Here is a 72,089-nt window from a genome sequence, read left to right on the forward strand (position 1 = left end):
AAATAGAATAGCTGAGTTTGCATTTGTACGAACTAGTTTATTTTTATTAGTTTGAGTTTAGTGTGAGAAAGATATATTATAATAGTGTGTGAGATAATGTTTGAGTATTATACTTGTACTGAAATTGGGTATGCGATTGTATCTCAAATTGTCTAATACAATTCTCTTATGCTACCACACCACAATGCTTTCACATACACTATGAGTGGTATCGGATTAAGGTGGCAAACTCTACAATTAGTATTGGAGTTAGCAGGCCTAGGAATGTGTCAGTCTTGAAGCAGCCAAGGATCGAAGTACAAGAGCCTAGTTAATCAAGAACCTAGAGTAGACAATCGAGGATTGTGAACTCGAATCTAGTGATGGCATCTACTAGCTCCATTCAATTAAAACTTCCAAATTTGAAAGAAAGAAATTTCAATAGCTGGTCCGTCCGGATGAACGTTATTTTTAAATCGCAAGATTTGTGGAACATGATGGAGAATGGCTACACCGAAGTGGCCGATGCTGAAGAATTCAGTGCTTTGAGAAAGGAGGAGAAGGTTTCATTGGTTGAGTCGCGAAAGAAAGATCAGAAAGCATTATATGTGATCTTTCAAGCCATGGAGGAGATGATATTTTAAAAAATATAGAGTGCGGAGATTACGAAAGCAGCATGAGATATTTTACGAAAGTACTACAAATGCAATGATCGTGTTCGACGGTTGTGGCTTCAAACACTTCAAGCTAATTTCGAGTCTTTATGCATGAATGACTATGAATCCATCTTGCCGTACTTTGATATGTGCAAACCACCTTTAACTAATTGAGCTTTAATGGTGAAGAATTTCAAGATGTTTAAGTTGTAGAAAAAAACTAAGTGTCTTTGACCAAAAGATTTGACTACGTTGTTGCGGTGATCGAAGAAGGCCAAGCCATATCAAATGACATTGGAGCGGTTGATGGGTTCATTATGCTTGTATAAGAAAAGACCGAATCATAAGCCCATCGGTTTGAATCTTGAGCAAGTAGTGCTGAGTAAGTTTGTTCACTCAAAAAGAGGATATTATCAACATGGATGAGGTAATGCAGGTGCTTGAGGTAGAGGTGGAAATACAAATTTCTCCGAAAAGTATAAAACACGTGACATATCAAAGGTCCGGTGTTTTAAGTGCAACGAATTTGGACACTACAAATATGAATGTCAAGTAGAGGTGACGGAATATGCAGATCTTGTAGATGATGACAAAGATGTAATGCTAGTATGTACCATGAATGATAAAAGTTCCCTATTTAGAAATAACAGAGGTTTCAAGAGTCAATGGAGAAATGATGCTGGCACTAGGAATGGTAAATAGTGGAAAAATCACAGTAAATGGCATATAGAATCGGAAGGAAGAAGCACTCGACTAGGGGGAGTTCATTGGGATCGTGACAAGGATAAAAGAAGGTGTAGTGGATAGTGCTACATATGTGGCAAAGTAGATCATTTTGCTAGAGTTTGTAGATTCAAGTGGAAGAAGGAAATGCAACAATCAGCAACTTGGAGACAAGGGTCGTTTCATCATCTATCTTGACAATGCCAATGGCTGTGAGGCAAAAGGACAAGGAGCTCAAGGTCAAAGAAAAAGAGCATGATAAGCTCCGGTAGAAGTTCAAGAAGTTACAAAAGATCAATAAATATTTCCCAAAGAAAACGATCCTAAGGGCTAAGGTCCAAAGGAAGTGTGTAGATAAAAAGTCCTATGAGAAAAGGACCGACTTGTCTACATCAAAGTGCTTGAGATAAATTTCAATCAATTGAAGAATGAATGAAAACGATGAACGAGAGGTTTGATCACATGAGTTGCAATTCAAAAAATTTAGGGAAAGATTCGGGTATGGAAACCGTAAAGAAAGAAAAAGAAGCTAAGGTACAAGTTGCAATGGTGTTGGTGAAATCTGTACTTCGTAATCAAAAGCATGCTATTGGGAGTGCCAACACATGTGTCAGATTTATACTCATTCAACATTTTTACTTTGCTTGGTGATGGTGTTGGGAATGTTGAAGTTTGTTTACAAAACAAAAAAAAGTGCCCTTTTTCCGATCCCACATAGGATGGAAGGAAGAGTGCAAGTTAATTTATTATCTAGAAGGCTACTATGGTCTTTCAAATAAAGAAATGGGCAAGTGGGTTAAACCTATTAAAAAACCCCTAACTAATTTTGAAGTTGACAAAACGATCCATGATTTCTTAAATCTGAGTTAATGCAATGAAATACTTGTTTTGCAGATTATCCATAGGTATGAAATACACATGATTGAATCGGTAGAAAAGACTCGAGACGATGCTCTAAGGATGTTGTATCGAGCTCAGACATTGGAATGATGCTCAAGCTTTGAGAGAAGTATTTCATGAGCAACGATCATATTATAAAAAAATATATTCAAGATGATTTAATTGATACATTACATCATTACAATGGCTAGCAGATCAAGCTGGATTCTTACTTGAAAATTCTTAATCACGAAGATCAATCAAGGATACGGATTAACAGAGACAAAGATGACTCACCTAATGATGTAATCTATCTATGGAAACTCAGGATCACTATTGTATGGGTAATTTGATCCAAAAAGGTTTTCTTTCTTCTATCGTCCTCAACGGCTACCAAATTTTTTGTATGCGGTCTCGTCCAAACGGTGAAGTTTTGGAGAGCGATCCTCTGGAGATCTTCAACTGTCGGTTGGAGATGGAGGAGTATAAAATGACACTTCAACGTCGAAGAACAGATGAGCGAGGGAAATGAATTCAAAATTCCAAGATTAAGAGAGTTTCACATCTTTCACGTGCCTTTGATCCTACATTGTAATACTTAGAGGATAGCATACTAGTGAAAAGAGTGTTATAAGAGAAGTCTACTCATCATATTATAAACCTTTGAGTTATTCACAAGTGAAATCCAACCGATCGATGGCGTGAAGAAGTAGACATAGACTTGAACAAAGTCGAACCAATATAAATCCTCTATACAAATTATCTTACTCTTGCTCACTTTGATTGGCTATTGTGTTTGTTGAATTGTTCAAAGCATTGCATCTCAAAATATCGCTGTACAAACTAGCTATCATCAATCGAACTAAGTTTTGAGCTCTCTCGTTTACATTCCGCATTAACTTTCTTAAAATTTGTAAAATCACCTATTCACTCCCCCTCTAGATGATATTGTTAGCCTCAACAATTAGTATCATAACCTGGTGCTCACTTTTTTGAAGTGTTATTACTTCCGAGCTAACGATCTTCATGGCTAGCAACTTTTCTCTCACATGGATTGAAGGTGCAAGCAACAACAGACTACCTTACTTCGAAGGAAAGAATACAGTGATTGGCAGAATAAATTCAAGACATATATAAGATGCCAAGACCCGCAGATATGGGATGCTGTCCAAAGAGGCGTTAATCTAATTGCAAACACTTCGGGTAGAATAAATGCAGGGAACAACACAAATATTACTCCCATAACTGCTCTAACCGCCACTAAATTAGCCAAGAGAGATGATTTGGATACTAAAGCTATTTATTCATTTTACATTGCATTATCTCCCATTGAATACAAACATATTGCAGATTGCTCATCGTCAAAAGCGATTTGGGACAAGATTTACGTAACCTATGAAGGAACCGATAGTCAAGGAAACTAAAGTTAACATACTCCTTGGCCAGTATAAAGCCTTCAAGATGATGCCTAATTAAATGGTGAAGGAAATGTTTGATAGATTCTACTGAAATAGTGAATGGCCTTACTTATCATGGGCAACCTATGTCCGGACCAATGCGAGTAAACAAACTTATTAGGGCACTCACAAAGAAATGGGATAACGTCAAAATATCCATTCGAGAAACTCATAGGATATCACTACTATCTATGGATGAACTCATTGGAACTATTCAATCCTACAAGGATGAAAGAATCAATAAGGAAACTCTTTCAAAAGGTAAGAAATCAATTCCTTTAAAATCTAATGTTGATTCTAACGCTTTAGACTCTAAAGAAAAAGAAGACGATAAGAAGCTAGCACTCATGGTCAAGAGATTCAAAAGAATGGCTAAGAATGACAGAAATTACAAAGACAAGAGAGATTTCAAACAATATGATCAAAGAAGATCATCTAGCGGCAGAGATGACAAAAAATATGTCATTTGCTATGAATGCAAAAAGAGAGGACTCATAAAATCTAATTGCCCTCTTATAAAGAAGAAGGAAAGGATAAAAATCCAAGAAAGCTCTAAAGGTAGAAACTTGGAGCAATACGAAATGTGAAAGTGATGAGGAATATGCTAACATTTGTCTTATAGCAAACTCGAAATCTGAGGATGAATCTGAAAATCCCCCCTAAGGTATCCGAATATGTAGATGAACTGTGTTTAGATTATAAAGTTACTCTTAAAAGGCTTTTTGAATTAAAAAGGGAAGTAGCCAATTTGAAATAAAAAGATATCTCTCAAAAGGATAAAATAAGTTTTCTTGAAAGCGAATTTTCTCAAATCAAAGAAAAATCTGATTTGATTTCTAAAGAAAATGCGGATTTAAAAATTAGGAATGAATCCTTGAAAAAGGGGAATGATTCTTTGGAAAAGGAAAATATTTCTTTGAAAAAGAAAATTTCGGATATCAACAAACAAATTTTCTCTGGTTAAAAAACGTTACAACAAATTCTTTCTATACAAGTTCCGTACTATAATAAATCCAGACTTGGCTTTTAAAAGGAAAGTAATTTGAAAAATAATTTTCCTAAAGTTTAAAAAAGGCTTTGAAAAAGACCTTCCATACATGCTTATAAGAACCATTTTCATAAAAAGTTTATAAGATTTGAGGAACAAAAATTTTCTAAATGTTCAAAATGTGGTGATATGAAGCACTCCACAAGTTGCTGTCCTAAAACATGGAGACCCACTCGAGATATTTTAAGATTTACAAACTTCTCTAAACCAAAAGGACCTAAACAGATTTGGGTACTAAAGAAAACTTGAATTTCTTTGATGCTTACAGGTACCAATGAAAAGAAGAAATAAATGGTACCTTGATAGTGGGTGTTCTAGACACATGATTGGAGACTCCAAGATATTCATTAATCTCACTAAGTTTGATGGAAGAAGTGTTTCCTTTGGCGACAACAATAAAGGAACAATTATTGGCAAAAGATCGTGAAGATTGACAATCTCTTTATCAATGATGTCTCATTGGTCAATGGTTTGAATTTCAATCTCATTAGTATAAGCCAATTATGTGATATTGGATGTAAAATATCTTTGGTGCAGAATAAATGCTCGGGAGTAAGCTGGGACAACAAGTGCTCATTCACGGGACATAGACATGGTAATATATATCTTATGGACACATCTTTTGAGGATGTGAAATGCCTGGTATCCATCAAAGACAACTTAGAACTTTGGCTCAAGAAGTTCGAACATATAAGCCTCAAATAAATCTCAAAGTTTTCCTAAAAAAGACTTGTGAGAGGACTTTCGGATATTAGATTTGAGCAAGCAAAGCTTTATGAAGCATGCACTTTTGGAAAACAAGTAAGAAATTCTTACAAATCAATAAATCAACTTTCTATTAATCGTCATGTGCAGCTCTTACACATGGACGTGTTCGGACTTACATGAACTCGAGCATTGGAGGTAAAAAAGTACCGTATGGTAATAGCCGACGATTACACTAGATTTACTTGGGTTTTCTTTCTTGCACATAAGAATGATGAATTTTCACACTTTGAAAGTTTTTCAAAGAAATTTCAAAACGAAAAAGGTTATTCAATTTCTAGCATCAAAATCGATCATGGGGGAAATTTGAAAATCAAATCTTTGCAAATTTCTATGATCAAAATGGTTTTCAACATAACTGTTCTTCTTCATATACTCCACAACAAAACGGAGTAGTTGAAAGGAAAATCGTTCCTTACAAGAAATGGAACGAACACTTTTAATATAGAGCAAATCTCTTTCTCATTGTTGCACAGAAGCCATCAAAGGAAGCGGAGGCATGCATGAATCTAGAAGCAGGTATGCTAATCCCATATGGCCTATCTGCGAGCGACTCTGATGGATCCGCCTTTTAGCTTCTAAATTCATTCTTGAAGCTTAACCCTTAACGCATTAGATATTTTGATCCACAGGTTCTACGGATGCATTCTTGGGGAAGGATTCCAGGTGAATTTTACGACCTTTGGTTAGTCGGTGTAATTGTGCAAGTGTGGGAAGAATGCATCAAAGTGGCAAGTGAAGAGCTATCTGAACTAAATCGCATCGCTAAATTAACAAAAAGAATCTGACTCTTGGAATACTGCTTGAAGAGAAGAAGGAGGAGCTTTAATGTTTCATAGTTTTGGAAATACTTTGATATTTCCGTAGGCAAGCTTTGAACAAGCTAGCTCTCTCTAACACATTACATGAGGGGGCTTTTTATAGGCGATTTTACATGATAGTAAGACAAACACTTTGGATTCTCAATAATTGAGATCCTTCAACCTAAACGACGAGTGGTTATAACCACTTTCATGACAATCAACAACTCTGACCAACATCTTAACAACTTCCGACAACTTTTTACAACTATAACAATAATTAACAACTATTTCAACCACTTTGACCACGGATGGTCAATTATTTCAATACACGTTTCCAACATGGTGAGGAGGCCGACACGACTTATTATCACGAGGGGTAATAATTCGCGTCATCGCTGTCCGAGCTGTTTGGGCCATCTTTCTATTGCTTGAATACTTTCCATAATTGAGCTTTTTCATATTACGCTATCGGTCCGTCGGCTTCTGGGTCATGGGGAATACCGCTGGTGCTGGATGGGATGTCTCTTGAGTTGGACGGGATATCTCTTGAGTTGGATGGATCTTGGCTGGGCATGACTGGTTGTGGCAGGTCATATGTGTCTTGTGATAATGGTCCACCCCATGGATCTTGCAAGTCTTGCAGATCCACATTCATAGAGGAATCTGGCTGGTTCCTCCGGAATTTTTCAAGGGCTTAAAAAGTGCTGAGATGTGTGCTGGGTTTATTCCATGAACAACTAGTTGAGTATGGCCGGATTCTTGGAGGAATAACTTTGTTTGATTGGCACAAAATCCTTTGAAGTTCCTTATATTCATAAGGAAGTTCTGTGATTGTTTTTGGAAAAGTCTGATGAATCCGGGCTTTCTGCTTAGGGAGATCCGGTTTGAAAGTTGTAGTGCCGACTTGAACTGCATCCGTTTGTCTATCTCCCGTGGGTCCTGTAAATGACTAAGGGCTGTGGAAAATTACCACCGTGTGTCTTTCCGGTTCCGGTCTTCCAACTCTGCGTTGCATTTTGAAAAGGTTGTTCCATGCTTGGAGAGGCTAGAACCATGTGAGGATGTCCATCAAGTGTCTTTGTTCATGAGTTCTGTAATCTCCAAAAAGGGCTTGGGATAAAACCTTAATGATTTTATCTGTTGGAAATTTGATAGCAACATGATACAGATTAAACATATACCAAAACATCCATTTGAGTTCTTCTAGAAATGCTTCATCGGGAGACCATTGGAGAGGTCGGATGAAGGGATATTCATAATTCAATCCGGGTTTCAACATTAAACCACCATGATCTAGAAAGATATGGTAATGATAATGCCAAAACTGATAATGAAGGTTCGTACAGAAATAATTATGATGGATCGGACCAAGGACATTAGGAGGATATTGGTGTGACGGCCATTGATGTTCTTTCATATTGACTGTACGAAAAGTACTATATGAGACCTGTTTTCGAATGTACATGTTAATATAGGAGGTTGGTTCTTTTGGTCCGGAGAAAAAATCTGCAAGGACATTTTTCTTTGCTAAAATGTGTTTGGCATCGAAGGAATATTTTGAAAACCATTCGGACCTTCTCAAAAGCCGAGGATGGGGAATTTGCTTTTGTTTGAACTTCAACATTTGAGGGAAGGAGGACATATCTATTTCCACAAGAAAATGGTGACCGATGAGATGGAATTCGAATTTTTTGATGCCATTTTTTACTGCTAAGATTTCTTTGAAAGTGGAATGATAATGCATTTCTGCATTGCTGAAATGGCCACTTTTGTAAGCACAAATTTTCCGCTTACCATCAAGTTCTTCTAGAAGAATTGCTGCCCAAGATTTGTCACTAGCATCAGTCCGCAAAATTCTTTTGCCCGTGGACGGAATTTGCAGAGGAGGTAGATTCTCAAGGATGTCTTTGAGATATTTGATTGCTTTTGTTTGCTTTGGTCCCCACGGTGGTGCCTTCTTCTTCAGCATTTTTTGGAGAGGATGCAATACCTTCGAAACTTTGGGCATAAAGTCTCTTAGATAATTGACAATTCCGAGGAAGGCTTACACTTGATTGATTGTGATATCACCGTCTGGGAATTTTTGCAAGTCTTCTACAACATGGGGTCCTAGGTGATAGACTCCTTCTTTGAGGTGCATGCCAAGAAATTCTATTTCCTTCTAGGCTATGATCATTTTTTTTTTTGGAAAGCATGATGCCATATTTCTTGACAATCTCGATGAACCGAGTGAGAAGTTTGCAATGGGCTTCTTCATCAACCGAATAAAGAAGGATATCATCGATGTAGATATGGGCATTTGGTAATATGGGTTGAAAGATTCTGCACGTGGCTTTTTGAAAAAGTGAGGGGGCTGTTTTAAGTCCAAAAGGAAGGACTTTCCACTGGTAATGCTAGTTTGGAATGCAGAATCTAGTTTTTGGCCTATCTTCTAGATTAATACCCAATTGTCAAAATCCCGCTTTGAGGTCGAATTTGGAATAAATCCCGGCTTGGGCTAGGCTAGAGAACAAGGAATTTTTGTGTGGCAGAGGGAAATTATCATCTTGAAGGAATTGATTCAAGGGCTGATAATTTATGACTAGTCTGAGTTTGCCACAATTTTGTTCGGATGTCTTATTGACATAGAAAGCTTCACATGCCCACTGTGAGTCCGATGGCTCAATGAGTCATTGAGAGAGTAACTCAGAGCATTCTTTTTGAGTTAAAGCAAGGTAGTCTGGATTCATCCCCAAATAACTAGCTTTTGTGGGATTCACATTTCCATTCTTCTTAAATGGAAGACGGATAAAAAAGTATGAATTTTTCCAAAGGGGGTGAGAACAATTCTGGATAAATTGAGAGTGGGAATATGCACAATAGGATAAGAGTGTCCGGGTGATGTAACAAATGTAACACTTGTTAGATGTGGATTTCTTCTTAGAAGAATAGTGCCTTCTTTTTCGAAGAAACTTCCATTTGCCTTTGCCATGCTTCCTTTTAAAGGATAATTTCTTGAAGTGTCTCTTCTTCTTATGATTAAAACATGAAGGGTCATTGCCGTCTTTGGAGCACTTGATTTTCCAACCAGGTTTGGCACAGGCTTTATCAAGTTCTTTGTTTTCTCAAAGATAACTCTTAAAAAGTTTTTTCCTAAGGCATAATTCTGCGAGTGCAAAATGAACTGCTTGTTGGATTTCTACAAGTGTAGCTTCTGTGATATGCCTCTGTCTTGCTTGCAAAGTTTTTTTAGCAGCTTAGTTGATTTCTTTGGGAATAGAAGACATTAAGACTGGTTTGAGATTCCAATTTGCACCAAACAGATAAAAGAGCTTGACTATCTCTTTGAAATGCATGTCAAGAGCTTTTTTGGCCATAGAACATCACTTTCATTCAAAGAACTCCTTTCTCTTGAGCTATATAGTGCTATCGGTCTTGCCAATGAAGAACACATGAATAATATGGATAGCATTATCCAGAGTTTGAGTTAGAAAATACATTTGGTCTCACTCTGTAGCTACCTTCCACCAATCTTTAAAAGCTCCAGTAAATCTACTAGAGAATTCCATGCCAACAGATGGAGTTCTTGATGAGTGCTCATTACTGAAGACGGGTTCTATGATTGGCCACTGATTTTGGTATGAAGAAGTTGCATGTGTGTTCTTTGAGCGGGTGACTCATAACCTTGTTCTGATGATTTTTCTTGTTGTCTGAAGTTTGTTTTGTTTTGAAATTGTCTCTTATATTTCAAAGAAGTGAATGAAAAGTTATTTTGACCGAAAAAAATAGACTCGTGTAAAAATTACATGGCACCAATGGCATACGAGATATTTTCTCCTATGACATACGAAGGTCCGGCTTTTAATTAAACGAAAAAACAATAAAAATGAATATTTCTCTATTCTCGAAGACAAAGAAAAGCCTACCTCCATCCGAGACCCCATAGGCACTTGTCTTTTTTTTTTGGTCGACATAGACTCTTGTGTCGATGCTCTGCAAAAAGTACAAAATTTTTTATGGACAGAAATTCTGGAATCCTGATCGATGGGCTCTTCCTTTAATCATTTTCTCGCTTTTGCTAATTATTTTTTTAGATGAGAATAAAATATATTTAAACTAGAGGTAAAGAAAATGGGAGGAAGAATATGGAGGGGCGTGTAGCCTTTGCTCAGCATCTGCCACCACCTTTTATGTGAATATTAAGAGATATAACATGACAAGAACTGATGCAGGGTCATATCGAATTTCGAATGGTACGAATGTTGAAAACTGCAGGTATGGAATTAATCAATGTTCGTTGTAAATTGTTGTGCAGGGAATATAAGAATCACCTTGCATTGTTAGGAAAAAGCTTTCGCTGTTCTGATTTTTTTTTTTAATTCTCTCTTCTTCTTTTTTTTTGTAATTTCCTAAACCTTTTGAAGAACTTTAATCTGGATGCTATTTCGCATGAACCGTTCAAAGACAAACCCCACACCGACCAGATATTCTTACGGGCAACATATGCACTGTGCTATGTGACAGGTCAACGTGGTACAATGCAATAATTAAGTGTGTCCTAATCTCTCTTAGCTTTTAGACCAAGTAATGACGGTGAAAACACTTGAATCATCTCTTTTGTTGCTTTTCAAATGTTCTCCTTTTTCATTTCGAACTTCCTCTCAGACAAAGTAATTCGAACACCTAAGCTTTGCAACGTCACACTAATTTTTTTCTCTCACTCTCGTACATTGGTACTCATAATTTATAAAATGTAAATATCAATGTCCTGGAGGGGGGCCCCTATTAGCCGAAAGTCTACACTACACCAAATTTTAAATGTTAGGAATTACATCATATAAAATTAAAGGTCAAGGATGATGTTAAATAATGAGTAAAAGTCTAAAGACTATGAATGCCACCCTTGAAGAAAACTTATTATTGCATTATACTTCTCGATAGGAAACAAGTATAACTCAAAAGTGAAACCTTTTGTGGAGAAACCTTCCTGATATGTTTTGAAGATTGACAAAACCTTCCATATTATCTATTGAATCTGATAAAAGTTATTTTCAGGTAGTATTTTTGAAGAAACCAGATTCAGACTCTTTGAGTGTGTAATATGAATATAGCGTCTAAAGCTATGAATTTTGTCTCGAAGAAATAATATATGATATGGATATAATTGGAGTAATATGAAAATACCAACAAGGCTTGTGCGTCTATATTGTCAAGGTTTTTGGTTTCTTCAGACTCTATGCAAGGTCTATTCGGACTCAAAGAATATTCACTCTCGGATAGACAGTAAGATTGATGATGAAGTCTATTCCGATGCAAATTGACACGGATATATATTTGCATTGCAACAGCTAGTGATTTGGTTCAAGATTCACTTTTGGAAAGTATCAATCTTCAATATTATTTTTGCAATACAACTTATCATGAAAAACATCTTTGGTTGATTGACGATTGTTCTGAAGGCAATAAATTCTTTCCATAGGAAAAACTATACTTATGAAAGCCCAATTATAAGTTGCATGGGTGACTTAATCAAGGGGATTCTGATTTCATTTTTGCAACGGCTACTCAATCTTCTTGAAGCATTTGTGTCCAGGGTTGATTGGAGAATGATCCTCTGAAGACTGTCCAACGGCTAGATTGAAGTGGAGGAGTAAAAAATGAGACTATAGTGCTGAAGCAGAGAATGTTGTGAATTTGAAATTTCAAAGTTCAAGAGGGCTTCTACTTTATACGCTTAACTTTGTGAGCTTTAAAGTTGTATATCTATGAGAGGTTATGAAAAAACTGACTGTGTGAGATAATTTGATCTCTAAAGAAGCTTCACTCATTATAATCTCTGATTGAGTTACTAGTGATATCCAGCCAATAGGCTATTTATGGAAAGTGGACGTAGGTTTGCAATAAGCCGAACAACTATAACTTCTGTGTGTATTTCTCTCTAGCCCTCAACTCCTTAATGTATCGAGAAAACCTTTTTGGCAGTAATCGAATTAACCTCATCAAAAGATGTGTAGCGCTCAACTTCCCCTCACTCCAAAGACTCTAGGTCGTGGATTTCTCTTCCTGTTCCTCATAAATGATAACAGAAGCACCACATGTGCAACTTTCGAGCCCAGTCTAGATTAGCTTAGAGAAGAGGAAAGTCATCAACCCTAGGTCATCACCACTAGTCATCCTATGCAGCACCCCAATCGATCCTTACCTTTTTCCGAGGGCTAAGGCCGGGTCAGGGTTAATTATAATATTAGCCAACTTTAATCATTGTTACAAACAAAGAAGCAGCATCATTAATCGCACCTTTATCGTAGTTCACGACCTCCACTCGGGCCATGTCCATAGGGATCTCCTTTCTCCTCTGCGACTTCAAACTGCTGTTAATCCCCCAGTTTGGCGCGACATAAATGAAGTCCAAACGAGATATATTATTACTAAGGGTCGAACCAAATCGAAGTCAAGCGAGCATTTTAATATGTCGTGTGTTGATGGATCATGATGTGTGCGAGGGTTGTTCTTGTTTTGCATGGAGAATAATTGACGACTCCATTTTTGTTTCTAAACTTTTTTCGTGAGGGTCGATGCTGTAGTATAATAATGCGAGTTATCTCCCTAATTTTTTTTTCCTCCCCCCACTGAAAAAGGCATCACCAGCTTTAATTTGAAGAAGATTCAGAACGATAATCTTTAATATGATTGCTGATGGTTGTCCCAGTCCCATTGGTCCAAAAATTGCTCATATTTTTTAGATTAAAATAAAAAATCCAAAAACAAGTAAGATATGACATTACTAAAACAATTTCCTGGCCACTCCAACCTTAATTTTATGATCCCCATGAGGCCTAAGATCTTTGAAATACGAGTCGGTTCCATTATCGTGATGTACGTGAATTCAACTCACATTCGCGCTTGGATGAGCCGATGCGAATAAGATTTTCTCGAGTTGCATACTGTAATCTCCTGTTGATTTCTAAGTGAAATCGATGTTGTCCTCCCCCGTAATCGCAGGTTTGTTTTGCCCAATCTTTGAATTTCATAACACAGTGATCCCAACCATCATGTAATATTATATTGAACCCTTTTTGGGTGGTACTCTAGTGGCGGCAGAATATCGTGATCGTGGCAGGTAGGTTATTGAAGGTGGAGCTCATAAGTACGGCAGTATTAGTGCTGAATTGTTGTAATACGAATGGTTAACGACGAAGTCGGACAGCAACACGACGATGGTGGTGAACAACACGATCAACCATGGCATTGGCGAAGACTGGAGTGGGGCTTGACCACCGCGGTGACGGGGACGGGGAGGCGGTTGATTTTAGAAGAAGTGGCGGAGGGGTTGGCTGATCAATGGGTCCTAAAACGCACAACCAATGGTGGTAGCGGGTTTAGGTAGCCATATGGCTAGTTGGTATTCTTGGATTAGGGCATATGACTTGACAATCATAGTGTTCCACAACGGTATCGATTCATAGAACTTTTGGCTGTTGCTTTTACAGTTTTTAACAAGATAACCAATCTCCTAAAATAAGGGAAAACATTGATGGACACAATCGCTTCTCTGATACCACGTTAAATTAGTGGGGTTACTTATAGTAATAGATATATAAAACGCCGTCGATAATAATGAGGTCATTTAGCATTCAAGTAGTTTTGTACTTACGTCATAGCTAAAAATAGACTGAATTTATTCAATTTTTATCAGGGAAAATAATATAAATAGTCCCTGAATTTTGCTCCAATATCCAATGTGGTTCATGAATTTTTATTTGTTCAATGTGGTCCCTAAACTTTAGCCTAATGTGTAATGTGATCCTTAAACTTTTAATTTGTTCAATGTAGTCTAGGAACTTTTGATGCATGTTCAATCTAATCTCTAGGCCTAGTCTATAGACTACATGAAAACATTCAATGTCGTTCCTGATTTAAATTAATGGAAGGATTGTATTAAACATTTTCATATAGTTCAGGGACTGCATTACAAATGCATTAAAATTTGGTTGTCTACATTGAACAAATTAAAAGATTAGAGACCACATTACACATTGAGCCAAAATTAATGGATCATTTATCCCATTTTATCAATTGGGCATGCTCTGCCACTGATTAAAATAAAAGATGAGTGAGCTATCTTCGGATTATCAAGTTCGAGTATATAATTAAGTTATCGTCTCCAAGTGTCATTGCCCCACCTTAAGTATCAAACCTCACTATTGAACTAAAAGAAATGGAAAGCTGAAAGTCACCCATCAAGTGCAGCAAAATGCTGTGGGCATTTGCAGAAAAAAACTTGAAAGATGAGCCTTTAGTCATTTAATTAAAGCTTTTGTATTGAAACGGTGGGGAAGTACCATTATAATTTCCTTGGCAGCGATCCAAACTATATATCAAAAGCCATCTTCCTTTTCCATGTGCACGCAACACCTTAGGTTAAAACTACATGCAATGTCCTGATAGCAACTTGAAATCGAATAAATTTGGGTGTAGAAACTTTGTAATTTCGCCGTTGGATAGGCGTATTAAAACTCATGCAACAGAAGGGAACTCTAAGGAGCAAGCAAATCAAATGGTAAATGACCGAGACATTGCTAAACCTAGCATTTTAGAGGACCTGCCGACTTGCTTCATGGAGATGGGTGGGAAGCATCATCGTCGTCGTCTAAGGCAGTACCCAACAACAACAATTTTCTCCCAATTATGTAATCTAAACAATTATTATGCACTCGTGGAATCAAACATGTAACATGTCTTAAACAAAGAAGAAAGCTCGGAAGCTTTTCATAAAAATGCCTTCTATTCGAGTAGTTCTTGGATCGGTGGCTAGTTTGGACTAAGAAATTGAATAGCTTAATGTAAAAATAACTTTTCTTCATAGAGGCTTAAAAGAAGAAATATATATGGAGCATCCAGAGGATTTTAAAATTGAAGGTAAGGAGCATCTTGTATGCTGGTTGAGGAAGAGCTATATGGTCTCAATCAAGTGCCAAGACAGTGCTACATGAAGTTTGATTCATTTATGAAAAACTATAGACATGGTAAGATCAACTCTGATTCTTGTGTTTTTATGAAAAGATTCTCTAATAAAAATTTTATTATCCTTTTACTCTATGTGGATGACATGTTGTTAGTTGGGCATGATGGTAGCAAAATCAAGACCTTGGAAAATGAGTTCGGTAAAGCTTTTGCAATGAAGAATCTAGGACTGGATAAGCAAATCCTTGGCATGAGGATTACTTGGGATAAAAAGAACAACAAACTTTGGGTATCTTAGGAGAAATACATTGAAAAAAATGTTAAAAAGGTTCAACATGAGCACATATAAACCCATAAGTACGCTACTTGCCGGCCACTTCAAGTTGAGTAGTAATAAGTGTCATACAAGTGAGAAAGAGGAGGAAGAGATGATGAAAATTCCTTATGTATCCCCTTTGGGTAATTTGTTGTATGTCATGGCTTGTAGAAGACCAGATATTGCCCATGCAGTTGGTGTTGTGAGTAGGTTTCTCTCAAATCCAAGTAAAGAGTATTGATGCGATGTGAAATGGATTTTGAGGTATCTTAGAGGCACTTCTACATTCTAATTGTGTGATGAAAATGGAAAGCCTGAGTTAAGTGGCTATTTGGATTCCAATTATCCCGGTAATATGGATTCTTCAAAGTCTACATACGGTTTATAAGATGATTTTTGCAGGGGCAGCAGTTTCATAGCAATCAAGATTGCAAAAATATGTCACTTTGTCTACGGCTAAAGCGGGGTATATCACTATCACTAAAGGTGGTATGGAACTCTTATGGATGCAAAAATTCTACAAGAGTTGGGCTTGAAGCAAGAGAAGTTTGTTCTATATTGTGATAGCATGAGTGTAGTAAAAATCCGGTGTTGCATTCAAAATCAAAGCATGTAGATGAGAAGTATCATTAGATATGAGAGGAATTGGAAGAGAAGCTCTTCATTCTTGAGAAAGTCCATACCAACGATAATGGATCCGACATGATGACTAAAGCCTTGCCCATGGTGAAACTTGAGTCTTGTAGCAACAACACGGATATGATGGAACTCCCCACATGAGGCAAAGGGGGAGATTTATTGGTGGGACCGCCTATGTAGGGTCCAGCCAATAAATAAAAGAAAAAGAAAATAAGGAAAGAAAAAAGAAAAACATAATAGAAAATGACAAAAAAAAAAAAGAAGATGGGATGCTTCGTGTGGTGCCCATAAAAGAAGAAAAAGAATAGGGGAGTAGAGAGAGTTGTCTCGGCCAAGTGAGCAAGAGAGCAGGGGGAGAAGAAAGAAAGGACGGTTGCACTTTGTGGTCTTGATTCGAAGGCTAAATGTTGTCGGAATTGGCTCAAATTTAATATGTTGTTCGTGAGACCATGGGCTACGAGTTGATCGATTTCATTCATTGAGAATCTTCTCTGAATTCTCCAATTGCAGTTAGTGTTTTCTTGCCCCATTTGTATTGTTCCACCTTTGTGGTGATGAAATGCTCTTGTATTGTTGATGTTGAGCCTCTAGTGTGTGACTAGAGAGAAACCCTTTGTGTATCCTACTATTCTTGGTGATTATGAAAGTTTTTGGGTCGTCCGTGATTTTTCCCTTCTCGAGTTTTCCAAGTAAAATTTTGGTGTGTTGTTTCCTTATCATTCCGGTATTACATTCACTTGTTCTTGAGATTATACTATTATATATATTGTTGGTTGTCGTTAGATTAAGTCGGTTTAGTTTCGGGGGTGATTTTGATCCTGGATTGGCTTAGTCTGTCCGTGCTTTAGATCCTTCTTTTTGGGCAATGGCTGCGATGACTCCATGATCATCTTGAATGGAGCTGGTAAATGTGGTGAATGCGTCGATGTGAAGGATAGGTGTCCACGCCGGGGCTCGACGACCCCTATCATGAGAGCCATCCTACTCAATCCATGCTCTAGATGTCACCTTACTAAGCGCGGTTTGTTTTAATCTTTTATTGCATATAATAGGGCGCATGCGTAAGACCGAACTAAAATACAAGTGCATGCAGAACAAAAAGGTAGGCACGATAGCTAAAGGGTATGGCCTTATTAAGGGATCACCGACTTGTAGAATTCACGTAGTAAGATTATTCAACACATTTCACAAAATAGATACTTTTATATATGATAATGGTTTAAATGCATCGTTCTAAACGAAACGAGATCAAACCATAGAAGGACAATCAAAATGAGACTAGCTCCCTCTAGCTACCACTGCCGATGTACTCCGTTAATCTTGCCTAGCTATCACATGACCTTTATCCAAAAAGTAGTCGTCGTGTCAACCAATGCCCTCAAAAGCTTACATGTAACCTCTAAGCTCCGAGTTCAACTCGCCTATCGTGAATTGCCGCTACCGGACCTCACGAACGGGATCGGCCCTATGAGTCCGCCATCATCATATCTCTCAAATATGGTGAAGAATCGGTACGTCATAAACCTATTTTACTGCACCGTAAGCTCCAATGTCGTCACTATCCTCATAAAATGAGTAGTAGAACTATCTAGGTCGGTAATATCCTCCGTAACGTACGAGAAGTCGAAGGGAGCACCGTAAATAAAGCTAGAGGTCGGGGGTGTAATTGGCATGGTTGTCTAACCGAGAAAATATAGGGAAACCACAAGTGTGAACATGAAAACTTAGCAAGATATGCATAAAATCAAACGGCCAAAACTATCGGGTAACCCTTCGATCGGGTAGAAGACCACAAGCCAAAGACATGATATAGCAAAATATTTCTAAAACCTACATGACCGAATACTCAACGACAATTGTGGCGTCTCGAAATTTTGACATTTGTAAGATAACTGGATTATTTAACCATGAATTCTAGCCTGGTAACTAACATTGGATTTTTTAGAATTAAGGGACAATAATTGAACGGCGATTTATTCGTCTAAAATGGATATTGGATTATCCCGATACGTCGGTCAGAGAAAATCAACCCCAAGCGGTCGAGCCGTCATATCGTAGTACCGAGACACTTCGCGCCGAGCCTAACCCCGACTGAATTCTCGCTTTGAAATGGCCAATATGCCCTCAATCGTTTGTACCAACCGATTAACCCGCCCTTATTTACCAAATTACCAAAATACCCTCGGATATTATGCACAAAAAGATAAAAGCCATTAATTTGATTTAACCTAAGTGGTCCCCACTCTCAAATCACTCACCTCACTCTTTCTTCTCTTTCTTTGTCTTTTCTCTTTTATATCCTCTTTCCTCTCTCTCCCCCACTTGGCCGAGCGACACTCCCCTCTCCCCTCTCTTTGTTTGGCGAGCCATCACCCCACCACCTCGCCGCCACTTCCTCCTACTATTTTTGCTACCACCGCCCGTCGCCCAAGCTCCCTCGTCCGCCTTCCTGTGCTGGGCCCACTAGTAGTCATTGCCCCCCAAGTCGTACCGTCCGCGTTTTCGCACGAGCCGCCCTGGGCCGTCCACCTCCCCTCTCGTCCTCAAGCACCCACCAAACCGCAAGCAATCTACACCGCCGTAACGCTCGCCCGCCGACCGCTACACCTCGCCATTCGCCGCTCACCCACCCCGGACCCACAAGCCACCGCCGACCCGAGAGGCCCCATGTTGCGTGACATACCGCCCGTCGCCATTTGATTAGAGATACGTGAACCACCCCCCACTCAAGCCGTCGTTGCGCCTCTGTCGGTGAGCCGTTGCCCGAGCCGCTGCCCTCCACCACCGAGCCGAGCCGACCCGCAACCGTCATCCACCGTGAGTCACCATTGCCGTGAGGCACCCGCCGCCATCATCATTGCCCGAGCTGCCATCGATGATCGTTGTTTGTGAATTAACCCCTAATCTCTGATTAGGATGTTAATTACATTTAGGGGGTAGATTTGTTTAAGCTAATTGTGGTTAGTTTAGAATAATGGTGGTTGGGCTAGTTTAATTGTTGTTAGGTTAAATTAATTAACCATGGTTAGGTTAGGTTAACATTGGTTGGGTTAAGTAACCATAGTTACTTTTAATTAATCATGGTTACTTTTAATTAATCGTAGTTACTTTATTATTAATCATAGTTACTTTGGTTTAACCGTAGTTACTTTAATTAACCTGGGTTACTTTAATTAATTGCAGTCAGTTTAATTAACTGAAATTGAGTTAACTAATTATTGTTGGACTAATTAAGCGAGGTGGACCTAATTAATTACAGTTGGGTTAATTAATTAAGGTGAGTTAATTAATTAAATTCTAATTAATTAATTAAAATGGACTTAATTAATTACGGTTATGCTAATTAACCTTGGTCGAAATAATTAATTATTATTGGGTGATTTAGTGATTGCTATGTGCCTTGATTTTGTGTGTGTATGTGTGTGTGTGTGTATATATATATACACACACACACATACATACTTGAATATGAGGATTAATCATCCATATTGGAGTATCATGGTTAATGAAAGAGTATATTCATGTGACTATGTGTGAATATCCCGTTGCATTTTTAAGCATAAAAAATGGCATTAAGTTGAGTTTTGAGCACGATCGTGTGTGCATTGGACTAAATGCAAAGATATAAACTAGCTTAATTGGCGGGCATGCTCGTATAGTGACATGATGGATACCGTCACCCTTGGGTACTTAGGGTGGAGCCCGATATGTTCGTATCGGCGGGAGTTTGGAATCACACAGCTTATTGGATGCACAATAGTTTGTACTGGTGGGAGTTCGGAATCACATGGCTGGTCGGATGCTAGTTGCGGCAAGTTGTGGGCCAATGCTCTTTACGGGAATGCCCGATATGTCCATGTCGACGGGAGTTCGAAATTACATGGCTTATCGGTCGCTATCGCCGAAGGAATGGGACGAAGCCCAATCATGTCGGAAGAACACCAATTGTCTAATGTGCTGGAGCCGAGTAGCCATTAGTAATCGAAACACGTGTAATGCATTGTGCATGAAAGTTTATGATGAGTGTTCTGGTTTGTGCTTTGGTTTGTGTGTGGGCGAATGCTATGTTGAGTACTGTATAACGTATGAACCAAGGCGGGGTAAGCTTACATATGATTGATGGTTGACGGTTGAGTTGTGCCCGATCATGTGGTAGCTAAAGCGTTGCGAGAATTGCACGCTATTAATCTGTTATTGATATGTCCCGCAAGTTTAGGCCGCCCTGAGCGAATTAATGCCATGTTCGAACTTAGATGTTAACTCACCGAGATTTTATATCTCACATGTTGTTATTAACTATTTTCGGGACCTTAGTTATGGAGATCGGATTGGCTCCGAGGTAGACGTGGGAGTAGGTTGCTTTTTGAGTTGCTAGAGTAGTGTTAACCCCACTCCCGACCCGGCATCTTTTTTGTGGTCGTAGGGACCAACCCCGAAGAGTGGGCTTGTAGATGTTTTCACTTCCCAAGGTTAACGAATACATATAAATAAAAATGATCTTTTGCTGATGTTGTGATTTGGTTGCCTCTTGTTCTATCCCCGCTATTTATATTGTTGTGCGGGGAAGTAGAGCGTTCTGCATGCGCTTAATTGAAAGATAAAATGAATAGGTCGATGACGTACTTGGGACGTTGTCCTTAAATGACCTGAGGCGTTTGGTAGGGTTGTTGCATACTTGGGGACAGGGGCGTTACAACAACGATACCTCTTATTTACGCAATAAGTACAATTGCTCCCTAACTTCCTTAACCCACATCCAAAATGCTATAAGGGCTAGTCCTCAAGATAACTCCATCCAACATTATGTTAACCGACCTCATCCCAAATTTTATCCACCCATGAACTACAACCGCACATCAAGCTAAGAGATCCATCTGACAATTCACGGGACTATAAAGTTCCTACACCAAAGCATATGGCCACCGAGCACATTCCAAAATTACCGAAACAGATTCCACATACAGCCCTCAGCCTCAACCACCATCGGTTCATATGCCTCGTCATTGGCCTCCGATTCTAGGAAACTTGAGATCACCACCGAGCTAGACCTTAATGTACAAACAATCCTTCACTTCGGGTTGCGTATCGATGTCCGTGATATACTAATCCAACATCCAGATAGGATAAACAAGCCATAAAACTCCATAGGGAACCATAACCATCGGCCACCGAACCTCTTCCACCGTCCACCTTTAATTCATCTTGAACCCACGTCGAACAAGACGATCAACCTACATAGTCGAGTTACCCATGTCTTAAAATCACTATATCCAGCTGTAGATCCTACATGCATTCACATTCACTCTCCCTTGTAGCTTAAACTAAATTGGCACATTCAAGAGTAAACTTGATGGCTTGAGTTCAATCAAACGTTAATAGAATAGTCTAGAGGTAAGATGAGATGAACATTTTCTTGGAATGGGGTTTTAGAAAAAATGTGGACAAATTTGACGAAAAATTGAGCTCGGTTTTGTTTTTCTCTTCTCACAGGCGTTATGGATTGATGAGCATTGAATGGACGGTGAACGTCGGGCAAGCGATGGCAAAACTATGGTTGAGCTGGGGGACTTCGATGGGCCATTGGTATCGAGCTGCCGTAGTGCTGGAGCTCCGCTAAGCTCGAAGGGTGCTCGAGCTCGAGAACGAGAGGGAGAGTAAGTTGGGGTAGGGGGTGTGTACGTGAGTGAAAGAGGAGAGGAGAGAGACTAAGTGAAAGGGAAGGGGGGTTTTAAAGAGGAGGAGGGTCGTCTAAAGGCTTCGCGCCCAAACCGTGTATAATTCCGAGCGCGAATGATCACTTCATGATCCAGTGTCCTTACAAGTTCAATATTGTTGCGCTAGTCGATCACCAAAATTCAAGTCCAAACTAACTAATTCGCATGTTAATCAAATCAGCGAAATTTAGGCCGTCACAACCCCGGCGGCCATTCTTGAGGATGGTGGAATAGCGGAGATGGCAAGGGATATCCAAGCCCTTGCCGCCGCAACCCCGAACCTTTTTTTTTTAGTTGTTAGCTTATTTTTAATTTTTTTTATAAAAAATTAGCTTATGTTAAGTCTAAAAGTCCACGTGGAGTCACTTGGATTGAATTTTAAAAAAATTGCCATGTTGACTCAACATGGACAGATATTTTAAAAAAAATTGCCCACATGGACTGGCTTTTAATTATAAATGTCATGTCACTAAAATATTTGAATTATAAATGCCACGTATATTATTTTGCTGGAATATCTCGCCGTTGGCACGTAAATGATCGTTTTTCTCTGATTTGCCACTTAATGAGCTAGTGAAAAAATTTGACACTAAAATGAGCACCGTACACAAATTTTGATACTTTTGGTGTCCTGCTATTCAAAATATATTTGCGGCAATTTCTATTCGAAACAATTGTGTCAATCAACTTTTGCAATCAAATCCCTATTTCATTGTACTTCCCCACAAAAATTTGTGAAATATTAATCCTCTAACATTAAAAGGGGGTAAATTCATCACCCCCTTCAAATTAGTCAACATATTGGACAATCAATTAAAGGGTCCACACTTAGACACACATCACTTACTTTACATTGATTTACTGAAAATGTCCTCATAAGTTTGAAGAAAAAATCACAAACGCATCAATTTTGTGAGATTTTGCGGGACCTCAGCCAAGTGTTTATAAGCTTAAACTGTTAAGTTACGTTTGTCACCAGAATAAAAGCCAGGATATGATATGTTTTATGCTATCTTGTGTTTGGTAACCGTCCATTATAGGATAAAGCGGGATATAGCCTGGGTAAAAGAAAATCCTAAGGGGAGATGGGATAGATCCGAATAAGATTTCTCAAGAGAGTAGAAACAAGGAGAATCAAGTTTTTTCCACAACCATTACCTCTCATCCGTGTCGGGCCGCCTCTTCACCGCATCGAGCCGTCTTTCCGGAGGTGGTGACCATCAAGTGTGGTCGTCTCTTTAGCAACATCACACTAAGGTTTCTAATCGTAAAGCCGAATATCTCCATGACCTCATTCTTTAATTGATTGTTTGGCGTGACATAAGATCATGTCTTTCGTTTTTAATAACTTGAACCTTTTCAACATTCGAAAGGGGTTTCAACATGTTATGAAGAACTCAAGGTTGGTCATCAACTTTTAAGGTAGCTCTTTTAGATGACCCGATAAGTGCATCTTTAGCTTGTGGAAAGAGGCTGAAAGATTCAATTGTTTAGCACTTGTTTACTCATTCACAATATAATGAGCAAGGTGAGTGGATCATTCTCAAAGAATTCGACTCCAAATCAATAGTCTTGGTTCTATGGGGTATGCTTGGTCGATGTCGTGGCGGAATTCAGATGGAACAAATCTCAATTCAATAATAACTAACTCATCAAAATTCATCACTGAATAATTTCTAAAGCACTATAATATTTTAGCAAAACAGAGTCAATCTTGGCCATGCTTTGCCTTTGCTTATCACCAAACAACAGATAAGATATGATAAAATCCTTAGATTTCTTATCTTATCATATCATGTCCTATCTTGACTAGAAATTCAGATGACGAGATGCAAAGACATGGTTTAATATATCATGACTAGAAATTCGGACAACCAAATGCGGACGTATGGTTTAATATTTAAGTGTTCTAACATTCTCTCTTAAAGAGTAAGTTGGACTTTGGACTTAGCCTAAAACGTGAAAATATGTAATTAGGGAGGCAAATAGGGGCTTGGAAAGATTTTAACTATTAACCTCTTACTCCGATACCATTTGTTGGGAGCGCAAAGTAAAAGCTCAATACTTTCACTTGGGTAGATCTTAAGGGGAAGCCCAAGTTCAAGCTCATCAGCATATGCAATTGAACCCACATTTCCTCAAAAGCTTAACTTAATGTATTATATGACAACCGTGATATATAAATTGCTCCACACTATGTTAATTCCTTGATGTGGAACTTTCTAACATAACTCACACTAGTTCAACAATTTATCCTTTATGTATGGGCTCACTATTAGGCATGCTCTACTTAATTCAGGTCTTCTTTTGTAGCACCCTTTCTCAAATTGGTTCACCTCTCTATTGTGTGCGAGGAACGCAACAATAGCAATATTGACTTTCATCACTACTCTTTCTTTGGACCAAATTTGAATGTTGCTATTGGACTACGTTGGTGTACCACAACCACCACCTTCACCCCTAGTCTCTTTCTCAAGATTGAACCATGAAGACTGAAAATCGTGTTGGTTACGAGATTATTTCCGGAGATATTCACCAAAATCTTAAGTTGTTAGATGAATTAGTGGTTTAGTATTAAAATATTCTAACATTCTCTCTCATACATACCTGGAAACATATAACTATGGGAGGTAAATAGAGGCCTGAAAAAATTAAAACTTAGGACATTCTACTTTAATACCATTTGTTAGGATTGCATAGCAAAAGCTCGATACTTTTACTAAGAGAGAGTGTGAAGGGAGAAGCAAGTTTGAGCCCGTCAACATATTCGGTTGAACCAATCTTCACTAAAAAATGAAGTCAATGAGTTATGAGCTAATTATGATGCACTAACTGTTCCATGCTATATCAATTCCTTGATGTTGAACTTCCTAACACAACTCACTCCAACTCAATAATTTTCTCTTCACTTGTGAACTTAGTGTTAGGTTTGCTCTCTCTTAACTTGGATATTCTTTTGTATCAACCAATCTCAAATTGAATCTCCACTTTGTTGCATGTGAGGACCGTAACAGTACCAATACTTACCTTCATCATTGCTTTCTTTGGACCAAACCCGAACGCCGACATTAGAACCACGTTGGTGTATGACAATGCATGCCTTCACTTCTGGTCTCTTTTCTCTAGACCGAATCATGAAGGCTTCCCAAAAATTGCGTCGAGCATGAGATTTCCTCCTTGATATGCTCAACAAACATTATTACACTTATTGTGGATAGCCGCAAGTCAACCATTAGTTTTGATACAATTGGAAATTTTATATGACTACTACCAATTGTTCTAAAAGCTCAAGCTGTTAGATATAGGCATGGTTTGATATTCAAGTATATTCTAATTTGAACTCGGGGCCTTCTTCTCTAACATCACTTGTTGGAAGCACAGACCAAAAATCTTATATCTTCACTTGGGAGATCGCTAAGAAGGAGATTAAGTCTAAGCTCTTCAACATATTTGATTGGACTCACTTTAATTAAAATTTTAAGTTAATGAGTTACGGGCAATTATAGTATATTAACTGCTTCACACAATATCAATTCCTTAATATGGGACTTCTTAATACAACTCACACTAGCTCAACAATTTCCCTTCATGTGTAAGTTCGATATTAGGCCTGCTTCCCTGTAATTTAGGTTCTTTTGTATCAATATCTCTCAAATTGAATTTCCATTTTATTGCTTGTGAGGACCACGACAATAGCAATGCTGACCTTAATCACTACTCTTCCTTTGAATCAACCCTAGTGCAGCTATCGGGACTACGTTGCTGCATAACAACGGCTACTTTCACTCTTGATCTCTTTTTCCATATCGAATCATGAAGGTTGCCCAAGATGCCCTCCTTATGATATGTACCAAATGCCATTGTACTCATTACGAGTGGCCACTAATCAAGCATTGGCTCTGTAATCGTTTAAGATTTTGCAAGACTATTGCCAACTGTTCTAAAAGCTTGAGCTGTTGAATGAAGCCGTGATTTAATATTTAAATATTCTAGCTCTCTCTCTCACGCGTAGGCTAGATTTTAGTCTTAGCCTAAAACGTAGAGATATATAATTGGGGAGTCAAATTGAGAGCTGAAAATATTTAAACTCATGACCTCGTTTTCTGATACCATTTGTGGGGGTGTAGAGCAAAAGTATATACCTTACTTGGGAGATCGCCAAATGAAAACCCAAGTCCAAGCCTATCAATATATCTATTGGATCCATCTTCACTCAAAAGATTATATTAATGAGTTGGGTTAACTAGGATATATTAACTCATTTACACTATATCAATTTCTCAATGTGGAATTTCTTAACACAACTCATATCGCCTTAAACTATTCGATGAAGGCGTGATTTAATATTTAAATATTCTAGCACTTCCCTTATGCATAGGCTGGATTTAGCCTTAGCCTAAAATGTAGAGATATATAATTATGCAGAAAGATTTGAACTCATAACCTTCTGTTTTGATACCATTAGTTGGGGCGCATAGTAAAAGCATGATACCTTACTTGGGAGATCGCCAAATAGAAGCCCAAGCCCAAGCGCATCAACATATCTATTGGACCCTTCTTCACTCAAAATATTATGCCAATGAGTTATGGTTTAACTAAGATATATTAACTTATTGACACTTCATCAATTTCTTGATGTGGAACTTCTTAACACAACTCATATCAACTTAACAATTTTCCCTTTATGGGTGAGTTCAATGTTAAGGCTACTCCCCATTAATTTAGATGTTCTTTTATATCAACCTATCTCAAATTTAATCTCTACTTTGTTACGTGTGAGGACCACAACAATAGCGATACCGACCTTCATTCTTGCTCTCTCTTTGAAACACACATGAACATTGCCATTGGGACCGCTTTACTACGCTACAACACCCAACTTCACCCTAATCTCTTTCTCTAAACTGAACCATGAAGGTTGCCTAGAATTGTTGGTTTCGAGATTCCTTCCTTGATTTATTCATCAAACACCGCTACACTCATTGAGAGTAGCCATCAATCAAGTTTGGCTCTAATACCATTTTGAAATTTTGTGGGACCAATTGTCAACTATTTTAAAAGTTTAAAAATATTAAATGAATGCGTGGTTTAATATGTAAATCTTCTAACACTCCACTTATGTGGAGGCTAAACTTTGGTCTTGACCTAAAATGTAAAAATATGCAATTGGGGAGGCAAATAGAAGCTTGAAAAAATTGAACTTAGGACCTCCTCCTCCAGTACCACTTGTTGGGAGGGCAAGGAAAAAGTTTGATACCTCACTTGGGAGATCCCAAGAAGAAGCCCAAGCTCTAGCCAATCAACATATCCAATTGGACCACATTCACTCAAAAATTTAAGGCAATGGATTATGGATTAGCTATGATATATTAATTGCTCCGTACTACATCAATTCAATGATGCTGTGTAACGTCCCAGGTCCTTTACCTTGCTATTCTACCTCTGTTTAATCTATTTATTTATTTATTGTCAACCTTTATTCTCTATTTGCGCAAACGTTAGTAGCCAACATAATTTAATAGAAATAAGAGCTTCCAAGATATTTACAAACATACTTATTTTTACACATATATGCATCATAATATTGTACAATATTAACTCACCTCCTTTTGACCGTACACAATCAAAATTGAGGAGGTTACCCTTACGCCTGTAGCTTTGCCCGTTTTTAGACTACTTAAACTTCTTTCTCATTTTGGCTCGAGCTCCCTTCTAAGGTATTGCTCCTCCATGGAACCCAACTGGTCCATTGAAGTGGCGTAGAGGGCCCATAAGCATACCTTTGCTTAGTATCCGATGCTATGAATAAATCACAAGGGAACCTGTTGCGGCTAACCTATATCAATCCATACTATTGCTTTTATCCTAACACACTCGACACTTGTCTCTACATCAACGAACTCTTGCTTGGTATGTTCCATGTGGGTCGGGTATTCGAACAATGGGAGAGTCGATTTTCGTTTCTTAAAAAGTAAAGGGATAAGCACACAACCCAGTAGGAAAACCACTAGCTTTAAAATAAAGTAGAAGTTCTAACACCTAATGTCGCGAACCACAAAGCTATCCTATGATTCATTACTCAAAATTATCAAGCACGACATTAGTTATTATATCATTCATATTCTGAATAGTGTAAAAGATTTTTCTTTTCACTTTTGCACTTTCTTTTTCTGAGCGTTCTATTACTCATGATGACCGTGTATGACATTTGTCATAATGTCAAGTACAAATTCAATAAATGCAATAGACATTTTTTTTTATTACTTTTGGGCTTTCTTTTCCCAAGTCTCCCATCAGAACTTCCGGTACAAGGCAACGTCACCACTGCATGTATGTGACGGCACATACATTTCATATCATCGTTAGGTGGAGGATGTCTAAGCCATCGCCTCAAGTATTACTTTTAACGGATGATGGCACATACATATGACCACGTTGTCACAAGCAATAGTCAGATATGTTGTCACCTCAAGCCCCCGCATCGTTACATTTATCACTAATGATGACAGTTATCGTCTTTGAATGGCAACCACACTCTAGCATACACATGATCCATTTCTTAATCTTGATTACGATTATCATACCATCCACATGTCCTAAGAAACGTTCTATTCCATATACAATAAATACTCATGTACACATAATGATTTGTTTTTCAATCTTCATTTAGCAAAGTCTACACACACGTTCCGACACACATTTCATTTAATTCATAAGGAATAACCATGCATCCACTCATGAAAGCATTAAACTAGCATCCCTATTCCAAACCTACCCGAGAACACACGAAGGGTGATCGAGGACATGAGCCAAGCAAATGAGAGAGCGTGAAGGACATGAGAGAGAGAGAGAGAGAGAGAGAGAGAGAGAGAGAGAGAGAGAGAGAGTTGGTGGATATCGGAAATGAAGAAACCATATCCCTATTTATAATAGTTTTCTAGCTTCACTTTTAAGTTACCTCATTAATGACCTTCCTTGTTAAGTTTTTTACCAATGTGAATGCATTTATAGCATCTTGACTTTATCAATCTTTTTAGTGTGAACTCATTTATAGTTTCTTGATTTTGTTATCCTATTAGTGTAAACTCATTTATAATTTCTTGACTTTCTTAATCAAATTATTGTGAACTCATTTATAATTTCTTGACTTTGTTATTGAAAATGACATTAATCTTATCCTATCATTAAATGCTTGAAAATGACATTTATCTTATTATATCAGTAAATACTTGAAAATAACATTTTTATTTGTCATTTGCCTCTTGACTTCTTATTGACTTATCGAAAATGACATTGATTTTGTATTGACTTGGCATTGACTTATGTATTCTAATTGGCTTGCCTTTGACTTGTATATTAATTCAAGAATTATTACCTTGTATCATGTTTTCTAATATGAAATTTTCAAAAAAACTTTTGAAATAATTAAAGTAATGGCTTTCTTGATGAGTCACTCGATAGCTTCTTCGAGAAGCTTTACGATTTCTTTTTTTATTAAGAAATGTTTTAGCTTCCTTTAGAAGTTTCTAGGTGTTTTAAGGAACAAGTCAAGACATATTCTTTTATTTTTTTTAATTATTTTCAATTTAATAAATTTCGGGATGTCATATGTAGGACTTCCAACATAACTCACACTAGCTCAACAATTTTCTCTTCACATGTGACTTCAGTGATAGGCTTGCTCCCCCTTAATGTAGGTATTCTTTTGTATCAGCCTATGTCAAATTGAAACTACACTTTGTTGTATGTAAGGACAACAACAATAGCAATGCTAACCTTCATCATTGCTCTTTCTTTGGACCGAACCTCAAATACTGCTATCGGAACCTCGTTGATACACTACAATGCCCACCTTGAACCCTCATCTATTTCTTAGGATGGAACCATGAAGGCTGCCTGGAAATTGCATTGGTTAGGAGATTTCTTCCTTGAGATTTTTACCAAACATCACTACACTTAGTGAGAATGACCATCAATCAACCATTTGCTTCGATATTATTTGAAATTTTGTGAGACTATCGCCAACTGTTCTAAATACTTAAACTATTAGATAAATGCGTAAGTTAATACTAAAATATTCTAACAAACTCATCGAGCGTTATGTCCTAACTTACTTCACAAGCTTGCACGATTTATAGCACCATGTATGTATGTATGTATGTATGTATGTATGTATGTATGTATGTACGTACGTTCGTATGTATGTATGAGTATCCAGTCCATCCAAAAAAGTCATTGGTCAAGCTTTGAAGGATTGCAATAAGGCAACTCAAGTGAGAATATTGCCCAACCCCCAACACAATGTCAACATGGAATATAAACCGTCATCTCTCTCTTGGCAGTTGCAACAGAGAGAGAGAGAGAGAGTGTGTTGTAACACCAAAATGGAAAAGTTGTTAAGATCAAGAAAAGGTGAGTATAAATTGCTTTTTCATGAAGAGATAGAGAGTATAAACTATAGTAAGTACTTTGTGTGGAAGAAGAATAACTTTAAAAGGCACACACAATACAATACCGGGGGAACCCACCAAAGATTGGCCTCCACCACACACAAATACACCCACTCACACAGGAAAAATCCTCGTCTCGCTCACTACTATATATCTGCATCTTGCCCTCCAATTCACTTTGGGGAAGTGCCACAACACAAGCCACACCAAAAAAAAACCACACACACTCGCCCAAACACCATCCACAAAAAGTAACTCCTTAACTTCTCTCTCCCTTCACTTGTCATTACCAATATCTCAACTAGAATCCCACAACTTCTCCGTTTTGCTAATGCCCCTCCCTTGCACGGCCCCAAAGTCAACATATTGCAACCTCACCGCGGCGGTGGTGGCACAAGGTCAGACGGACATGTCTCGGCCACCTTGCAGCAGCGACGAAGCGGTCCTTGCTTACCCTGTTCAAGCTGGTTCTCAGTCCCTTATACAAGTCACCTTGTATCCCATAACTTTAAAGGTCTCTCTCTCGTCTCTATTGCTACTATGTTTTACTTGGAGAGTTCTTATTCTGCCGACCGTAGAGACAGCGCCTAGTTTGGCTGTTGTTGAACATAGTCCCACTAATTTAAGTTCCAGTGAACTAGTACCAATTTTGTTTCCCTTATAGTATAGTTAACTACATGATTTATTGAGCGTGCGATCCTTCTTCCTTATGATCCCTTCTGAAATCGAAAAAAACAAAAAAACATAAATTGCAGTTTGAGGAGGTGGTTTACAAGGTGAAATTGGACCAAAAGCAATCCTACTGGGGTGGCACGTGGAGCAGCAGCCCAAGAGAGAAGACCATCCTCAACGGCGTTAGCGGTATGGTCTGCCCCGGGGAGATACTCGCGATGCTGGGCCCCTCCGGCAGCGGCAAGACCACCCTCCTTACGGCCCTTGGTGGCCGCCTCAGTGGCAAGCTGTCTGGCAAGATCACGTACAACGGGCAGCCCTTCTCCGGGACTGTGAAACGGCGGATGGGGTTTGTGGCCCAGGACGACGTCCTCTACCCTCACCTCTCAGTGACCGAGACACTCCTGTTCACCGCTCTCCTACGGCTCCCCAACACCCTGCCGCTGGCCGAGAAGCTCCGCCACGTCGAGAGCATCGTGGCTGAGCTTGGGCTGACCCGGTGCCGGCACAGCATGATAGGCGGGCCGCTGTTCCGGGGGATATCTGGCGGGGAGAAGAAGAGGGTGAGCATAGGCCAAGAGATGCTGATCAATCCCAGTCTGCTGCTGCTGGACGAGCCAACATCAGGGTTGGACTCAACCACGGCACAGATGATCCTGACCACTGTGAAGCGGCTGGCTGGCGGTGGCAGGACGGTGGTCACCACCATCCACCAGCCATCGAGCCGACTCTACCACATGTTCGACAAGGTGGTGCTGCTCTCTGAAGGAAGCCCCATTTACTATGGACCAGCATCCGCAGCCTTGGACTACTTCTCATCCATTGGGTTCACCACATCCATGACTGTGAATCCAGCTGATCTTTTGCTTGATCTTGCCAACGGTAATTACATGAACATTACATAGCTTTGGTGATTTTCATTTTCCTTTCTGCCCTGGAGACGAGAATTAGAAATTTATCAGAACTGAACTAAGTCAGTTTACTTTATGTTCATGAGGTGGTATTTCATATGATTATTTTCAATCTCTCTTCATATTCGTAGCAAAAGTTTGACAGAGATGATGCAGCTGAGACTAATTGTGGTCAAAAGCGTAACTTTATGCAAATGGGGTGAAATGTGACCCTACCTTTCAAAACTTTCCTTTGTGCTATCGCGTAAGTTTTCATTCTTTAAGCTCCAAATGATTAAAAACACTCATAAACTGCCCCTCAACCTTCCACCAGGATGAAAGGACCAACCACTAAAGCAGTCCATAACTCTCGTGCATATGGACATACACCGGATGCACAAGTACACTTAAGTAGATTTTGCACATCATGATCATGTAATGTGTCGATTGAATCTTTAAGAGGGACTAACATATTGCTCAGGCCTTTTCATCTAGAAAATACCAGAGAATTGGAGTTTTTAAATTGAACGGTCGTCGGAAAATTTTCAGGAATTGCTCCTGACTCCAAGCACGCGACCGAGCATGGAGAGAACATGGAGCAAGAGAAGAAATCGGTGAGGGAAGCTCTTATTTCTGCTTATGACAAGAACATATCCGCGAGGTTAAAGTCAGAGCTGTGTTCTGTGGATATCATCAATTACAACGCTTTCACAAAAGGTGGGTCGAATCAAAGTCCACCCCTCGAATATCCTATGTCCTAGCATTTCTGCGTACATTTGCACATCACAACCCGATGCCTTGTAGTTATCAGGCAATGTTCAACAGAAAGCGACACCCATTTGATCAAATTGCCCATTTTTTCTCTGCCATGTCTCTCGTCTATCGCTTATGACGATGAAATCTTGCAGGACATGAGAAGAAGGCAGAGCAATGGTGCAACAGCTGGTGGCATCAGTTCAAAGTGCTGCTTCAGAGGGGGCTGAGAGAGAGGAGATTTGAATCCTTCAACAGGCTGAGAATCTTCCAAGTGATAAGCGTCGCGGTGCTCGGTGGACTCCTCTGGTGGCACACCCCGGCATCTCATATTGCGGACCGCGTAAGAATTTTTCTTTTTCCCCAACGTCAAGTCTATCCCAGTAGTCCATGACAGCAACATGACCTTGGTCGTCTTTAAACTCTGGATATCGCCGAAAGAGAGTGCGAAATCCAGCAACCTTTTGTGCTGACTGCTAAGCCTTGGACATTCTGCTTCGTATTGACGCTCAGTCCTAAATCCTATGTTCTTTTTCAAATGCACTTTCCGAACTAACGTATTGCTTCCGAGTTCGTCACGCTAGATGATGAAAATAATGCCTCGAGGACTAAGAAAATCTCATTTCAGCTCGGTTCAATTTGGAGGACATGACACTGACTTGCAAAATAAAGTTTGATTTCTTCCTGATAAATTGAGTCATGTAACATTTCCAAACAAAACAAAACAAGGGGAATTGTCCACCGCTGAAATAGTTTTGCTTTGATGATTGCAGATCGCCTTGCTCTTCTTCTTCTCTGTGTTCTGGGGCTTCTATCCACTCTACAATGCAGTCTTCACATTCCCTCAAGAAAGAAGAATGCTCATCAAAGAACAGTCGTCAGGGATGTACCGGCTCTCGTCCTACTTCCTAGCCCGGACCGTCGGTGACCTCCCTCTCGAGCTCGCCCTCCCAACTGCATTCGTTTTCATCATCTACTGGATGGGCGGGCTCAAGCCTGACCCGGCCACTTTTATCCTCTCCTTGCTCATCGTCCTCTACAGTGTCCTGGTGTCGCAGTCCCTCGGATTGGCTTTTGGCGCCATCCTCATGGACGTAAAGCAGGCCACGACATTGGCCTCCGTCACGACTCTCGTGTTCCTGATCGCGGGTGGGTACTACATTCAGCAAATACCCCCGTTCATAGAGTGGCTCAAGTACTTGAGCTACAGCTACTACTGTTACAGGCTCCTTCTTGGGGTCCAGTACAGCAATGACGACGTCTACGAGTGCACGAAAGGGGAGCTTTGCCGGGTCAGAGATTTTCCAGCCGTCAAAGCCGTGGGGCTCAGCAATTTGTGGTTGGATGTGTTCATCATGGCCTCCATGTTGGCCGGCTACCGACTCATTGCTTATGTCGCACTGCATAGGGTCTTGAGGTAATAAGTCCTGCCGGAGGCTCGCTTCGCCCTGCTCAAGAAACAGCCTTTGAAGAGCTTTTCGACCTTCTTGATCCGAGGAATAACGTTTTCGATGAAACCGTCGATCGCGCATGCAAATTTTGACGAGGTTCCTTCTCATGAAGTTGATGTTATCACCCCTTCTTTTGGTGGTAGGTTAGACGATACTTGAAGGAAATTCTGATCTTCGAATCATCCTAATAATACTATACTTGCATAATTTGAATATGCGACAACATTAGATTGGGAGTCAACAGATTCCGAACACCACTTTGGTTTTTCAGTTGCAAGTGCATTGGCAGGTAAAGAGAGCACTATGATCTGGTGATTTAACTAAAAGGAATGCATGACAGTGACCCACATAAGATCCAAGAGAGGGGTGAATGAGTGGCTTAATCATCTAATCCCTTAATTAATTAAGGAAAAGATGACAAGATTAGTGAGTTGATGCTTGATGGTGCTTCGCCTCAATGATCAAGAAAGTGTCCTGGCCTTTTGGTGTAAATTGATCAGGCAGCTTGCAAATCCTTGCATGATTCTCCATCCAAATTATTGATGGAGCTTTGACATGACGTGAACAAAAATTAGAGCGACGGTCCATGGATTAGACCGGTCATGAGTTTCAAAAGAGAGGATCAAACTAACTCCGGTTCTTGATGGAAAGAGAGGCATCTTTACTTGTTCCATATGGGGAAAGATGAAAGGCAAGGCATCTGATCCTGGAACCAAGAAAAGAGGGAAGCAAAGAACAATTCGCAAATAGTCTCACCATAAGCAATAGGAGTCCCTTTTTTTTCTTCCTTGGGAATAATGTATGGGATATAAAGATAGGGAGTTTAATTTTTCTCGCTAGTCAAAAAAGGTTTTCCATGTCGGCAAACTATAGACCATCCCTCATAAGAACGTTTAGAAGGCCCCGGACTTAGCTCTCACATCGCTGTCCACTGGGCAAGCCCATCGCCATTGCGTCATCACGATGCAAGTGAGGAGCCCGAGATCGGCGAAGCGCATCTCAGACTCGTCCTTCACATATTTCAACCACGGTTTTCCAAGACCAGTTACACACGGGGTAGTCAAACTCATGGTTTTGGCTTCTAGATCAAGTCTCGGACTGCTTGACCAACCAGCGCTGATAAGCCGGGATTATTGTAACTAACATGTCAAACGATATGACAAACCGCTAACGGGTACTTGATAATGTTATTTTTGTATCCCTAATGTCGTTCATGTGACGCCCAATGTTGGGTTTTAGTGGTGCAGGACGGTTTCTAGGAGAGAAGAACAGGTATATTTTCATAGCAATTGGAGTTATGGATTTAGTAAGATAGTGGGAGTAGAGAGTGGAGGCCCCCATGGGCGAGGCGTGGGAATGTGGGGGGGGGTTAGTTAGATCTTAGAGGCCCATGCAAGCCATGATTTGACACCCAAGAAAGTCCAATGTCAATTCCTACATCATCCCTAGGAGTAGTAGTAGGAGACTAGTAGTACTTAGTGCACTTCCACATCGGATGAAACTGAGTACAATGGATGGCTCCAAATAATTTCGAAAAGGAAACCAAATCTTGCTTGTCTTTTTCCCCCCCCACGTCGAGGGGCTGTGGTTTTTTTATTTTGTTTTCGTGTTTGTCCGGGACTTTTAGAGAAGAGGACACCGGAGTGTCCTAATTTTTATGTGACGCTGATTTTGATATTAAAACTTTTTGTCGGATCACTTAAACACTAAATTTAAAAAAAGACGATTACTTAAGTACCTTTAGTGATAAATATTGACCAAAAGTCTTATGTGATTTTTTCAATTAGATATTACTGTCTATGTGAATTTTTTGTAAGAAAAAGAAATTCCGCATCATGTACATCTTTGGTCAATCAAATCTAGCAGACATTGGAAACACATCGCCGTCATCATCTAAGGCACCGAACGAGCCATCGTCCATGGTAGCTATAGTTGCTGCATCACCAATGAAGTGGGTCGTTCTTCCTTTGCATTCATTGTCCATGGCCGCCGTAGCTACTCCATGATTGATGAGGCAGGTCATCCTCCCTCTAGCGCGACTACTAGTCCGGTTCGATTTTTGAGTGGGTCCATGTCGCGACCTAAAAAATTCAAAAAAAAATTCAAGGCTAATGGATTATCGAGTTAATTATTTAACTAACCTAACTCGGACTTTCTTAAGTCTATACCAAATCGCAACTTGAGGTTCAATTGATTAACATGCAATATATTTTAATTTTGGAGCCGCCACTAATCATTTATGGTAGGTCGATTAGAAACCTAAATAAAATAGCGGGAGAACTATTTTATTCCTACAAACCAGAGATTAAGAGGTCGGGGACTTGATTACGCCAAATTACTCTAATGCCCTTTTGGTACCATTTTATTTCATGAAAAAAACATTTGAGAAAGCAACATTAATTGATTTTAACCTAAGTCACTAACAAAGGTTGTCACGCGGGTCACAATCAATTAATGAACATCCGTAAGTCAATATAATCAAGAGCGCATGTGTCACACAAAATTATTTTTTTTTTCACTTTTTGATTTTTTTTTTTTATGGATGCATGAAAAACTATACTACATGCAATGCGGGAAATTATTCTAGGATGCTATGATATGGTTTAAATGCAAATCTAGGCTAGATGACGTGCAAGCGATGACATGCACATGGAAATTAATTTCGTGATGTATGAATTAATTACAATTCTATACATAAACTAATATATAGATATATGCTTATAGTTTAATTAAATTGATTACGTGATGTTGGCATCAATTAAATAACCTAAGCATACAACTCTACATGCAATGCAAACTAACATGGTATGAGATGACATAGCAAAGATGAATGACGTGGCATGGATGACGTGGCAAAGATGAATTTTTTATTTTCGGATGAATTTATTTCCTAAAATAGAACTATGCCAAAATAATTTTTATCTTGCATATTTTAGAGTTTACATTCACCTAAACTCTAATATATTGAAGATATATTTTTTAAACATGAGATCCTATCTAAACATGCAATTTCCATCCTAAAATGCAATCTAACCTAATTATTTACAAAAAAGAAAGAAAGATTAGATATGCAATGATCTACATGATGCTATTTTTGAAAAGATATGCAATTCTTAAACATGGAAAGTGAACAAATACAAATCTTTTAGAATTTTCGAGATTACATCATACGATGGATATATTCTAAAAGATAATGACAATCAAGCAACTCAAATCAAAAGAGGGAAGTGAATATGTCAATCAATGTCAATCAAGAAAGTGGATATATCAATCAAGTTTTAAAATATTTCGCGAATATTTGAGTCCATTCTTTAATTCGTATTCCTACAATTTACAATTGAACTCAAATTCTTGCCTAATCAAGTATTCCATCATTAATCCTAAAGATGGATGTTCTTGATCGTGTGACAAGTTGCGGATTAGGAAAGAAAATTTTGCTAATCAACCTGTATTTTGAAAAAATATCCACTTCGATGCAATATTCAAGATATGCAAATAAATCACAAAATAAGCAAGTGAATATATCAAAGTTTAAGATAGGAAAACCTTGTCTTGCAAAATTACGCTTTCCTAATTTGAATTTCACCAAGGATTGCACTCCACGAACCAATCAGCTAGGGACTTGCTCGAGGTGATTCACGCGTGGCTCGGGACTGGACATGTTGGTGTGCGATGGACTTGCAGATTAGGACCATCGGGATTCGTAGCTCTACTTTTGATGTTGAAGTCGTCCACTCACGAATTGAACAGGAAGAAGACAAAATTTTCAGAGATCCACATGGCTTTCTTTTGAGTAACAAATATTACCTCTACTTTTCTCAAGTTTCTGTACATGTGTCCTCCAATGTGCAGCACATGTTCCTTGTTTTTTTTTTATGACGTGGGAGTAGCAAGCCAGGAGCAACTCAGCACAACCAAGACTAACAGGATGTCAATGGTTGACTAGGGACTCTTCGTGGACCACAAGCCGCAAACATCTCAGTTTTGAATTGCTTCTTGGATCCGCAGTTCATGAGTTGCGACTGAAGGAGCTTCTCGAGGCTTGTTGGTCTTTGGATCTTCAAGCAGTAGCTGTGTGGGGATAGGACGAGGAAGGCGTCTCGTAGCTCCAGCAAGTGTAAGATCTAGCAGAAAACGTCAGGTTCAGTAGGTGGTGTTGACCAGCAGCGAATTCTCTCCGTCAATTCTCTCTCAAAATTCTCATGTCCCACTAAAAATCCCCCCCCTTCAGTCGCTTATGGGTCTCTTTTATAAGCGACAAAGTCTAGGTTAATGAGAAAGAAAGAAGATTTTGTTTCCTTTTGTGGCTTTTTTTTTTTTCTGCTCAAGCCCATTTGCACTTGGAGATATCTCTTTATTTTATTTTTTTGTGTATTGCAAGTCCATATGCCCTCAAGAAGAACGTGCCATGCTTTCATAAAAGATATATTGCTTCAAATAATAGGGTGAACTATGTCTTTACGGGTGAGATTGTCTCTTGTGCAATATTTCTTTCCCGTCCTCTCATCCGAAAATCTGCATTTTCATAAGATCCGAGATCTTTTCACCAATGGGCTTGGACGAATTTTCATCATTATGGGCTTAGTCAAGACAATTAAGTTTATAGCCATCCGCCACCGATCCGAATTGAAATGCATGATTATTTAAGACTATATTAAAATGGAGATAATATGAAAATGACTTAATTATTTTTGTTAGAACTAAAAGATTAACTCTAATTTTTTTATGCAAAAATGACTAAAAATTTTAGGTGTCAACAAATGCCCCTCTTTGAGTGGAGGCTCGTAGATGTTTCGCTCAAAGATAAAATTGAAGCCTAAAATTTAATGATGATGAATGTTTTTTATTTTATTTTATTTTATCTTTTTTACGGGAGTTTCAATCCCATTTTTAATGCAATGGAAATGATGCATGATATGCAAGATTGTAAATAACATGTGAAATTTGCACATTGATCGCATATGAGAATACCTATTATACCAAATACCTCACAATGCTGATGATTCCCTTAGTTTTTAAGTTTTTGATGCGAGGATCTTAAGGTACCGGCCCATCTGTTACCACGCATTTCCCCTTGATGTGGGACGATGCAAGATATGTATATCCTTCGGGATCACAAGAGCTACGTCATTGTGAGTTGATAAAATGTCAAAATCGCCGGTGCATATGTCTTCACGATTTGACAAAGGGGAACCAAAATCATAAGAGCTATGTCGTTATGATTTGGTTTGGATCAAAATCATAGGTGTTTATGTCGTCATGATTTGATAAAAGGGCCGAGAATCATAAGAGCTATGTTATTATGAGCCAACTACGAGTCAAGATTACCAGTGCATATGTCTTCGTGATTCGAGACCGAAATCATAAGAGCTACGTCATTATGATTTGATAAGATGTCAAGATCGCCAACACATATGTCTTTACGACACGGCGTAAGAGGCATATTGCCCGAATTGAACAAAATTTTATAGGAGCACCACCGAATGGAATCGATAAGTACGAAAGGGGCATATTGCCTAAATTGAATCATAACAACTATCATCAGAAGAGTTGTTAATTTGAAAAGGCGTTAGAAAACTTACTTGGGTTCTCCGAACGATTAATCAAGGAACGAAACAGATTGTTCATATCGTACCTGCTTACACACTTGAGATGAACACAGTTAACTATCAATACAACATGATATGCCCTTAAATTCTTGAATTTTCGTTTACATTATGAAGCTCCATCGGGGAATTTACCAATAAGGAAATCCGTATGATCCTTTTGACGAATTTGATCAAATCGAATGAGGAACTGTAGTCAAAAAGGACTTTTCACGTACTCTCATGAAAAAGGTTTTGAAACCCGACTATTGATGCGGGTAAAAGAAAACACTCGGAACTATCATCATCACACTTGACAAGGGCCCGGGTATTCTCGCAATTAGTATGACCGGACCAATCTATGAGGTCTTTTGCAAGGACTGTAATTCAGGTTTGGTCAAAGGGTTTATCAAAGGGGACTCGTATGAGTCATTTTTGGCTTTGAAATGAAATGAGATTCTTGTTAGCTGCATCGGGTTTACAAGTCAAGAACCCTACAAAATGAAGTAAAAATGATCTTGCTCGCACTTCTTCGAGCGATATTTATAAGCAATTCAAAATCCTACATAAACCAAGTACCCTAATCTAAAGAGACTTTTGGTAACGGTTGAAATGTAGGTTCGGGGTAACCATATCTTTACTTAGAATGGTATTTTTGCAGACTCCCTGGGGAACATTCGAATGCGTCCAACCGAGACACCCCTTCATTCTAGAGATTTTCCCGAGAGTTTTTTCCTCCCCCCCTTTTTTAGGCCGCATTTCTCTTTTTTTTTTTTTTTCTTTTTCTCATTTTTTTTGGGATTTTGAGATGCTCAAAATTTTGCCCACTGTTTTCTCTTTCTTTCTCTTTTTTTTTTTGAGTGGTAAGCCTTTGCTTTAATTACTCCCTTCTCTCCTTCTCTTTTTTTGATTTTTTTTTGAAAGGAAGGAAGGGGTCTCATCCGAGTCCCGCATATTTTGCTGGCAAATCTTTTAAGTTCGAGTTTGCCCCAAGGCATTTTGCTCATTTGCTAGATGATCCCAAATGATTCCTTGCTAGGATGATCACCAATTGGGTTACGAGAAATGAATCCGCCGCTCAAATTGGGTTTGCAAAGGGATAAATGTGTAAGGAATGAAATGCTCCTCATCATGTCTAAGGCTCTTGGACTAATACAAAATTCGCATGCAATAAATACATTCAAAGATTAATGCAAGTGAGAGCAAGAAAATTTTACTCATTCCTTGATCTAAGAATTGCCCCGGTGTGGGGTTATTCTTGACAGGGGCATGAAATAAAACGCCATTCAAAGGGGTTGAGCAAAGGGCAACCTTTAATGTTTGGATGGAGGAAATGAATGCCTTATTTCATCTTGGTCGTCATACTTCTCCCAAGATAACCCTTTGCCTTGTCAGTATGGAAACTCTCTCTTTTCATTGGGGGTTATGATATAAACGTGTATAGGAAATGGCTAGCCTTTCATCGTCCTGATATTCCTCATTCAAAATGATCGGTTCAGCAGAATCAAAGAAATTTCCCGATCGAAAACCTCCCACATTGAAGATTAATAATGCGAACAAGAACAATTCAAGTACAAGTATAATACATGAACACCCATTAGATGAATTGTAACTTGATTAAAATGTCGAAGCAAATCAAGCATAATATTTCTTTATAGCATCAGAATTGACAGGGTTGGTAAAAACACGACCATCCATCTCAGTCAAAATCAAAGCGTCTCTTGGGAGTACCTTCTCCATAACATACGGGCCACCATAGTTTGAAATTAACTTCCCTTCCGAAAGTGGAACAATGGGCAATAATTTTCGCAGGACAAGGTCACCAACCTGGAAGTGTCGAGGGTGAACCTTTTTGTTGAAGGATTTAGCAACCCTTTGCTGATAGCACTGGCCGTGACATACGGCCCTAAGCCGCTTTTCATCGATCAAATTTAACTAGTACATCCTCTATTAGATCCAATCGGCCTCGGTCGCCTTGACTTTAGATAGGACCCGCAAGGAAGGAATCTCCACCTCGACCGGTAACATTGCTTCCATCCCGTATACAAGAGAATACGAGGTTGTCCCAGTAGATGTTCGGATCAAAGTTCGATACGCCATGAGGGCAAATGGTAACCTTTCATGCCGGTCGCGATAATTCTCGGCTGCCTTAGCTAAGATCGGCTTAATGTTCTTGTTGGCTGCTTCCACCGCCCCGTTCATCCGGGGACGGTATGGCGAAGAGTTCGGATGCTTGATCTTGAATTCCTTGAACGGATCATCGACATGCTTATTGTTCAGGTTTGAACTATTGTCGGTGATTATGGCTTTAGACGAACCGTATCGCGCGATAATTTCTAGACGGATGAATTTCATGACATTCCAAGCTATGATCGCCGGGTATGATGTATCTTCGATCCATTTTGAAAAATAGTCAATGACGATAAGAATAAATCGATGTCCGTTAGATGCTTTAGGTTTAATAGGACCGATCACATCAATGCCCCACATAGAAAATGGTTATGGTTCAGATAATTGGTGCAACTTGTTCGGAGGAACATTGATCTTGTTGTTGAGAAAAATCCCTAGACGGTTTTGAAGTTGATAAAACAATCCAAGTACGCTTGTGTTTTGAGATAATGCCGTGATTTACTTATTTTACAGATTATCCTTTGGTGCGGGGATGCACGGGATTGAATCTGGTAAAAGGATTTGGCTCAGATGTTGTTTCTGAGAGTCTCGGACGATGAGCGGGGATAGCTCGGACGTTGGAATGACGCTCAAGCTCTAAGAGAAGTACTTCACAAGCAGTAATTAGAATTTCAAGAGGAATACATATTGAGCTTAATTGATGCATATCAACGGACGCCATCGAGCTAGATCGTTCTTGAAGATTCTCAGCAATGTAAATCAATCAAGGATGCGGAACTAAGGAGATATACAAAGACTTTCCAAATGGAAGAAATCATCTATGGAAACCCGGGATCATAATTGTATGGGCGATTTGATCCAAGCGTGGAAGACTTTCCTTTGGCGTTCCCCAACGGCTAAGAGATCTTCTTTTGGTAATCATCTCGTCTAAAAAGGTAGATTTGGAGAGATCTCTTCTGGATGCCTTACAACGGTTAGATTAGAGGCGGAAGAGTACAAAAGACATCTCGAAGACGAAAGGAAGACAGATCGGCGTTAGGAGGGAAAAATGTTCATAATTCTTAGATAGAGTGTATTCCATTTCAAACACACTTCTTGATCCATCCATTGTAATTGTGAGGAGGTGTACGCACAAATGTTGAGCGTTGGGTGTGAATTCCTGCGTGTCGAGGAGATCACCGATCCGTAACCTCCGAGCAGCTTATTAGTGGAATCCAATCGATTGGATATTAGCCGAAGAAGTGGACGTAGGCTTAACCAAAGCCGAACCACTATAAACCCTATGTGCAGTTTTTCTTATCTCTTTCCTTGATTACTCTAGATATTTTATGATAGCTAAAGCGCACACGAATAGCGCTTATTGATCACATTGCATATCCCGCACCAATTGAATTATTTGTTCATTCCGACACTCTCGATCACCATCATTTGAGATCTCTGTTTTATGCTGTGTGATCTAAACTCCGCAATAAACTTTTTAAAATCACATTCTATCACCTATTCACCCCCATTTAGGTGAAATTACTAGCCACCAATAATTGGTATCAGAGCCTCGTGCTCATCTTTTATGAAGTGTTTTTACTTCTGAGCTAACGATTTTTATGGCTAGCAATTTCTCTCCTTCTTGGATCGAAGGTGGAAGCAACAACATGCCACCATACTTTGAAGGAAAAGATTATAGCGACTGGCAGAACAAATTTAAAGCATTCCTCGGATGCCAAGATCCCCAAATCTGGGATGTCGTACAAAGAGGAGTAACACCAATGACAAAGACCACAAATGCAGGGGACAACACAACGCCGATGGCTATTCTAACCGCAACCGAGATAACCAAGAGAGCTGTTCTTGATGCAAAGGTCATTTATTCATTTTACAGTGCATTATCTCCTACTGAATATATACGTATTGCAGATTGCTCCTCATCGAACGAAATATGGGATAAGCTTCACATCACCTATGAAGGAACAGACTGAGTAAAGGAGACAAAAGTCAATTTTCTACTCGGAAAATATGAAGCCTGAAAAGACAGTGAAAGAAATGTTTGACGGGTTCACTAAAATAGTGAATGGTCTCACATATCACGGGCAACCAGTTTCTGGACCGATGAGAATCAACAAGCTACTCCGAACTCTTACAAAGGAATGAGACAACGTTAAAACTTCCATTTGAGAGACTCAAAGAATATCTCCCTTGTCAATGGATGAGCTCATTGGAACTCTTCAATCTTATGAAGAAGAAAGAATCAATGATGAAAACACAACTAGAGGTAAGAAGTCAATTGCCTTAAAATTTAATGTTGATATCGACGTTTCAAATTCTCAAGTCGAAGATGATGAAGAGCTACCGCTCATGGTCAAGAGATTCGGAAGAATGGCTAAACAAGGTAGGAACTTTAAAGACAGAAAGGATCTCGGACGATATAATCGGAGAAGATCATCTGAGATAAAAAATGAAGATCAAGAAGTTATCCATTACGAATGTAAGAAAAGAGGCCACATCAAACCCAATTGCCCACTATTAAAGAAGAAAGGCAAGGATGAGAAATCCAAGAAAGCATTGAAAACAGAGACTTGGAGTGACACCGAATGTGAAAGTGATGAAGAATACGCAAATGCCCGTCTAATGGCAGACTTAGATGATGACCTTGAGGTAACTCATTCAAACATCTCACCCGATGTATCTACGTATATAGATGAGCTATGTTTATAATACAAGGCTACTCTCAAGAGACTTTCTGAATTGAAAAAGGAAGTATCTATTTTAAACAAGAGGATATTTCGCAAAAAGATAAAGTTAACTTTCTCGAAAAAGAATTTTTTCAACTAAATGAGAAATCCGATTTTATATCTTGCAAAATTGCGCAATTGAAATCAAGGGTGGAAACTCTTGAAAAGGAAAACGATTTCTTAAAAAAGGAAAGAAATCCTTTTGAAGAGGAAAACATTTCTCTGAAAAAGGAAAAAGATCTTTTCGAAAAAAAGAACTCCATTTTGAAAAAGGAAGTTTTGGAGATACACAAAAAATTCTCATCCGGTTCAAAAATTTTACAACATATACTTTCTATACAAGTTCCCTACTACAACAAGTCGGGACTTGGTTTTCGTAAAGAAAGTGATGAGAAAAATTATTTTCCAAAAGTAAAAGAAAGACTTAAGCAACGACCTTCTAAAGGCACCTACGTGAGTCACTTTAGGAAACAATTTGTAAGATTTGAAGGACAACATCTCTCGGGATGTTCAAATTGTGGTGATCTGAAATATTCCAGGAGCTACTACTCAAAGATCAATCGACCAACACGTAACATTCTTAGATACACTCATACAGCTAACCTCAAAGGACCCAACCAAATTTGGGTACCAAAGAAAAAGTGAGAATCTTTGATCATTGCAGGTACCGAACAAAAGAAGAAACAAATGGTACCTTGATAGCGGTTGCTCTAGACACATGATTGGTGACTCATCCATGTTCATTGATTTTGAAAGTCTTGATGGAGGAATGTTTCCTTTGGAGGCAACAACAAAGGAACAATTATCGGCAAAGGAACCGTGAAGATTGGCAATCTACTTATCAAAGATGTTTCATTAGTCAAGGGTTTGAACTTCAATCTTGTTAGTATTAGCCAATTATACGATATTGGATACAAAGTTTCTTTTGCAGAAAATAAGTGCTCGTGTACAAGCCACGACAACAAGTCACCATTTATCGGACAAAGATATGGCAATATGTACCTTCTAGACACTTCGTCCGAGAATGAAAAATGTCTTCTATCCCTAAAAAATGATCCGGAATTATGGCACAGGATGCTACAACACATAAGCTTCAAGTAAATCAACAAACTTTCGAAAAAGAAGCTTGTGAGACAAGAATTTGCGAAGCATGCACTCTTGGAAAGCAAGTAAGAAATTTCCACAAATCTATAAATGAAGTTATCGCTACCCATGCTCTGTAGCCGTTGCACATGGATATCTTCGGACCTACTCGAACACGTAGTATTGGAGATAAAAAATATTGTCTTGTTATTGTGGATGACTATACTAGATTCATATGGGTATTCTTTCTTACTCACAAAAGTGATGCATTCCCATTTTTTAAAACCTTTTCTAAGAAAGTTCAAAATGAAAAAGGTTATTCAATTACAAGCATAAAAATTTATCACGGATGAGAATTTGAAAATCACTACTTTGCTGATTTCTATGATCAAAATGGTTTTCAACACAATTTTTCCTCTCCATATACTCCTCAATAAAATGGAGTTGTTGAAAGGAAAAATAGATCCTTGCAAGAAATGGCACGAACTTTTTTAATTGAAAGCAAAGCTCCACCCCATTTCCGGGCTAAAGCTTTTTCAACCGCCTGTTATATTATTAATCGTGTTTTCCTCGGACCATTGATTGAGAAAACTCCCTATGAACTCTACAATGGGAAGAAACCAAATATTTCATATTTTCATGTGTTTGGATGTAAATGTTATATTCTTAAGAATTCAAGTGATCGATTTGGTAAGTTTGATGAGAGATCGGATGAAGGTGTATTCTTGGGATACTCTACATCTAGTAAAGCTTACCAAGTCTTCAACAAGAACTCTCGGACAGTCGAGGAATCAATGAATGTGAAATTTCAAGATGAACGGACTACTCGGACGATAGATGCTGAAGGAATAATAAGATCTAAGAATCGGGAATCATCATCTGAGAAGGAAAAACCATCATCCGAAGATGCGGAACCGGATGAAACCTCTCGGAACATGGAGAACACTCCGCAAATCACATCATCTAAAGATTCAAATGATGAAGATTTCACTAAGATTGAATGTGATAAATCAAATAGGAGCTGGAAATACAGATCCAATCATCCCACAAATTAGGTCATTGGAAACATAGATGAAGGAGTTAGAACCAGATCCAAACTCAAGGATACGATAAATGCTTTTGCTCTAGTCTCTAAAGTCGAACCCAAAAGAATCGAAGAAGCTCTTGAAGATGAAAGCTGGATCGAAGCTATGCCACAAGAGTTACAACAATTCGGATCGAATGAAGTTTGGGAACTTGTACCTGAACCAAAGAATCATCCTGTTATTGGAACTAAATGGGTCTTCCGGAATAAGTCGGATGACAAAGCAAAAGTAATCGGGAACAAAGTAAGGCTCGTTGCAAAATGCTACTCACAAGAAACCTATGCACCAGTAGCAAGACTGGAATCTATTAGATTGCTACATGCTTACGCTTGCCATAATGACTTCAAGTTGTACCAAATGGATGTTAAAAGTCCATTTCTCAATGGATATATCAAGGAGGAAGTTTATGTCAAACAACCTCCCGGCTTTGAAGATCAAAAGAACTCAGATCATATATACAAGTTGAAGAAGGCTCTCTACGGATTGAAGCAAGCACCCTGAGCCTGGTATGAAAGGTTAAGTAATTTTCTTTGCTAAAAAGGTTTCGAAAAAGGTAAAGTTAATACAACTCTATTTATCAGAAGGGAAGGTAAAGACATTCCGCTTATCCAAATATATGTTGATGATATTATATTAGGCTCGTCTAACCAACATCTTTGTAAGAACTTCTCTCGGACCATGCAGAATGAGTTCGAGATGAGTATGATGGGAGAACTCAAATTCTTCCTAGGACTACAAGTGAATCAAACTAAACAGGGCACATTCATACATCAAGAAAAATATGCCTTGGAATTAGTGAATAAGTTTGGTCAAAATAAGCGCAAGAAAACAGAATCGCCGATGTCTACTTCATCCAAATTGGATAAGGATGAACAAGACAAACAGGTTGATTAGAAGCTATACAAGAGCATGATTGGTTCTTTGTTATACCTTACTACTTCTCGACCTGATATTATATTCGGTGTATGCATGTGTGCAAGATTTCAATCTGATCCTAAAGAATCTCATATGTCTACTGTCAAAAGAATCATCAAGTACATAGGAACTAATCCAAACTTAGGATTATAGTATCCCAAAACATCAGATCTTGTATTACATGGCTATTCGGATGCTGATCTTGCAGGTTGTAAGCTAGATAGAAAAAGTACTTCAGGTACATGTCAACTTCTGGGATCTATGCTAGTGTCTTGGTTCTCCAAGAAACAGAACACCGTAGCTCTATCAACTGCAGAAGCCGAGTATGTAGCACTAACGAGCTGTTGCGCTCAAATGCTATAGATGAAGCAACAACTAAAGGACTTTGGTATTGAAGCTCATAATGTGGAAACCAAATGTGACAACACAAGTGCTATCAATCCCACGAAGAATTCAATTCTGCACTTGCGAGCTAAGCATATTGAAATCAAACATCATTTTATTCATGATCATGGGCATAATTGTGATGTTAACATTCAATTTGTTGATTCTAAACATCAATTAGCTGATATATTCACTAAGGCACTTGACAAAAATACTTTTGAGTACATTAGACAAGAATTGGGTATTACCATGATTCCCATTTGAGTTGAGATCTAGACGGGAGAAATTGCCTCGTAACGTGAAAATATCATCCGAAAATTTTCAGCAACTTGGGAGCTTGAAAGCATCATCTGAAGGAACTCAAGGATCATCTCAAGACAACATCTTTTGAGCAGATATGACAAAAGATTTGATCGTTCGAAATCTTAGCGCGTAAGTCGTTTTTATTTTTGGCAACAAATAAGGTACGCATCAACACAATCTTCTTAAATATTCGGCAAATATTATGTGATTGTGTTGATTGTTCCGATTGAATATTTGATTGCCTCGATTGAAATTAAATTGATTGAGTTGAAATATTCTTAAAATATTTTCAAAAAGATTTCCTATTTTATCAAAATCAGGATCATCTCTTGCAGAATTTCTCTTTCTTTCTAAATCGAAGTCATTTATCCAACTTCTAAAAAGGCTGGCCTTCATACTCATTTTCTTCCAAAGCTCTCTATAGTCTTCCATAACCTCGGATTCCTAAAACTTTCATCGCCCTTCAATCCTCATGGATCCCAAAAGTACCCCATTCTCAACGAAATACCCTAATCTTTATCAAAGTGATCTAGAGAATGATGATCACCTTTCCCTCGACGAGTTCATTGAAAAAGCCGTAAAAGAAAGAACAACAGTCACAAAAGCAAAGCATGGAATAATGTAAGAAGAAGATATTTATCATAAAAGAGATGCTGGCAGAATACCAAGACACTCTAGTTGAAAATCGCGAAGAAGAAACTAATGATCTAAAGCAATCGGCTGAAAGCCAAGGAGAAAAATCTCGGGGGGAGGAGATGGAAACGGAACCGGGCATTGAGGAAGAAGAAATGAGTCAGAATAATGACTCTAACCTATTGGAGGATGTCCTGTACTACCGGACTAAGATGAAGCACCAAATCACTGGAATGTATAATTAGCTCTTTCAAGAGACAGGAGAAATGAGAGAAAGGCTAATAGAATAGTTCAAGGTACTGACACGAGACCTTTCATAGAAAGCAAGACAAACTCTCTTCAAAATTGACAGATTAACCAAGACGATAGATACACTTCGGGATTCTATCAACCAAAAGCTGGAAGAATTCTCAAAACTAGTACCGATGAAATTCCCACAAGACTTTATACTGTCTACAGCACCACAGAGCTCCTCACAACCAACGGGGTGGGAATCTGACCAGCATTCTGAACTGGTAAGATCTCTCACCGCTAAAAAGGCTGATTTTTATCTTGAAAGGAAAATAAGGCTGGCCAAAGTTGTTAGGAAGACAATTCTTGCAGCTCGATAGAAAGGAGATGATAAGAAAACCGTGAAAGCTTTGATAAAAGACAACGGGTTCATCTCGGAACAAGAAGTGATCGAATATGCAACCAAGCTAATCGAGTAAGAATTGAGGAAGGCCTCACTGCAAGGAGTTCAAACCGATAACAAGTTGAATCTGAATGATTTTCACATTCATTATCTCCTTCACTTCTGCAAGGAAAATGAGCAAGACTTTGCTCGAGCGAAATATGCAAGAGCAGTGGTGGAAGAATGCAAATTGGATCCAACCAACATCTTGACCGGAATATAGGCTCTTGAAAAGATATCTACTGAGATGAACAGGGATATCGTTCGGAAGATTCAACAAGACAAACATGATCACACTCGGGGAGAATGGTGTCACTTCTGGGAAACAAAGAAACTAGAAATCTCTGACACAAACAAACTATGGGATATTCTGTTTAAGCCGGGTAAATGCAAAGACAACTTGAGAAAGTTCAGCACAAAATTTAACATTGAAATGACTGCGATCAAAGAACAATTGAGTTTGAAGGGACAGACCCTCAAAGAAAATATGAACAACAAATACCATCTCACGGGCCTCGAGCTCGAATAGGCTGAAAAGAATCTGCACAAGCTAGCAACCGAAGTCAATGAAAAGCTGTCTCACATGACACAAGCCGTCGTGTTTTAGATCTACTAAAGCACTCTCCAAAAATCTTTTAGCCTAGACTTCATCTTGACCTCGTTGCCTTGAATAAGATCCTCATTTGTCACACTCAATACAACCTTTTTCTCTTCTGATTCATTAGATTGAATGATTCGTTATTCTCTGCTAAAATCCATATCTGAAGGTTGGCATGTTTGATTTGAGTATATTGCATAGATGACCTGAATAGGCATCGAATTCAGGGGGAGCAACGTTTTATCTCTACAATTTTTATCCGACTATGCAGCTCACTCCCTTTTGCTGATGACAAAAATGGGGAGAATGGTATATTATGTGATTTGTGTGAGATGAGATATGTGCGATATATGACTAATTTGTGATGTCGTGATGTGGTATGTGACTCCGAAATTTGTGATGTTGTGATGTGGTATGTGACTCCAAAAAATATGTGACTATGTGAAATCAATCCGTAATATGCTGGCAAGAATCCATCAAGTATAGGATCTCGGGTTAAGCATGGAATACAGAAACATCATTTGAGAAGTATGATCCGTGGAAACTTCATCTGAGAAGGAATACCTTCTCCTAAGCTGAGCGTGTGAACAAGTTCCCTACACTCAAAATCACATATTTCACTTAACAAGATAATCTTGAAAGCTTTTTGCTAAACAGGACAAGCTCTGAACATCCCAAAGAACATGATGCTCTAAGGAGTTACAATTTTCATACTCGCATCATATTTGAAACTATTACACATTTCAATAAGTATATGCACATAGAATACAAACTCATCAATTGAGATAGCACAAGTTCTAAGACTACTCATCATCGTTTATAAATGCACATTCTTTTTCGGAACTTATTCTTGCTAAAAGTACAAGGAATGAATCGCTAAAATTATTCTTTAGCAAGATCCTCACCAGAGTAACTTTGCTAAAGTTGCTCACCTTCTTAACTCAATTACTCGTTACTATTGTGGATCGTTTTGTCATTATCAAAAATGGGGAGATTGTTGAGAAAAATCCCTAGACGGTTTTAAAGTTGACAAAACAATCCAAGTACTCTTGTGTTTTGAGATAATGCCGTGATTTACATGTTTTGTAGATTATCCTTTGGTGCGAGGATGCACGGGATTGAATCTGGCAAAAGGATTTAGCTCGGATGTTATTTCTGAGAGTCTCAGACGCTGGTTCGAGCTCGGACGATGAGCGGGAATAGCTCAAACGTTGAAATGACACTCAAGCTCCGAGAGAAGTACTTCACAAGCCGTAATCAGAATATCAAGAGGAATACATATTGAGCTTAATTGATGCATATCAACGGACGCCATTGAGCTGGATCAATTTTGAAGATTCTCAATAACAGAAATCAACCAAGGATGCGGAACCAATGAGACATACAAAGACTTTCCAAATGGAAGAAATCATCTATGGAAACCCGGGATCATAATTATATGGGCGATTTGATCCAAGCGGGGAAGACTTTCCATTGCCGATCCCTAACGGCTAAGAGATCTTCTTTTGGTAATCATCTCATCCAAAAAGGTAGATTTGGAGAGATCTCTTCTGGATACCTTGCAATGGTTAGATTGGAGGTGGAAGAGTACAAAAGACATCTCGAAGACGAAGGGAAGACAGATTGGCGATAAGAGGGAAAAGTGTTCATAATTCTTAGATAGAGTGTACTCCATTTCAAACATACTTCTTGATCCATCCATTGTAATTGTGAGAAGGTGTATGCACAAGTATTGAGCGTTAGGTGTGAATTCCTGCGAGTCAAGGAGATCACCGATCCGTAGCCTCTAAGCAACTTACTAGTGGAATCCAACCGATTGGTTGTCACCGAAAAAAGTGGACATAAGCTTAACCAAAGCCAAACCACTACAAACCCTATGTGCAGTTTTTCTTATCTCTTTCCTTGATTACTCTAGATATTTTGTGATAGCTAAACTATACACGAACAGCGCTTATTGATCACATTGCATATCCTGCACCAATTGAATTATTTGCTCATTGTTGACACCTAAATTTTGACTATTGATTTAGTCATTAATTGCATTTTAAAATTAGGGACTAAGTTTAGTCCCTACCAAAAATTAATTAAATCGTTTTTATATATATTCCGCATTTTAGTGTTTAACATTTATCGCATCACATTTTGCATTCAAACTTCACGGACGGTAAGTGGAATTAATTGAAAGGGCATTAAGCTTAACCGAACCAATTGGATTAAGTCACGGGACCAAAAATCGCATGTTCACGGCTCATGAGACACATGCTTGAACTCACGGTTGGACAAGAAAATAAATCTAGTTTTTATTCGTGGAAGATCTTCATGCAGAAAAGTCAAAGAAGGAAGTGACAAAACAATATAGGAGATTCTTCTTACACGTCCACAGCAGGGAAAAGTTTGAACAGGAAAAGGAAAATAAGGAAAAGAATAAAAAAGTAATATGTCCCACAAGTGCATATAAAGGAAAAATCGTGACATATGACTGAAGGGGTCGGGGAGGGGATATACATAATCGGCAAAAAAAAAAAAAAAGAAGAAAGAAAGAAAGGAAGAGATATCGCACGGATTGTTCAAGGGAAAGTATATTTTGAAGAAAAATATTCTGCGAGGGATTTCTTTTCCTCAAGTGGCTCGAGTTCCTAAGCCTATAAAAGGATCGTTCACAATGCTTTGAGAGGGGGGGAAGGAATTCTGAAAATTTTCCAGATCATACGTGAGAAATAAAAAAAGAGAGTCCGTTGGCAAAAAAAAGCTTTAGATACCGAAGTGCCATCCCTTCGTTTCGGCTGCAGCTCTACTTGTTGATCTTTCTTCCCTTGCCGTGCTCTCCGCTTCCCGGTAGGCTCGTCCTCCAGGTGTGTCTTGGAAGGATCAATCGCCCCGAACCTCTCGTACCCTCGAGTCCCAAAAGTCTGTCGTTGTCCTGCCTCGATGAACAAGGATGCCATTGTCTTCTCCTATGATGCCGACGAGACAAGTTGATTGTGTTTCGTTATTATTTTGAAAAAAAACATAAGCTGTGAACTCAAGAGGTACTTCTTGGGGGTGTTCAAAGCAACGCTAGGTGTCCCAGTGGTAAAGGATTGGGTGCTGGTCTTCACAAAAAGGACAAGAAGGTGTACCAAGGAGTCCCGCACCGTGATCAATTCCTTGCGCGCAAATTCCGTCGAGTGGTCGACCCCGAAGAGTTGAAGTTTGATCCTCAAGATTTGGGGCAAATTCAAATTAGGAAGGCAATATTCAGAAGGTATATTTTCTTATCTTAAAAAAATATTATCTTGCCTTATTTGAATATTCTATAAATATTTTGCGTGTATTACGTATTGCATAAAAGTGGATATTTTTTCAAAATACAGGTTGATTAGGAAAATTTTCTTTCCTAATCCGCAACTTGTCACACGATCGAGAACGTCCATCTTTAGGATTATTGATGGAATACTCGATTAGGCAAGGATTTGGGTTTAATCGTTAATCGTAAGATTACGAATTAAAGATTGACTCAAATATTCGCGAATATTCCAAAACTTGATTGATATATCCACTTTCTTGATTGAATTGATTGACATATTCACTTTCCCAAATTGATTTGAATTGCTTGGTTGTCGTATCTTTTTTACAATATATCCGTCGCATGATGTAATCTCGAAAATTCTAAAAAAATTGCATTCATCCATTTTCCATATTTAAAAATTGCATATCTTTAACAATAACATCGTGTAGATAATTGCATATCTAATCCTTTTTGTAAATATTTAGGTTAGATTGCATCTTAGAATAGAGATTGCATGTTTAAATAGAATCTTATGTTTAAAATAATATATCTTCAATATATTAGGGTTTAGGTCAATGTAAACTCTAAAATATGCAAGATAAAATTGTTTTGACATAATTTTATTTTAGGAAATTAATTCATCCGAAAATATAAAAAAAAAATTATTCATCGTTGCTATGTCATCCTTGCCACGTCATCCTTGCCATGTCATCCTTGCCACGTCATCTTTGCCATGTCATTATTTCTTGCCATGTCATACTAGGTTGCATTTTAGCTTAAATTGCATATTAGAATTGCATGTCTTCGTTTTAATTAATACCCGTGTCACGTATTTAATTTAATCATGGTCCTACTTGTGCATTCATTTAGTTTGCATGTAATCTAGTTTAGTCTTGCATTTAATTCATGCCATTGCATATAGTGTAGTCTCTCATGCATTCATGTAAAAATTGAAAATTGAAAAGAAAGAACCATCTTGTGTGGCGCATGCTCCCTTGATTATATTGACTTACGGATGTTCATTAATTGATTGTGCACCGGCATGATAACCTTTATTAGTGAATTAGGTTAAAATCAATTAATATTACCTTCTCAAATGATTTTTCATGAAATAAAATGGTACCGAAAGGGCGTTAGAGTAATTCGGCGTAATCAAGTCCCCGAACTTTTAATCTACGGTTCGTAGGAATAAAATAGTTCTCCCGCTATTTTATTTAGGTTTCTAATCGACCTACCATAAATGATTAGTGGCGGCTCCAAAATTAAAATACATTGCATGTTAATCAATTGAACCTCAAGTTGCGATTTGGTATGGACTTGGGAGAGTCCAAGTTAGGTTGGTTAAATAATTAACCTGATAATCCATTAGCCTAGAAATTTTTGAATTTTTTAGGTCGCGACAGCTTAGCGACTCAGTTGGGGAGTATAAACAACTTGATTTTCTCGAAAAAAATTGATTAATTAATCACTTTAATTTTCGAAAAAATTAAAAGGAACCTTAGTGGACTTAGGCCGATAATCTCATGAAAAATCGCATTTTTGTTTGGCAATTGGACTCCGGGTAAGTCCCTAACCATGTGTTAAATGGTTTTGCGGATGGGAGTTATAAGGGGTGGAGTGTTTAGCTAACCTCTTGTTTTGTAGGTTTTGGTGTTTGGAAATTCTTTGTTTAATTATGCACTTTTTGAAGCGGTGATTGGATTTAATTGTTGTGCATGATTAATTGCTTTAACACTACACCACACACTACCCGTGGTCGAACCCGGGCCACTAGTTTTAGGATGGTATCGAGATTGGATCCTAACGTTCTCCGTGAGATCACGGTTGAAAGTTAGTCCGAATTCGATCCCGACTCTCTTTTCAAAAATGAGTTTCAAAAGTTAGAACTCACGCTCGGTAAGATTACCAAAGTGGGGTTGTAATTTTTAACTCGAGAAACCGAAGTTGGAATGACCTGGCTAATCCTGGTTATATCGTGGGATCACGATTAATCTTGATTATGTGCGCGAGATTGTCGCCTCGCCGTAAGTCTTTCGCTTCATTTTGCTAGCCTCTAGGATAGTTAGAGTAAGTTTAACTCACGAATCATGTGCATGTCCATGTGACTGTTTATTTTTCTACCCTACGGTAAAGTATGCTCCTGAACTTTATCTTATCTTTAATTATTTTTGGGCCTGTCCATGATATTTAGGTTTGTGACACATGATCTATAGACAATGGGGCATTCAGATCTCTGTTTCGTGTACGTTCCAAAGGCCGAGTTGAAGCAAATGTGGGGCCGTTTGAGCATCGATGCGCGAAATTATGTCCTCAGCCGTATAGGCAATATGTTGCCTCTTTTGGATATTGGATTACAGATCGGGTTTATGCAAGCGCTTGCACATTTCTGGTGCCCAGATACTGCGACCTTTATTCTAGGTAAGCATGAGCTCACTCCGACTTTGGAAGAATATAGCTTTGCCATTGGAAAACCTTTGAACATCGACTTAATTCACCCTTGTGAGGGATTTGATCCGGTTGCCTTTCTTGCTGAATTTCTGAAAGTTAGTAAAAATGTGATGAAGAAAATTTTGAAGGAAAAATGTCAAATGTGTCCTTTCTCATTTCTCATTGAACGTTTTTATGAAAGCAATTCGTATTTGCAAAATAGGATTTTCATTCTAGCTTTCTTCGGGCTTGTGATATTTCCACTTCAAAAGAATTTTATTAGTCCATCTATGGCTTGGATAGCTATGCAAGTTTGTAATGGAAGGAATTTCATTAATGCTATCCTAGCCGAAACATTCATATCCTTAACTCATTTTAAAAAGAATAAAGATATGACGTTCCATGCTTCGGTTGAACTTTTACAAATATGGTTTTTCTCTCATTATGCTAAGTTTGGTGCTAAAATGACTATACCTCGAATAAGCCAAGATGAAAACCCGATTGCGAAATTTCAAGAATTACAACAAGACATTAAGGGATTGTCTTATTCTGAATGGATTGATTTATTAAAGGATCCGAGTCCTAAGGTTTTTCTATGGCAAGCTATATGGTTTCGAGTTTCTGAGGCCCGTTTGTATCATGGTGAGCGGGAGCCCATATCCTTGTTGGGTATTACTAGCGTGACGAGATATCATCCTCTTTGGGTGGTACGACAATACGGAGTTTTGTAGGATATTCCACCACCATTGAGGCCCGATGCTTTGCAAGTCCAATTCGTTGCGGCCGAGAATTATGCAACCGAACTCAAGCATTTGGACAAAGTTTGGCTCAAATCCGAGACTCGTCGACTATTGTTGCCCGAGGCGGTGCTTGAAGGAAAGGAGAAGCTTTATCACGCTAAGGCCCGGTATATTCAGCGCCATTTCATACCGGCCCATCTACTCCCGAAGTTCCCATTGATAACCGTGAAGCCCACTCGTCAATCCGAGATCGAGGCCTATGAGAAGAAGGCGCAAAAGGCTAAGAAGCAGATGGAAACCTTGGCTAAGGAAAACGCACGACTTCGGAAGGAATTGGAGGCCCGTTCGTCTATAGATCATGTCCCCTCCAAGAAGAGAAAAACAACTTGATTACCATGTCTAGAGTTATTTGCTTTCATGTTTAAGTCGTTTGTTTTCTTTGGAATTGTATTCTGAATGCTGCTGTTTCTGAACAACCTTATAGTATCATGCGAATTTTCTGAGCTACTTCAAGACGTTTCTGACATTTGGAACATGAATGAAAAATGTTCATCACATCTTGAGCTATCACGTGTAAAATTTTGGGACTAATTTAGGACATTTTACATTTATCAACGAATTTTCATTGAGAATGACACCAGCTGGAATTTTGGCAGTTTTCTGGCACCAATTTTTGTTTCATTGATTACCACTACTGAATGAGTTCTTTTGCTAAATCACGAAAAATGAAAGTTTTAGAGTGGTCTTTTAAGCAGGAGCCTGCAAAATTTCAGACCTTGAATCTCATTTTTAAGAGGTCTTTCGTTCTTTTTATGGGGATCCAACGAAGCAGTTTTCTTGGCTGAAGTTTTCCGAAGAAGTATTAAACTGTATTGATCCATGCGAAATCAACCTTAGAATGAAACATGAAAGTTGTTCTTCGTTGTATCATCTATCAGTCTGTAAATTTTTACATCATTGCGATCAAAGTATGAATTAATATGAATTTCTTCATAAAAACCGACGAAATTGAAAACTGCCTGATTCAGTTTTTTTTTTTTTCCATACCTATTTCATTTGTTGAGTCTAGAGGGATATCATGGACCGGCTCGCTATTTTTGCTCATTATACTTATTTTGGCTTGTTACTTTTGAAGGTAATCTATCACGGATCATCCGCACATTACCCGATCGTTGGCAAGAAAAATGGCCAACAGAGCCGAGATCAATGCTGCTGTCCGTGAAGCTTTGAGTGAACAGCTCGACACTACGAGCGAGCGTTTTGAAGGGATGATGTCGCAAAAAATGGAGCAGATGATAGCCAGCATTGCAGCCCGGTATCAGCCATCAAGCTCAAACCCTCCACTAGTCATTCCTCCTCCGTCCCCTCCCGCAAGCAATCCCGACAAGGTTTCGGAGCGTGTTCCCATCAATACCATGCCACTGGAAGATGTTATCATAACCGGTACCGGATCAAACCCCCCACCATTGTTTCCAGTTCTCCAAGCCGGTCCTGTGGCTCCTGGTCCAAATGATGAAACGACCAACCTGTTGGCCCGGATGGAACAAAGAATACGAGAAATGGAGGGTACCCATAACATTCCCCAGGTTGATTTCTCCGCCTTCTCGAAGGTCAATGTGCCCGAGAAGTTTAAAATGCCCGACTTCGAAAAGTACGACGGCACTTCCAACCCAGTGCAACATGTCCAGATGTACCAAGCTAGGATGAGCAAGTATGCGGCTAACGGCCCTCTGATGATTCAGACCTTCCAAGCCAATCCGAAAGATGCAGCTATGAGATGGTACACGGACTACGAAATCTACAGCATGGAGAACCGGGAGAGGGCGGTTAATGCTTTTGTTAAGCATTTTAGTTTCAACTTGGATGTTCTCATTTCTAGGGAAGATCTAGAACAGGCAGAGATGAAGAAAGGCGAGACGATTAAACAAGACGCCATTAGGTGGAAGAATGTGGCATCTCGGCTGAAGCCGGTACCCCCTGAGCGAGAGCTCATGAAATTGTTTGTCTCCACTTTACCTCAGACGATGCGGTCACGAATCCTTGGATCGCTGCCGCGTCGTTCGGTCGCCTCATTGCGATGGCTGAGGAGATTGAGAGCGGCATGAAGAAAGGTTGGTACGGAGATGTTGCCACCAGTACCAAGAGATTCACGGCAAAGAAAGACAAAGAGCCTGTCTCACGGGTTAACATGACCTATGCCCGTAAACCCATGGCCCAGGTGCCGGTCGTGCAAATCCCTAACCAGCAGCGGGGCAACTTTAGTGCACAACGGCAAAAAGGAAATTTACGTCCTCCTCGGCAATTTACTCCTCTACTTGGGACCCCGTCACAGGTGCTTGCGGTTTTACGAAAGAAAGGGCTTCTGACTTCCGAACCTCTACGACTTGGTAACACGAACTCACCAAGGTATGACCCGTCAAAGAAGTGTGACTACCATTGTGGTGAGCCTGGACATGATACGGATGGCTGCTATGTGTTGAAACACCGCATTCAAGACTTGCTCGATTCCAAAGCATTTTCATTTCAAGACAATAGTCAGCCAAATACCAAAAATAATCCTTTGCCGAATCACTCGGGCAAGGTTAATGCTGTCTTTAGTTCTGAAGGCGGACGAAGATGTGTTTTTAAGATCCGAGTGGTTGACATTTTCAATGCTCTGGTTAGAGCAGGCTATTATCGAGTTGGAGAAATAGTATCGTTCGGCCAGCTGGAAGAAAGAATCTCAACTCTTATGGAGAACGGGTTGATAGTCCGGGTGAATCAGATCGAGGTAGTAGCCACTGTATCTCATATTGTAATTGACTGGGATCAAGAATTTGCTGCTTTGGCTCTACCTCAATCTGAATCTTCTTCGAAGGTTAAAGCAGTAGAAGCCGACGTGGCTAGTCTAATTAAGAGTGATCCGGAGTTAGCCGATATGCCCGCCTTGGAGGACGCAATAGATGATGAACTCGGAATTGTTATACCCGAGACTTTGGTGATTACTTCCCCCCAGCCTTTTCCTTATAAAGATGGCAAGGCAGTTCCTTGGTCCTATGACCTTGCCTTGATAACAAGGTCCGGACGTGCTTATAATGATGATCAGCCTACCAAGTAGGTGGCTGAAAAGGATGCAAAAGAGTTTTTGGCTGTGATCAAGACAAGTGAGTATAACATTGTTGATCAGTTATGAAAGTTACCGGCTCAGGTTTCTCTACTTGAGCTCTTACGATCATCCGAAAAACATCGGGATTCCCTGATGAAGGTGTTGGGCCAAATTCATGTGCTTGAAAACATCGATCAAGATAGGTTGGAGAATTTTGTTGGGGCCATCCTTCTAAAAGATCGGGTCGCATTTGCTGACGATGAGATCCCTGCCGAAGGACGAGGCCACAATAAGGCCTTACACATAACGATCAAGCACAAACGGACTTATGTGGCTCGGGTGCTCATTGATAATGGGTCGGCATTGAATATTTGTCCCCTAGCTACACTGAACCGCCTGGGAGTTGACTTGGCCGGGATGCAGGCAGCCAGAACCTCGATCGGATCTTTTGACGGTATGAAAAAGAATATTATGGGGCAAATTAATCTCGAGATCCGGATTAGGCCATCTCTGTTCGATGTCTTGTTCCAAGTGTTAAACATCCCATCTGCATTCAACCTCTTGCTAGGACGTCCATGGATTCACAATGCGGGTGCTGTTCCATCAAGTATTCATCAGAAGATCAAGTTCGTGGTTGACCGGAAGTTAGTGATCGTCCAAGGTGAGGAAGATCATCGAATCTTCAACGAAACGGCTATCCCCTACATCGAGCCAGCTCATAATGAAGAAGATTCTTACCATGCTTTTGAGCTAGTGCGGACCATTCATGCATCGCCGGAAAGTCCCTTACCTGTTCTCGAAATATCAACTACCTCTCTTATGGTAGCTAAGGTAATGATCGGCAATGGTTTTGAGCCTGGCAAGGGTTTGGGTCGACACGATCAAGGGATCCGTAACCCAATTGAACTTAGAGGCCAGTCCCATACAGCTGGTTTAGGATTCCAAGGACGTGGCCGTCCTAGACATGGTAAGCGACATGCGATGGGTCGCGATAAGCTGGAATGTAGTCCTTTGCCACCACCTGCGTACACCACCTTCCGATCAGTTGGAGTAGTCGCCGGTTACAATGAGACAGTTCAATTTGAAAATGACCTAGGGATTGTCTTCCCCGACTCGCTGAAGGGCCAAGATCTCGTGGTTAGGTCGATGGACCGGGACGACGATGAAGCCGATGATGGAGTCCTTGATCTTACTGGATGGTTTGATGATTTAACCATTGCTACCGTATTTGAGGATCCCATGCAAGTTGATGGAACACCTGAAGAGGAGCCTTACATGGTGCCTAGACCCCCAAGGCCATTCGTCAATGCCATATTCGATGATCCACTGGAGAGTTTAGATTCAGAGTAACACCTTTACATTTATGCAATCCCCTGCGTGGGATATTTCTAGTTTTAGGAGTCTAGGTTGCATCACTTTCTTAGGATTCTCGTTTCAGTTTTATGTCGCACTTTTCAATTTCTTTTTCAATAAGATGTAATTCATTGAATTTATTATCAATAAAATTACGGATGTTCTTCATTAAAATCTTTGAATCTTGTCGAAGTATCCCTAAACCAACCCGGTGATGATAACCAGCGATCGAACAATCTGTTATCTATGGTAAGCATTGAGGGTTAGGCTTCATCAAGAATTCTCGCCCCGAGGTCTTCGAAAACAAAAATTCTTCAAAGGAAACACCCAATTTTTGAAAAATGAACGAATGATTAAGCCCTGTTTGTCCTTCCGATTTTGCCACTTTATGTTTCGAGGGCACACATGAGGAGGGAAACCCAGTGGATTCCAGAGTATACGACTTGGACGAGTTCACTCCCGACTACGAGGAAATACGTCAAAACTTCGAACAACACGAGACGTTTAAACCTCTAACTGGCGAGGAGACTATATCAATCAACTTGGGCGATGAGGAAAACCCGAGAGAGGTTAAGATAGGGGCGAACCTTTCCAAAGAGATGTCTGAGCGCTTGATCGAGCTCTTGAAGGATTACCAGGACATTTTTGCCTGGTCCTATGCGGATATGCCCGGTCTTGACCGTTCCATTGTTGAGCATTGTTTGCCGATCGATCCTTCGGCTAAGTCAGTGGTGCAAAAGTCGCAAAGGGCTAGACCTGAATTGGTACAAAAGATCAAAGAGGAGGTCATGAAGCTACTTGACGTCGGATTTATTGAGACTACGGAATATTCTGATTGGGTCGCCAATATAGTCCCGATCATGAAGAAAGATGGGCGAAGTCGGGTTTGTGTCGATTATCGAGATTTGAACAAAGCCGGTCCTAAAGATGATTTTCCCCTTCCGCATATCGACGTACTCGTTGACGATCATGCGAGGTTTGAATTGTTTTCATTCATGGATGGTTTCTCTAGGTACAATCGGATCCCGATGAATGTCAATGACAAGTTGAAAACTACTTTCACCACACCATGGGGAATGTTCCATTACCGGGTGATGCCATTCGGTCTCGTAAACGCTGGAGCTACTTACCAACGAGCCATGGTTGCCCTTTTCCACGACATGATGCATAATGAGATTGAGGTTTACATCGATGACATGATAGCAAAGACAAGGCATGGAGAAGATCACGTCGAAATGCTGAAGAAATTGTTCGACGGACTCCGAAAGTTCAAGTTACGCCTTAACCCCGCCAAGTGTGTCTTTGGGACCAACTCGGGCAAGCCGCTCGTATTCGTGGTAAGCAGCAAGGGTATTGAAGTCAACCTTTCAAAAGTCAAGGCTATTCGTGAGCTTAAGCCGCCGACGACGGTTAAAGAAGTTCGAAGTTTGATGGGTAGGCTAAACTATATTGCTCGATTCATCTCTCGGTTATCAGAAACCGCTAAGTCATTCCTCAAGGCGTTAAAGAAGAATGCGCTAGTCGAATGGGATAGCGAATGTGAGGAAGCTTTTGAGAAGTCAAGCAAGCATCTCATGAATTCACCCGTGCTTGTTCCTCCAACGCCGGGGCAACCTTTAATCCTCTACCTCCACAAGTCCATAGTGAGTCCTTGGGTGCTATGTTAGCCCAAGAAAGGCATAAGGATGGAAAAGAACAAGCCATTTATTATCTGAGCAAAAAATTCACAACCCCGAAAATGAAGTACTCCAAAACAGAGAAAACGTGTGCGGCGTTAGTCCGGGTACCGCACAGGCTTCGGCAATATACCCCGCATTACCAGTTGCTCACGGTGACAGAGTGCGATCCTATCAAATACTTGTTGAATCAACCCGCCTTGATTGGTAGACTTGCCAAATGGCAAATCCTCATCTCCGAGTTTGATATTCAATATTTGTCCTAAAAGTCAATCAAGGGACGGGCCATAGCGAATGTCCTAGCCAAAAATCCGGGGCGAGATGATGATGCCTATCATTATAGGGATCGAATCATGATGGTGGAGGATTACATCTGGACTATGTATTTTGACGGAGCTGTTAATTTATCGAGATCGGGCACGGGCGCGATTCTGATATCTCCAGGTGGTCGACATTATCCTGTGGCAGCAAAATTGGTATTCCCTTGCACAAATAACATAGCAGAATATGAGGCATGCATCCTCGGCTTGTGTGCTGCGATCGAAATGGGAGTTACCCGACTCAAGGTATTTGGGGATTCGGCATTGATTATCCTCCAAACAATCGGAAAATGGAAAACTCGGGATGCCAAACTGCTGCCCTACCACGAGTATCTGGATGAATTAGTAGAGGAGTTTCACAATATCTCTTTCGAATATTTGCCTAGAACTCACAATCAGTTTGCCGATGCTTTGCTACCCCTGTCCTCAATGTTACAAGTCACTAATGGACTTGAGATTGAGCCGTTGAAGATCGAGGTACTAAGGAAGTCAGCATATTGTATGGCTATGACCGATGAACCCGATGGCAAGCTATGGTATCACGATATTAAGACTTACATTCGGAAGCGGGAGTTTCCGGAGAAAAGTACCGCGTCCGACCAAAGATACATAAAGAAGATGGCCTCAAAATTTTTTTCGAGCGGAGAGAGTTAATACAAACGGTCATTCGATTCGACCCTTCTAAGGTGCATAGATTCCACCGAAGCGGTCCGCCCGACGATGGAGGTGCACGAAGGAATTTGTGGTCTGCACATGAACGGACACATGCTAGCCAAGAAGATCATGAGGTTGGGCTATTACCGGCTCACCTTAGAGAGCGATTGTATTCAACATGTCCGGAGCTGTCACAAATGCCAGATTCATGGTGATAGGATTAACGTTCCTCCGAACGAGCTGCATCGCTTGTCTAAACCATGGCCATTTTGCATGTGGGGCATTGACGTGATCGGTCCTATTAATCCTAAAGCATCTAATGGGCATCGATTTATTCTTGCCGCCATTAACTATTTTTCTAAATGGATCGAAGCTACATCATACCCGGCGATCACAGCTCGGAATGTTGTGAAATTCATCCGTCGAGACATTATCGCGCGATATGGTTCGCTCGAAGCCATAATCACCGACAATGGTTCAAACTTGAACAACAAGCGTGTCGATGATCTATTCAAGGAATTCAAGATCAAGCATCTGAACTCTTCTCCATACCGTCCCTAGATGAATGGAGCAATGGAAGCAGCCAACAAGAACATTAAGAAGATCTTGGCTAAAACAGCTGAGAATTATCGCGATCGGCATGAGAGGTTGCCGTTTGCCCTCATGGCGTATCGGACTTCGATCCGAACATCTACTGGGGCAACCCCGTACTCTCTAGTATACGGCATGGAAGCGGTGTTACCAATCGAGGTGGAGATTCCTTCTTTGCGGGTCCTATCTCAAGTCAAGTCGGCTGAGGCTGATTGGATCCAACGGAGGATGGATCGCTTAAATTTGATCGATGAAAAATGGCTTAGGGCCGTATGTCATGGCCAGTGCTATCAGCAAAGGGTTGCTAAATCCTTCAACAAAAAGGTTCGGCCTCGACACTTCCAGGTTGGTGACCTTATCCTATGAAAATTGTTGCCCATTGTTCCACTTCCAGAAGGGAAGTTCGCTCCAAACTATGGTGGCCCGTATGTTGTGAAGTAGGTACTCCCGGGAGGCGCTTTGATTTTGAGCGAGATGGATGGTCGTGTTTTTACCAACCCTGTCAATTCTGATGCCGTAAAGAAATATGATGCTCGATTTTGTTCTGACATCTTAATCAAGTTACAATTCATCAAATGAGTTCACATGCATTATACTTGTACTTGAATTGTTCCCGTTCGCATTGTTAATCTTCAATGTGGGAGGTTTTCGATCAGGAAATTTCTTTGATTCTGCTGAACCGATCATTTTGAATGAGGAATACCGGGACGATGAAAGGCAAGCTATTTCCTATACACGTCTATATCATAACCCCTAGTGAAAAGAGTGAGTTTCCATACCGACAAGGTAAAGGGTTATCTAGCGAGAAGTATGACGACTAAGATGATACGAGGCGTTCATTTCCTCCATCCAAACATTAAAGGTTGCCCTTTGCTTAACCCCTTTGAATGGCGATTCATTTCATGCCCCTGTCGGGAACAACCCCACACCGGGGTAATTCTCAAATCAAGAAATGAGTAAAATTTTCTTGCTCTCACTTGCATCAATCTTTGAGTGTATTTATTGCATGCGAATTCTATATTAGCCCAAATGCCTTAGACATGACGAAGAGCGTTTCATTCTCTACATCATACACATTTATCCCTTTGTAAACCCAATTTGAGCGAAGGATTCATTTCTCGTAACCTAATTGGTGATCATTCTAGCAAGGAATCATTTCGGATCATCTAGCAAATGAGTAAAATGCCTTGGAGCAAACTCGAACTCGAAAGATTTGCCACCAAAATATGCGGGATCTGGATGAGACCCCTTCCTTCCTTTTGAAAAAAAAATCAAAAAAGAGAGTAAGAAAAGCAAAGGCTTACCACTAAAAAAAAAGAAAGAAAGAGGAAACAGTGGGCAAAATTTTGAGCATCCCAAAATCCCAAAAAATGGGAGAAAGAAAAAAATGAGAAATGTGGCCCAAAAAAAAAAAAAAAAAAAAAAGAAAGGGGGCCATTTCCTATAAAAGAAAAGAGGAAAAAACTCCCGGGAAAATCTCTGGAATGAAGGGGTGTCTCGGTTGGACGCATTCGAATGTTCCCCAGGGAGTCTGCAAGAATACCATTCTACGCAAAGAGATGGTTACCGATCTCATCATTATGCACCCTCTATTGCAAAATAAGCCTTTCATTTCTAAGCCTACCCTGGACCTACATTACAACCGTTACCAAAAGTCTCTTCAGATTATGGCACTTGGGTTAATGTAGGATTTTGAATTGCTTATGAATATCACTCGAAGAAGTGCGAGCAAGATCATTTTTACTTAATTTGCGGGGTTCCCGACTTGTAAACCCGATGTAGCCGACAAGAATCTCATTTCATTTCGAAGCCAAAAATGGCTCATACGAGTCCCCTTTGATAAACCCTTTGACCAAACCTGAATTACGGTCTTGCAAAAGATCTCATAGATTGGTCCGGTCCTACTGATTGCGAGAATACCCGGACCCTTGTCAAGTGTGATGATTGACGGTTCGAGTGTTTTCCCTTACCCGTATCAATGGTCGGGTTTCAAAACCTTTTTCATGAGAGTGAGCGAAAGTCCTTTTTGACTGCAGTTCCTCATTCGATTTGATCAAACTCGTCAAAAGGATCGGACTAATTTCCTTATTGACAAATCCCCAGTGGAGCTTTGCAATGTAAACAATTCAAGAATTTGTGGATGTGTCATGTTGTATTAACAATTGATCATGTTCATCTCAAGTGATTAAATAGGTACGATACAAGCAATCTGCCTCGTTCCTTGATTATTCGTTCGGAGAACCAGGTAAGTTTTCTAAACCCCTTTTCAAATTAACAACTTTTCCGATGATAGTTGTTATGATTCAATTCAGGCAATGTACCCCTTTCGTACTTATCGATTCCATTCGGTAGTACTCCTCTCAAATATTGTTCAAATCGGGCAATATGCCTCTCCTGTCAGGTCGTGTAGACATATGCACTGGCGATCTTGACATCTTATCAAATCATAATGACGTAGCTCTCATGATTTTCGCCTCAAATCACGAAGACATATGCACCGGTGATCTTGACCTTCGGTCGACTCATAATGACATAGCTCTTATGATTCTTGGCCCTTTTATCAAATCATGACGACATAAGCACCCATGATTTTGATCCAAATCAAATCATAACGACGTAGCTCTTATGATTTTGGTTCCCCTTTGTCAAATCGTGAAGACATATGCACCGACGATTTTGACATTTTATCAACACACAACGACGTAGCTCTTGTGAACTTGATTTCACTTCTTTCGACTCACAACGACGTAGCTCTTGTGATCTCGAAGGACACACATATCTTGCGTCGTCTCGCATCAGGGGGAAATCTACGGTAACAAATGGACCGAGTTCCTTAAGATCCTCGCATCGGAAATTTGGAAATTAAGGGAATCATCAGCATTATGAGGTATTTGGTGAAACAAGTATTTTCATATGCAATCCATGCGCAGGTTTCTCTAACCCATTTCATGGAAGAAGGGGACTTTGACACATGTTATTTACAATCTTGCATATCATGCATCATTTCCTTTGCATTAGACAATGGGATTGAAACTCCCAAAAAAAAAATCATATTTCATTATTTGAACTTGCAAAATTTAGGTTTCAATTTGGGTCTTTGAGCGAAACCTCTGCGAGCCTCCACTCAAAAGGGGGCAGCTGTTGACACCTAAATTTCGACTATTGATTTAGTCATTAATTGCATTTTAAAATTAGGGACTAAGTTTAGTCCCTACCAAAAATTAATTAAATCGTTTTTATATATATTCCGCGTTTTAGTGTTTAACATTTATCGCATCACATTTTGCATTCAAACTTCACGGACGGTAAGTGGAATTAATTGAAAGGGCATTAAGCTTAACCGAACCAATTGGATTAAGTCACGGGACCAAAAATCGCATGTTCACGGCTCATGAGACACATGCTTGAACTCACGGTTGGATAAGAAAATAAATCTAGTTTTTATTCGTGGAAGATCTTCATGCAGAAAAGTCAAAGAAGGAAGTGACAAAACAATATAGGAGATTCTTCTTACACGTCCACAGCAGGGAAAAGTTTGAATAGGAAAAGGAAAATAAGGAAAAGAATAAAAAAGTAATATGTCCCACAAGTGCATATAAAGGAAAAATCGTGACATATGACTGAAGGGGTCGGAGAGGGGATATACATAATCGGCAAAAAAAAAAAAAAGAAGAAAGAAAGAAAGGAAGAGATATCACACGGATTGTTCAAGGGAAAGTATATTTTGAAGAAAATTATTCTGCGAGGGATTTCTTTTCCTCAAGTGGCTCAGGTTCCTGAGCCTATAAAAGGATCGTTCACAATGCTTTGCGAGGGGGGGAAGGAATTCTGAAAATTTTCCAGATCATACGTGAGAAATAAAAAAAGAGAGTTTGTTGGCAAAAAAAAGCTTTAGATACCGAAGTGCCATCCCTTCGTTTCAGGCTGCAGCTCTACTTGTTGATCTTTCTTCCCTTGCCATGCTCTCCGCTTCCCGGTGGTGCTGTCCTCCAGCTGTGCCGAAAGGATCAATCGCCCGAACCTCCGTACCTACGAGTCCCAAAAGTCTGCCGTTGTCCTACCTCGATGAACAAGGATGCCATTGTCTTCTCCTATGATGCCGACGAGACAAGTTGATTGTGTTTCGTTATTATTTTGAAAAAAAACATAAGCTGTGAACTCAAGAGGTACTTCTTGGGGGTGTTCAAAGCAACGCTAGGTGTCCTAGTGGTAAAGGATTGGGTGCTGGTCTTCACAAAAAGGACAAGAAGGTGTACCAAGGAGTCCCGCACCATGATCAATTCCTTGTGCGCAAATTCCCTCGAGTGGTCGACCCCGAAGAGTTGAAGTTTGATCCTCGAGATTTGGGGCAAATTCAAATTAGGAAGGCAATATTCAAAAGGTATATTTTCTTATCTTAAAAAAATATTATCTTGCCTTATTTGAATATTCTATAAATATTTTGCGTGTATTACGTATTGCATAAAAGTGGATATTTTTTCAAAATACAGGTTGATTAGGAAAATTTTCTTTCCTAATCCGCAACTTGTCACACGATCGAGAACGTCCATCTTTAGGATTATTGATGGAATACTCGATTAGGCAAGGATTTGGGTTTAATCGTTAATCGTAAGATTACGAATTAAAGATTGACTCAAATATTCGCGAATATTCCAAAACTTGATTGATATATCCACTTTCTTGATTGAATTGATTGACATATTCACTTTCCCAAATTGATTTGAATTGCTTGGTTGTCGTATCTTTTTTACAATATATCCGTCACATGATGTAATCTCGAAAATTCTAAAAAAATTGCATTCATCCATTTTCCATATTTAAAAATTGCATATCTTTAACAATAACATCATGTAGATAATTGCATATCTAATCCTTTTTGTAAATATTTAGGTTAGATTGCATCTTAGAATAGAGATTGCATGTTTAAATAGAATCTTATGTTTAAAATAATATATCTTCAATATATTAGGGTTTAGGTCAATGTAAACTCTAAAATATGCAAGATAAAATTGTTTTGACATAATTTTATTTTAGGAAATTAATTCATCCGAAAATATAAAAAAAAAATCATTCATCCTTGCTATGTCATCCTTGCCACGTCATCCTTGCCATGTCATCCTTGCCACGTCATACATGCCATGTCATCCTTGCCACGTCATCTTTGCCATATCATTATTTCTTGCCATGTCATACTAGGTTGCATTTTAACTTAAATTGCATATTAGAATTGCATGTCTTCGTTTTAATTAATGCCCGTGTCACGTATTTAATTTAATCATGGTCCTACTTGTGCATTCATTTAGTTTACATGTAATCTAGTTTAGTCTTGCATTTAATTCATGCCATTGCATATAGTGTAGTCTCTCATGCATTCATGTAAAAATCGAAAATTGAAAAAAAAGAACCATCTTGTGTGGCGCATGCTCCCTTGATTATATTGACTTCTGGATGTTCATTAATTGATTGTGCACCCGCATGATAACCTTTGTTAGTGAGTTAGGTTAAAATCAATTAATATTGCCTTCTCAAATGATTTTTCATGAAATAAAATGGTACCGAAAGGGCGTTAGAGTAAAGCGGCGTAATCAAGTCCCCGAACTTTCAATCTGCGGTTCGTAGGAATAAAATAGTTCTCCCGCTATTTTATTTAGGTTTCTAATCGACCTACCATAAATGATTAGTGGCGGCTCCAAAATTAAAATACATTGCATGTTAATCAATTGAACCTCAAGTTGCGATTTGGTATGGACTTGGGAAAGTCCGAGTTAGGTTGGTTAAATAATTAACTTGATAATCCATTAGCCTAGAAATTTTTGAATTTTTTAGGTCGCGATACTCATTGCGACACTCTCGATCACCATCACTCGAGATCTCTGTTTTACCTGTGTGATCTAAATTCCGCAATAAACTTTTTAGAATCACACTCTATCACCTATTCACCCCCCTCTAGGTGAAATTACTAGCCACCAACACTTGTCGCTATGAATCGCGCACTTGTAACAGCTCCGGACATACTGGATGCAATCGCTTTCTAAGGTGAGCCAATAATAGCCCAACCTCATGATCTTCTTGGCTAGCATGTGTCCATTCATGTGCGGACCACAGATCCCTTCATGTATTTCCATTATCAGACGGATTGCCTTGGCAAAATCTATACATCTTAGAAGGACAGAATCGAATGATCACTTGTACAAACTCTCTCCGCTCGTAAAGAACTTCGATGCCATCTTTCTTATGTACCTTTGATCAGACGCGGTACTTTCCTTAGGAAACCCCTGTTTTTGGATATAGATTTTGGTGTCGTGGTACCATGGCTTGCCGTCGGGTTCATCGCTCAAAGCCATACAATACACCGGTCTTCTCGACACCTCGATCTTTAATGGCTCAATTTCAAGTCTATCGGTGACTTGTAACATGGAAGATAACGTAGCTAATGCAGTAGCGAACCGATTGTTAGTCCTGGATAGGTATGAGAACGAGATGTTGTCCAACTCCTCTACTAACTCCTTTAGATATTCATGGTAGGGTAGTAACTTGGCATCTTGCATTTTCCATTCCCCAACGGTCCGGAAGATGATTAGAGCAGAATCTCCAAATACTTTGAGTCTAATTACTCCCATGTCAATTGTGGCTTGCAAGCCGAGGATGCATGCTTCGTACTCTCCTATGTTATTTGTGCAAGGAAATACCAACTTCGCTGCCACGGGGATAGTGCGGCAACCCGGGGATATTAGGACCGCTCCAATGCCTAACCCCGATAAATTGACAGCTCCGTCAAAATACATAGTCCAAATATAATCCTCTACCGACATGATTCTATCCTTAGAACGATAAGCATCATCGTCTTGCCCCGGATTTTCGGCTAGGACATCTGCTATCACCCGTCCCTTGATTAACTTTGGGGACAAACATTGGACATCAAACTCGGAGATAGGGATTTGCCATTTGGCAAGTCTACCAATCAAGGCAAGTTGATTCAGTAAATATTTGATAGGATTGCACTCTGTCACCAGAAGCACCTGGTAGTGCAAGGTATACTGCCAAAGCCCGTGCAAGACCCGGATTAACCATGCGCATGTTTACTCTATTTCGGCGTACTTCATTTTCGAAGCTGTGAATTTCTTGCTCGGATAATAAATAGCTCTTTCTTTTCCATCCTCCCGCCTTTCTTGGACTAACATAGCGCCCAAAGACTCACTATGGATCGTGAGGTAGAGGATTAAAGGTTGCGTCGGCGCTTGAGGAACAAACACGGGTGGATTCATGAGATGCTGCTTCGGTTTCTCAAACGCTTCCCCACATTCACTATGCCATTCGACTAGCCCATTCTTCTTTAACAGCTTGAGGAATGGCTTAGCGATCTCTGATAAGCGAGAGATGAATCGAGCAATATAGTTTAGCCTACCCATCAAACTTCGGACTTCTTTAACCACTGTCGGTGGCTTAAGCTCACGGATAGCCTCGACTTTAGACGGGTCGACTTCAATACCCTTGCTGCTTACCACGAATCCGAACCGCTTGCCCGAACTGGTCCCAAAGACACACTTGGCGGGGTTGAGGCGTAACTTGAACTTTCGGAGCCTATCGAATAATTTCTTTAGCGTTTTGACGTGATCTTCTCCATGCCATGTCTTTGCTATCATGTCATCGATGTAAACCTCAATCTCATTATGCATCATGTCGTGGAAAAGGGCAACCATGGCCCTTTGGTAAGTGGCCTCG

At 39.5% G+C, this 72,089-nt stretch overlaps 1 protein-coding gene across 1 annotated transcript; it reads left to right on the forward strand.

Moving 5' to 3' along the window:
- The first annotated feature begins 30,555 nt into the window (after positions 1 to 30,555).
- Positions 30,556 to 34,359, forward strand: LOC115729452 (ABC transporter G family member 14). The gene is made up of 5 exons (XM_030660035.2): positions 30,556 to 30,886; positions 31,128 to 31,926; positions 32,484 to 32,651; positions 32,843 to 33,030; positions 33,461 to 34,359. Exons 1-5 carry the CDS (start codon positions 30,704 to 30,706, stop codon positions 34,106 to 34,108), a joined length of 1,986 nt encoding a protein of 661 aa, XP_030515895.2. The 5' UTR covers positions 30,556 to 30,703; the 3' UTR covers positions 34,109 to 34,359.
- Positions 34,360 to 72,089: the final 37,730 nt, after the last annotated feature.

The sequence above is a fragment of the Rhodamnia argentea genome, chromosome 9 (genome assembly GCF_020921035.1).
Source record: "Rhodamnia argentea isolate NSW1041297 chromosome 9, ASM2092103v1, whole genome shotgun sequence".
Classification (NCBI taxonomy): Eukaryota; Viridiplantae; Streptophyta; class Magnoliopsida; order Myrtales; family Myrtaceae; genus Rhodamnia; species Rhodamnia argentea.

What these genes read in the sequence shown, in the direction of transcription:
- LOC115729452 (XM_030660035.2), top strand. Translation starts at nt 30,704, where the DNA reads ATGCCCCTCCCTTGCACGGCCCCAAAGTCAACATATTGCAACCTCACC. An exon ending in TTTGCTTGATCTTGCCAACG is followed by an intron (nt 31,927 to 32,483) that starts GTAATTACATGA and finishes GAAAATTTTCAG; the next exon opens with GAATTGCTCCTGACTCCAAG. An exon ending in TTACAACGCTTTCACAAAAG is followed by an intron (nt 32,652 to 32,842) that starts GTGGGTCGAATC and finishes GAAATCTTGCAG; the next exon opens with GACATGAGAAGAAGGCAGAG.